This window comes from Macrosteles quadrilineatus, unplaced genomic scaffold, assembly GCF_028750875.1.
Source record: "Macrosteles quadrilineatus isolate MER2022 unplaced genomic scaffold, UCM_ALF_1.0 Scaffold_3__2_contigs__length_128488019, whole genome shotgun sequence".
NCBI lineage: Eukaryota > Metazoa > Arthropoda > Insecta > Hemiptera > Cicadellidae > Macrosteles > Macrosteles quadrilineatus.
In genome coordinates this window covers 3,831,594-3,903,682 of record NW_026542596.1, presented here as the reverse complement: position 1 = coordinate 3,903,682, position 72,089 = coordinate 3,831,594, and the positions used below count along the sequence as shown (strand labels likewise).

Sequence of the window (72,089 nt, the reverse complement as noted above, 5' to 3'; positions counted from 1 at the left end):
GGCTTCATAACGGAATTCACGGGAACCGTCAGCCGCGAACGCGCCCCCAGAGATGACCGACCCTTCGTCGACGTGGTCATCTCAGGTGATACGTTCAGCGCCCTCGTCGATACCGGCTCGTCGGTCAGTCTGATTGGAGATCGCGCCGTACGTCACCTTCGGACGTGCGGCATCGAACCCGACCAGGCTGACGTCAACTTACGCATGGCCAACGGAGCGAATTGCCGTGTCTCGGATCGGTACAGAGTGGACGGTGAAATCGTGGGCCAGGCGTACTCGTGGGATGCCCTGTATGTCCCGAACCTGAGTGTGGAGGTGGTACTCGGCATTCGGTGTATTACTGACCTCGCTCTTGTCAGTGTACACACCGCTGTACAGAACCTCCGCAACGACGACGTTCCCCCTTCCTGTCCGGTCAACGCTATCCAGACATTGACTTCCGACGAAGACACGCGACTCGCGGAATTCCTGGAACGCGAACTACCACTGTTTGACGACGTTTCGGGGAAAACGGCGTTGGCTGAGCACTCGATACGGCTCAAAGAAAACGCCGCCCCCGTCAAGCAGCGGTATTACCCCAGAAATCCCGCGATGCAAGCTGTCATCGACGAAGAGGTGGCGACGATGCTCCGCGATGGTGTTATCGAACCATCGGATAGCCCTTGGAGTTCGCCAGTCGTGCTGACGAGGAAGAGCAACGGAAAGTTTCGTTTTTGCATCGATATGCGCAAAGTTAACGAATGCTCTGTCCCCGACGCGTATCCGCTGCCCAGAATCAACGCAATTCTGGAGAAATTACGGCCGGCGAGATACATCAGTACACTGGACTTGAAGCAAGGCTATTGGCAGGTGCCGTTAGCGAAGGAAAGCCGACCGATCACCGCGTTCACCGTACCCGGGTTAGGCCTATTCCAGTTTACGGTAATGCCCTTCGGACTTCATTCCGCCGGAGCGACCTTTCAACGCCTCCTGGACAAGGTCATCGGTCCGGAGCTTGAGCCGAAGGTGTTCGCCTACCTCGACGACCTCGTTGTGGTGTCCGCCACGTTTACTGAGCACCTGCAGATCCTCCGGGTGGTCTTCGAACGCCTTAGAAAGGCTGGCCTACGTTTAAACCCAGAGAAGTGTAACTTCTGCAAAAAGGAGCTCAGATATCTCGGACACGTCGTCAACAACGAGGGGATATCGACCGACCCAGAGAAGGTCCGTGCTATCGCCGAGTTCCCACGACCTACGAACGGCAAAACCCTACGGAGCTTTCTCGGTCTCGCGTCCTGGTACCGTCGTTTCGTGGACAGGTTTGCCCAAGTAACCGCCCCGATGCGACAACTGTTGAAGAAGAACGCTCGGTGGCTGTGGGGCCCTGAACAGGAGGAATCGTTCGAGGAACTAAAACGACGCCTCACTTCCGCTCCTGTCCTAGCCTGTCCCGACTTCTCGGTCCCGTTTGTCCTCCAGACCGACGCGTCGACCATCGGTCTTGGAGCCGCTCTCACGCAGAACCAGGAATCCGGCGAAGTCGTAATCGCTTACGCTAGCCGACTGCTTACGGACCAAGAGAAGAATTATACAACGACGGAGTTAGAGTGTCTTGCTCTGGTTTGGGCGACCCGAAAATTCAAACCGTACCTCGAGGGTTACGAGTTCGTCGCCATAACCGACCACGTCGCGCTGAAATGGCTGATGAGACTACACGAGCCTAGCGGACGTCTGGCACGGTGGGTGATGGAACTTCAGCAGTACACCTTCGAGATCAAGTACCGGAAGGGCACCCTGAACCGCGTCGCCGACGCTTTGTCGAGGCAGCCCGTGACCAACGAGGGCCAATCGGGCCTGGTCGCGGTGAGTCATCTCACATCGGAGGTGACAGACGCGCCTCGCGAGCGACGCACGTCCAGACGCAGGGGATCGACGAGACCGGGAGACCAACGGAATGACACGACGCAATCCGACGCACGCCCCGACGAAGCCAACGACGTCCCTCCGACTGATTGGTACGACCGGTTGTACGCAGCTGTGACCGCAAACCCTCGACGCTATCCGCGATATCAAATCGTGGAGAACCGCCTTTACCGAACCTCCCAACGCCATGGGAGTGGTGGTAAGCTGTCCTGGAGAATGTGCGTTCCTCCTGGGCAAGTAGAGGCGGTACTACGACAGAACCACGATGACGCTACGGCAGGACACCTTGGTGTCAAGAAAACACTTTGCCGTGTAGGGCCCGAATATTTTTGGCCTGGATGGCGTCGGGAGACGAAAGCCTACGTAAGATCCTGTGATGCCTGCCAAAAGTACAAGGTGGCGCAGACGAAACCAGCAGGGAAGATGTACTTCCGGGCTCCAAAAGGTCCGTGGTACACGGTGTCCGCCGATCTAGTGGGTCCGCTACCCAGGTCGGGAAAGGGCCACCGCTTTCTGCTGGTGATCCAGGACACGTACAGCAAGTGGGTTGAGTTATGTCCTATCGGGTCAGCAACGGCCAAGAACGTTGTCAGCAAAACTAAGGAGATGCTCCTTCGATACGGAGCACCTGAGTCCATAATCACCGACAACGGGACTCAGTTCGTTTCGAACCTCTTTAGGGACCTGGCGACGGATTGGGACATAACTTTTACGAACACAGCTCCCTACAGTCCACAATCGAACCCGGTAGAACGAGTCAACCGTGTCGTGAAGACCATGATCTCTCAGTTCGTGAAGGAGAATCATAGGTCATGGGACGCCCATATCGCCGAGCTCCAGTTCGCCATGAACACCGCCGTCCACGATTCGACGGGTTACACGCCGGCGATGTTGACATTAGGCCGCGAACTCAGAGTTCCGAAAGCTGTCCGAGGGAAAACGTTGGAGGCGACGCCCGACGTTGACGGACAGCCAACGCTCGCCGAAGTCCACGATAGCCGCAGCAGAGAATTCGAACGCCTCTACGAAAAGGTCCACGCCAACCTCAAGACCGCCTACGAACAGCAGGCAAGGTACTACAACCTCCGCCGACGGGAGGTGAGGTACCGCAACGGCGATCGCGTGCTGCGGCGAATACACACGCTGTCTTCCGCGGCCGACGCCGTGGTTGGGAAGCTCGCGCCCAAGTTCGACGGGCCCTGCGAGGTGGAGGAGCGGCGTGGGGCCAACGTGTACGTGGTGAGAGATATGCGCACGGGGGCGTCACACGTAGTTCATGTGAAGGACCTGAAGCCATACTTCGGTCGGCGAGCGTAGGTGACGTAACCTATGGGTGAGAGGCCGGGCGACGTTGTGAAACACACGGGAGGTAGGCAGCGAGATGTCGGTCATGACGAGGTTCGGGGAACTGAGTGGCAGACGAGTGAGAGCTTACTAACACACTAACGGGGTGGGGTTAACCCAGTGCATGAAGTTGTCAACCTTGTAGCTTACCATCCTGGGTTTTGTTTCAGATACCTCTGCTAGACAACCTGGTAGCTTGCTTGCACGCACCTGCACCTGCTTTTTCCCGCACGCTCTTACCCTTCTGCCAACCCACCTTTCCTTTTTTTTTTCCTCCCACGAACTACCCTGCCTGCATGAGCCATGGCTTTCATTCGGCCCAAGATTCCCCTACTCCCCGAGGATTGGCGGGCTCTACACCACGGGGAAGCCCTCAATTCGAACATCGTGCCCGCTTTTTTCCGGACAGTCGAGCGTCGGAGCGCCTACCCTCGTCTCCCGTCGGTGTGGGTCGTCGGGCCCGACTTTTTCAAGGAGTGGAACGAAGAGCAAACGTCCGCCGCCTTGATGCACGTTCGCGGCGGAGAAGTGTTCCAAAAAGAGATGATCCTCTTCCCGATCCGAATTCAAGAGGAAGGGTCGGTGGAGCGCTGGTGCCTGGTGGTCGCCCGGCCCACAGAACGGACGATTCAGGCGTTCGACCCGCACCATCGCGCACGTGACGGGATCCTCAGTCAAGTACAGAACTTCCTGAAGACGGTCGCGGATAGAGAAAACCGGCCGTTCAACGAAACGGAGTGGCGAAGGACGGGCACGCCGGCCGGAATGCCGGTCGCGCCAAACGATCGATCGGCCGCACTACTCATGTGCGTGTGCGCAGATCGCCTGTCAAGACGCTCGGACGTCACCCGCCGGTTTGACCCGGTTACCGCAAGGAACGTGGTCGCGGGCGTACTGCGGCGGGGCCGTTTTGACAACGAAGATTTTTCCCTGCTTCAAGAAGACCCCGTGTCTCGTTTCGGTCGCCTCGGAGCGTCGCAAAGACCCGCCGGGACGGTGACGATGGACGTCTGCGGGCCCGACGGGGTGGAGACCGTCACAACACAGGACGACCCGCTGCTCCGCGAACTTGACCGCGCGATCGGGGACCTTCGGATCGGGCAGGATTTGTTCGCGCCGCCGTCGCGGAAGAGACCCCTTGGCGGACCGAGGGATGGCGGTGGCCCTGGGCCGAAGAGGACTTCCACAGTGGTGACGGTGGCCTCGGGCGTGGCTGCGAACGTTGGGCCGGCGGAGAAGAGCCCCGAAGTTCAGGAACCCATGGACGATGATGTCCTCGTCCTCGACGCCGGATCAGACCTCGAGGTGGATGGGGGTTCGACGCCAGCGGAAGAGCCTGCGGTGGCACCCGCCGCAGCCCCAGTCGTGGGACGTGCAGCGGAAGGCCAACCGACACGCGCGCACTCGCGGGAGAGACCGCGGCAAGATGACGAACGGCGAGATGCCCGGCCCGTTGACAGGAGGAACGCGAGGAGGCGTCGGCGTCGCCAACTCCGTCGCAGTACGCTGGACCCGTCAGACCTAGGCCGGCTTCCTTACGACCTCGTTCGGCGGTTGGCTGAGGCAGCGGCGCGCCTCACGCCCGCTGAACGGAGGGCACAACGTTGGCGTGTCGAGCTTCCGGGAGGGACGTACATGCGCGTGCGGCCGAATCAGGTCCGACGTTTTCTGGGGCTCTTATGATCTGTTCTAGAGTACAGTCCCATTCTTCGAATCAAGAGTTTCGTTTTCAAGAGAGATTTTGTTTTATAGAGTTTGTCGTCTAGCGGAATGTAGACGGACCGAGTTGTTTCGTTTCGTTTCCAAATAGGAGAATTTCTTGTTTGTTTTACCGTTCATCTTTTTTCCGATTTTACGAGAGGTGTTTTTATACCAGTTGGTTTTTATTTTCGTTTAAGAAGTTTTTTTTATTTTGTTATCGAGAAGATTTTATTGTTTCCGTTTCCTTTTCCCTCTCGTACACGACCTCTTCTTCACGTCGCCGTTTCTTCAGCTACCCCTTCTACGAGGCCTTTGGACCATCCCCCCTACGTTTGGAATCTTTTTTTTTCCTCTTTTCTTTTTTTGCTGAAGTTGGTAAGGGGTGTAAGGTGCCAAATTTTAAGGGGGGTAAAAACGTACTACGAATAAATGAACACCAGAACTTACCCGATTTTTAACCACAATAGCCTACTCCGAGGCCTATGTGTTGGCCATAGCTTGGGTTATGGACCAAAGAACGTAGGCCTATTTTTATTCACAGTGAAGTACACAAACACATCCACAACTACATATTTATTCATAATAGCACTTCGTTTCACATAATAAAGTTAAACCGACCGATTTTACATATATTTAACGCCGACGACGACATAACCCCAAACTGGTGTTTATTTGTTGACAGACGACAGACGAAACTAGACCAGCTCAACAAGTGAATTTGCGATCATCTGTTGTCTAGTAGTACTTGAGTTCGCCGCTTGAGCGCGTAAGCCTCGAGCGGGGAGGAACGAAGGATTTTACTCCAAGACAGGATTATTCGTTCGTACGCCGTCTTCGAAGTAACTTCGTCGTTACAAGACTACTTACGCATTCCCGCCGATCGCCGATATTACGAAGGTTAGCTATTCTAATAGTGAGACCATTTCTACGTTTAACGCACGCATTCTCGTTTTACGACTATTTTCGTTCCAAAATTCGATATTAAATAACTAAATTTTAATAACTTAGTTTCCGCTAACTCGAGTCTCGACCCGCCAGTTCCTGCTTGCCAGTGACTAGCGGTGATTATCCTTTGGTTTGATTTAAACCAATTAGTTTCAAAATTACGATTTCTACGAATGATTAACGTACATTTATTCTAATTAGTTTGCCGTTTTAATGCCCCGAGACTTGTCGTCTGCGTTCTAAACCCCGTCTTTGGCGGGCGAGAGAACCTAGTCTTGGGAGTAGGCTGATTTGAACAATCAAACAGTCACGAATATTAATATTAAATTTTTTTTAAATCATCCCACGATAAATTCTCCATTCGATTATATTAGTTAGGCTCCGACGACTCTGTAGGGATTGGGTTTTACATTATATTCGATTTTATTTTATTTACCTAGGCCTTTAGTTAATTATTTTAAAGTTCATTACGAGTAATTGAATCACATTGGCTTCAGATTGAATACTCGTCGGCCCTACAGAGTCATTCTAAAAGTTAGGCAAAATTTACCAAAACACGTTAACGAAGGCTGGGATGATATAGCTCCAACTGAGCGTCTGCAGGATTTCCTGAACGTTTCCTAAGCTCTGAGCCTTCGATTAAATTTAAATAAATTGATCAGTCAAAGCCGTGACACCTTCGTATCGACCCCTGGATTTTTCTCGGCTCCTTCTGAGCACTCCGGGGAAGAAATTTGAGTGTGGCCGGTTCTAGGGGTAGGCCTAGCCTGACTTGGTGAATACTAGTTTATTCCCCCCCTAGAATTTTGCGTCACAGCTTTTTTTATTAGTGGATATTGGTATTAGTAATAAATGTATTGTATTGTTTTTAGAAAATGTATTGGTTTTATAATAAAAAGGTCTATAGATAAAGATAATTTATCTATGTGTCCATGGTCAATGATTTATCAAACGTTTAAACGCAAGTACGGCCTCAAATTTCGAAAAAAAATACTGCCTTAAATCTAAAGAAGGAGTGTTTTAGTTAGAAGTTAAAGTTTAGGAGAATTTAGTTTTTTAGACGGCTGGTATTATGGGCATTACAAAAAAAGTACAATGGCAGAAAAATTGTGAACGTGTGAATAATTAGTACCTATGGACTTTTATAATACAGGGTGTCCCGGGACTCTCTACAAAAATTTTAGAGCATTGTTCCTGAGTTAGAAACGTATGTTAATACCATATTTAAATTGGCCGCAAGTGCTTATTTACTTACACAGCCGTCATTTTGTTTTTTTTTTTCACTTATGAATTTTTATCTAAAGAACGGTTTAACATACGAAATTAGATTTAGATTTTTAGATTTAGATTTGTTGTCATGAGAGCCGAAGCCCCCTGACTGCTTACCCGGTACCTATCCTTCAGGACATACCCGGGCCCCATGATGTAGGCCGAAGCTTACGCATCAACCTTTAGCACATCATGGGCGGATGACTTAAGGTCATCAGGCTCGCCGGCTGCCGAAGCAGACCCTTCGGAAAGAGGGTTGCCCCTCAATCCTAACCAGGGATTCCGGCTGCTTGTTTAAGCGTCACTCCACCTGGGTTCCACTAGGTCGGAACCTAGAGGTCCATAGTAGAGCGCCCCGACGCATTTAGTGCAAGCAACACTCGGGACCTATCTCATCCCTGACAGGCAGAACCCGCCATCAATAGCCAGGAGGAAGGGGACCATCAGCACGCTGACGGGGGGAACCCCAATCTCCCATTTACACCGCTGCCCGATCGAGGCCTGACCCATTGCTGGGAACCAGAGATATCCAGAGCGATAGATCCCCAGATACCCCTGGCGGGCTCGGACCCAGCACCCGATCTACTTCGTTTGCCCGTCAGACCCAACATCACTGCCAGGCCATCAGGGTTTCCCAAAAGGAGGCAGGTATAGAAGTGGGACCCACCCGGATGAACCTATCCACCAGAGGTGGCGACACCCTTGACTCAATTGAGGTTCCGGGAAGAACCCCCCACACTCAAGATAACCATACCGTCCGTGCTCAGAGACAGGGATAGGTTTGCATAAGTACCTACAAACCGTTGCCCTCACACTGCGGAAAGTTACGTTGCCCTTGAGTGTCCCCGTGAGCTGCGGGTACTTGCCCGTTTTCACCTCCAGGAAAGGTTACTTCCAAAGTCGAGGATTTGCCCACTGAATGCTGGTCGCACACCACAAGCAGGCCGAAGCCCAAAGTACCACAGACACAGGTAGGTTAGAGATTATGATGTACTTCCATCTCTCCTAGAGCTAAACACCCCTCCATCCTGGATAAAGGAATGTCACTGGGACCCGATGCCCAGTCGACCATGTCTGTGGCCAACTTGAAAATGCCGATACCAACACGGAGCATTTACCTCCCCTCTGGGGGCTAGGTATTTCACCTCCCAGGACGAGGCTACTTCCAAAGTCGAGGATATGCCTCACAAAAGCAAAGCTAGAAAAAAGTATGAACATTTTCCAAATTCATCAAACAAAATGGCGGCCATTTAAAATTTTGTTTCTTAATAACTCAAAAACCGTTGATTTTACAAAAATGATAAATGGCCGCCATTTTGTATGATGAATTTGGAAAATGTTCATAATTTTGTTCTAGCTTTTCTTAGTTGTCATAAATGTTTGTGCAAAGTTTCAATGTCGTATGTTTACCCGTTCTTTAGAAAAAAATTAATAAGTGGAAGAAACAAAATGGCGGCTGTGTAAGTAAATAAGGACTTCCGGACAATTTAAATATGGTATTTAAATATGTTGCTAACTTAGGAACAATGCTCTAAAATTTTGGTAGAGAGTTAGGGGACACCCTATAAAATAGTGATAATCATTGATTACATGTCTACACCCAATTCTGTCTTCCTAAGAATTATTAACGTCTTTTACAAATTCCTTTACAATATAGGCGTTGGGTAAAACAATTAATTGCATTGTAGTTACATGCAAAGCGAGTAACATTATTGACTAAGGATATTACAGTGATGAATATCTGGATGAACTAAATGTGGCGAGATGTTTAATAGGTAAGAATGGAAAATATATTTTACAATACAACACCCTCATGACAGTGGCTCGATACAACAAGCACCTAGGCAATAAAAACCAATAAAAACATATGTCGCAAAAGAATAAAAAAAACTAGTTATTTGTGTAACTGCAGCAAAGGTAGTTTGCACTCATGTTACACATTAATTGTTTTCTACAGTGACTATAAATCATATAAATAATTAGTCTTTCAAACACTGTACAATACGTTGTTGGGAAACGCTGTACCAGCTGATCGTACTCGTAGTAGCTTTAAGTGTTGCCAACCTATTTCCAAGAGTACACGGATTACGTGCATAATAAAACAAGCTAAAGCATGCTGTTATGTGTTGTTTGGTCGGAATGCTGGTTTGCGACAAAGTAACAAGTGTGAGGGAAAGTAAGTAAATGCAGCAATTACCAGCTTTCTGTACTATAATCAGTGCAAGGAAGCCCACTTTAGATGGGCATTTTTAATCTTAATGCCATCTCAATACTAACAAAAATCATCACCAGATAAACATAAACCATATGATTTCAACAAGACAATAAAATAAAGACTATTAGATATGTAACGGTCGTTTTCCTCTCGGAATACGTACTGTTACTTTGGGTGACGTAGCTCAGGAATGAAACTCAGCACTCGCTTACAAAACCTAACTTTATTAATTACTCAAAACAACACAAAGAACACAAAGCTAAACTAACAATCAAAAAGGTAAAGTAGACTGGAGCTGTATAAATTAGTTAGGTACTTAAACCCCAATTTGGAAAAGATTCTAAACCCCAATTTTGAAAACCCTAAACATTTTCTTACCTGGACCCAAGGCCAAGGGCCTTGGGCTCCAGCTCCCCCAGCAGGACCCTGTCCTCCGGTGCACCACACAAACCACTCCACACACAAACTGACCCCTTGATCAAGTGCACTGGCCTACTTAAAGCAACAGCCTTCAGTAGGTCAGCACAACAAGTTATTGTTTAACAACACTACCAGCCTACTCACACAACATTGCCAAACACTTCCTCTTTACAATATTTGACCCTCCTATTACAGATATATTATCCAATATCACAACAAATTTTACTCAAACTCAAAAGAAACAAATAGTTAAGTTATAGTAATAGGTGAAATAAACATCTGTGACAAGTTAATTAAAGCTAGCTTTCTTTGGTAGCACAAGTCAATGACATGTAATTACTGTGTTGTATCCCATCAAACACGCCCACACAAGGTTGTTGTTTTACAGTGTGGGACTCTTGCGTCACAGATACGCCACCCTTCTCAGAACTCAATGTTAATTCTCCTCTTGCAACCGTAATTTGGATGTTCATGTTGTGCTACATTCTAGTAGTGAACGTATTTTCCTTTTTACCTTAAGCAATTGTATGTCAATTTAAAAAACATATTTTTAATGGGGTTTATTTTGAGACGCTTTAGAGATATTTGCATTGCAATTCGAAACAAAGTAGCATTCTGTTTTCAAATATTTGTTTGAGAATACCCCTAGGCATTTTATAGAATACAGGGTGATTGGTACTCAGTGTGACAAAAATTGTTTGGTGTAAGTACAAAGTAAATGAAGCGTGATGATGCATATCAAATGTTCCAGGTCTTAAAATTAGCTTCCCAAAAAATTATTTTATGTTTTTCAAAAATAACCATGCTTTTAAACTTAATACAGCGATTTCTCAATTACCTGTTTATGGATTTGAGTAGATAATGTCATTTTCGTGTTCTACATTAAATTTTGAACAAGAATAATGGAAAATGACAGAGGATCAGTTGTAAAAACTCCTTTGAATAAAAATTTAAAAAACAATGGTCCATTGCATAACCTTCATGCGTACTGGGAATTCTAGGATTCTAATGTATAAACACTTAAAAAATTTGATTGTTATGCACGGGTTAAATAAGCTATAAATTATTCCTAGTTATTCCATCACGTATTTTCAGCCATTAGAATGTAAACTTAAACAAAATATATCAATCAAAACAACTATCTAAGGGCTTAGTGGCTAAAATGAAATCAAGTAAATCATAGCAGTTATTTAAAGAAAGTATTGAATTTATAACAACCCATTATTTTGTCAAGACTTTCAACCTCGGCAAAGCATGAATGATGCATGAACACTTTTGTGAAAGACTCACAAATGTGTATCATTACGTACGTTCAGCGAAGCTGGTGTTTTGCATGATTGTGCAAATAACGACACGGATTCCTCGTCCACCAGTTGTTACGAAACTTTCATTATTTTTAGTGCTTCGAGTTTTGTTTAAAGAAACGATTCTTTTTTTATCGCAATCAATATATATTCTTCATAAGTAGTTCTTGTATTAGGCCTCTAAGATGTTACGCGATGGTTGCCATTGGATTTCGTATTAAAATATATTTATTTTATACCATTGATATGCTAACAGTAAGTCCGTGCTCGTACTATGAACGGGGATAGTCTGGTCAGTTCAAACCTTATTTGATTCAGAACAACAATTTGTTTACGTATTGTATACTGTATTTTAATCTACATAACAAAACAGTCAAAACTATTCATAAAGGCCCAATTCCAAAACAGTTTCAAATCAGGATTTAATACTATATACACACTATTTAGTTTAAGGAACAAGTGGTATGTATGGAACCTCTCTATCGTGAAAATCCTCTGTCGACGAGTCATTAACTAATTTATTGTAATTAAAGGTGCGGGAGTTAAAAGCTTTTTGTTTAATCATAGATGTACATCGTTGTGGTGTAGATTTGTCTTCATCATAATTTATAACGATATCATTATTTTTTTTAACTCCATTAATAGTGAATGAGATGTATATAAAATAAAGTTTTAACATCGTTACTTTGTTGAATAAAAACGAACTGATGCACGAAATCGTATTAAATTTATTTATAAATCAGAATTGCAAAATAAATCCGATATAAATAGGTCTCCAAGCACAAACTCTGTACGATTCGGAAAGCTGAATCGTAATAAATTTGATTCAGACAACGGAATGATTATTTGGAACATTTTACTCACCTTAAGGGCACAGTCTTGACTGGTTTTAAGTATTATTATTACCAAGTAGCTTATTAATAAATTTTAATATTGTTATATTTATGAAATGGTCAAGTAAATGGTAAAATCATTAACTGCCAAGAGATATATGGTTATTTTTGTCGTTCAAAAACTTTGTGAGCAAAGCAATGATTTGCAATAATTACGTTTCCCCTGAATTTTCTTATCTAATGAATAAATGAAGTACTTTTATTATTTCTTGCGAGACACAAAATATATTCAAAATGTGTTATCAGAAGTTTTAAAAATTTTATGAAACCGATACCAAAAGTAAATTTCGTTAACCGTGCAGGCCTAAAGGTTTGAGAAGATAAATTGATGCTACATAAATAATGTAAAAAAACCTATGCATTTAGATGGCTACATATAAATATACTTTCAACAAATAATATCGGACATTTCTCAATCAACAATCTATAAATATTAAATTTCTACTGATAAAATTGAAATTGATTACCATTACACAATTTGAGTAGGCTACCATTGGCGAGCAAATATACCTAACTAAACTAAAAAAGAAATTCTTTAATGCATTACTTTAATAAGCGTGGAATAAGACACGGTCACTATACGGGGTTTTTCAACGCAGCCCAAATATATGAAACTATTGTGGAACACATTTTAATGACAAAAAAGCTTATATGTAGGTATGCATTTTTACTTTACTTCATTGCCGATTATATGATATGCATAACTGCACTGTTATCTATGAATTTTAGTGTTATTGGGAATTTATTTTAACTGAGACTTAAAATCGTCTTTTCACAAGCACAAATAGAGTACTGTACACTACAGGTTGTAGGTCTACTAAGTGAGCGATAAAAAAAATACATGTCAATAATAGTTGATTAATGAAGTGCACTGGAATCACACCAGGAAAATTAATTTCTAACCTTTACTAGCATAAAACCAATAGTTTACTTTTAACGTATAACTCTTCGATATTTGGGAATTACCGTGATGTATCTTATTAAAATAAATTTCCAACTACACTAAACCTCAAAGATAACTATGCATCAATGCAAATCAGCTGATCGGCAATAAAACAAAGACACAGGTATACCAACGTATAACTATGCATCAATGCAAATCAGCTGATCGGCAATAAAACAAAGACACAGGTATACCAACGTATAACTATGCATCAATGCAAATCAGCTGATCGGCAATAAAACAAAGACACAGGTTAAACCAACGTATAGGCTTGTTTTGTCGTTAAAATGTGTCTCACAATACGTTTAAGTTGGGTTGCATTAGATATATAACCCCCTTTATTATGATAATATTCTTTATGCTAGAGCTTATGATTCTCATTATGATTCTTATTCTCATAGTTTGCTGGGTGGACACTGCATTGAATGAGCCACCCACTTCAAGAGGTAATCTTCTTGCTTTCGTGAAAACAAGAAAGTTGTCCTTAAGGTCCTGTTTAAGTTTTTTTAAAGATAAAGGTTAATAATATTATTTATTCCAAAATAAAGGTTTTGTATAGAAAAAGAGCAAGTTAAATAGCCTACAGTATTTACTTTTTCAGGGGGTCTATATATATATATAAATAATTCAACTATAAATTAAATAAGGTCTTGATACAATAATTGTATTAATCAAAACCACATATAGTAGTTAATTCAATTAATAATTAATTAATTAATAGTAGTTAATAGTAGTTAACCACCAGTACATTAATTTTGCAACCATTATTGATTGTAACCAATTATTAAACCTAATATATCAATCTCTTCATGTATAAATTGATCACATTATACTATACTCCTTAATCTGATTTAAACATTTAAACCTGATTAAAAGTTTACAAAACACCACCACACAGAGTCATCCTACATTATAAATCCCCAGGGTGAAGAGTGGGAATGATCAGTTCATTAACAGTGGTTGGATATGAATGAGTGGGCAGGCGCGTGCGAGTGTGTGGGTGCGCGGGGGTAGTTTGTGGGGGTGGGGGCTTAGCCCAGTCCAGTAGACGCGAAGCAGAGTGCGCGCAAAGTACTTGTGCGTTTGTGTGTGTTACATAGGATATTTTACAAAAACTCAGCCCAATCTCTCATGTAAGTATGATTGACACCACTATTTAAAAGAAAAATATGTCTAAATATATGATGATAAATGGTAAAGCTTTGATTGAGAATGCATCAGAGAACGAGGAAAGACAAAAAGTCATTGTTTTTAAAGAAAGGACATAAAAGAGGAGTAGGAACGACCAGGAAATGACAAAAAATAAAAGTAGGAAATTTATTTTGCGTTTCAGCTAAATTTATCGCTAAGGAAGGGGTGATTACTTTGCTGCCGTTGTTCTAGATATATAAATACTCTAGCATAAAAAAATAAACACTATTACAAATAATAAATGAAGGTTAAGTGTATTTTGTAAAAAAATATAATCTGGTATTATATGATATATCTTTCTTAAACAAGGATGGGATTCTTCTTCTATTGTTGTTCAAATAGGGGAATGCTCTAGAACTAGAAAGAAACATTAATTTATGAGTATATACTTTATTACGAAGTCAAATATATTAAACTGTATACAACTTACTTATTTTAAAATTAGCTGTAATAACAAATATTGTAGTACTGTACTGTTTGTTATAAGCTTGGACTCAGGGCGGACACTATCTTTTGACAACCCTCAAGAAAGTTATGATCATTGTATTTTCACTGTGATCTCAATGTGAAAAAAAACTTATATGTTTGAAAATAACAACAGTTTTTATAGACAGTGAACCAAAAAGTCAAGTTAAAGTTCAATACTTATAACAACATTTTGTTATTTTAAATTGTGTCAAAAGATTATGCTTCTTACCTAGATCTACAGCTTTCTAGTAAGAACTGTATACATGAATATCAAATACAGTAAATACTATTGTGTTTTCTTGTTCAACTTAAACTAGATACAACTTTGTGGTTTTAATAACCAAACACAACTTAGTGATGATAAAAAATACTATTATTTCTTAGTAAGAGGTTTCAATTCTACTGTCTCATCTACTGCATTGATGAATATAACAAAATGATTTAACAAATTTATGCAGTAAAATATATGCTGCGAGTTAGCTTGATGAACAAACCAAATTTATCTAAGGATACAATATACAAACAATTACTTAGATACATTATTAGTAATTGTGAATACTATATAAAAGTATGTCCATGAGACGTGTTTAGCCTTTTTTCCGCATTCCGTTGAAACAATCGTACTATTGGCAACTGGCAAACAAGTGGTTGATTTAAGGTACCATTAAATTATAGTCGCTGATTTTTTACATGAGCTTAGAACTGAATATTATTTTGTTATAATTGTTAGCTTCCATATTTTTGTCTACGTAACAGTTTTTTGTAATCTGATGCATGGTACATTTTCAAATGAATTAAATACTGTTAATACCGTACGTGTACGGCAGTCTTCTCATTTTTATTATTAAACCCTTTTTAAATCAGTAGGTATAGTAATATAAATTAAATGAGTGGACCAAATAAATAGTTTATTCCATTTTGTTCCATGGTGCTCTTGTTTAATCATTATCTTGAAATAACATTATGGAATTTTTCCTGCACGCTTCTGAGATTTACATTTGTGAACTCTGAAATTAAAATTTTGACGTAATATATATACACTAATAAAAAAATGCATCCTGTTTGTACATAGAAAATACTGCTGGACATGAATGTACAGTATCCTTATATATACTGAAAGACGCTCGCAAATAAAGGCATTTTTATTTATTTATTTATTTATTTATATAATACGTGAAGGCGATTTCTACGAAACACTACCCCTCCGTTAATAATGGACGGATTTTTACAAACGATGTGTCAAAATGAAGTATTGTTTGTGTAGATACCCCCTTTCACCAATTCCTGTAATAAAAGTCTTTGGGCTTTGCTCCACAGGCCATAAAAATCCCAATATATTTCTTATGGATAAAAGATTTTGTTTTAAACGGACGGATAATTTGTATTAATTACAGTTCAATTCAATTCAATTCAATTATTTAAGATGGGGACGCCACTATGTGCGTATTTTAACCCAAATATGAGTGAAGGATGAGTGTAGGATGAGTGGCGCGATCTTGTAGTCTTGTTAGTGACTAAGGCCGACATGTTCCTTAGACACAGCTGTTAATTAATAGCCCATACAGCTAATGGCAACTAAGGGACCTACAGTTTATAGTGGAATCCGAACCACATTTTTCCTTGTAATTTACGAATTGGTCTAATTATTCAGGATAATACTGCGGATAGTTGTTCATATGATACACATAAGAGCGTTCGTTTTCAGTTTCGAAGACTCGTAACATTTCCAATTGACCATACAGAATTCTCTTACCTGTGACTACAAATCTAAGGCGTAAAACTGGGCTCTCATTGCTTTAGAACTAATCTGCTAAGAGCAATTTATTAACTGTAATGGCGAAATAAATAAACGTTTGTTGTAGACGGTTAACCTACTTAACAGTTAATTTATGATACAAAGCCAACTCTCCTACGACTTGGTATAAAGTATACCATTTAATTGATAACTGTTGATAAACATTGCATAATATTGTGTGAAAATGATATCACATAATATTAATAGACTCGACTAATTACTTAACATTGAATCTTAGCAGGAACTGTTAGTTTTGAGATTGATGAGAATTTCAATTTAAGGTACAGTTTTGTATGTAGATATTTATCATAAAAGCCTACCTTTTTAAGCAATTGTCAATTTTCCTCTCCTCCAGAGGGATGGCCCACAAGTAGTAATAAGAAAATCTTTAATCTAAGCATAGTTTAGATGCAAATCAAATAAAAGTATTTACTAGTAAAACACAAAGCCACAAATTTGAACTCAAACTGACAACCGAGTCAAAAATGGCAGCTGTTCAAAGATACATTGAATTATAAGCTACATTCTCTGGGATGAGCCCACTAGAAGTCATAAGAAAATCATAAATGTATGCATAGGTTGATATGCACATTAAATTAAAGGCCTTGTTTAGTAGAATAAAATGCAACAAATTTGAGTTGAAAAATAACAACTGACTGAGAAAAAAATGGCGGCCGTTTAAAGTATCAAAATGATATCTTTAACATCTGCCATTTTTGACTCGGTTGTCGGTTTGAGTTCAAATTTGCGGCATTGTGTTTTACTAGTAAAGATAAAAAAATGCATCCTGTTTGTACATAGAAAATACTGCAGGACATGAATGTACAGTATCCTTATATATAATACGTGAAGACCAAAGAAGACTAAAGACCTTTAGTTTGATTGCATATCAACCTATGCTTACATTTAAGACCTTATATTTATATTTCCAAAGCCAAATTTCAGAAAATGATTGACTCTCAAGTCCCAATCAAAATAATACTTAACATCATATTTGAAGAGCTTTTCAATCTATTTCCAGTGGTACTGTGATTGGAAAATTCGGTTAGAAATAAACAAATGATGGTAATGTTTACGATATTTCGAAGCCTTAAGACACCTGAAATGATATTGATGTTATAGTTCTAGATCGTTATAGTATTTAAACTAATTAGTGATTGTTTTTAAACACAAGTCATAATACTATTAGTATACTGCAGTTTCATAAAGATTATTTATTATTTTTAAATAACCTATTCAACTTAATACATAACCATGATATTGTAGCTCGTAAATGATACATGTAAAAATCTCAGTTCCATGAAATACTGTTAAACAAGTATCCAACCCAAACTATGTTTATATGTTTCCATATCTCATTAGGGGAGGAACATCGAAGTCAGTTATTACGGCCAGTTTTGTTTAATATGTAACACGATCAACTTGTTACCATGCTGTGTTGATCCCCAATATAAACACAAAACAAAACTAATTTGTCACTAACTGGTGTTGTGCGTGTTTAATATCTCTCTTTCTCTCCAACTCACCTCCCCTACCCCTTCTCTCTTCTCTCTACCACTCCCATTTCCATTGTGTTGCTATTATCGGAGTTATTTAATTAACAAAAATCTCCTTGTTACTTCAACTAACGCTCATTAAAATATTATAACTTGTTTCAGCTTCATGGAATAAAGTGTTTGAACTTTTGAACGTGTTTTTTTTTTTATGTTGACACTGTAAAATAATAATTGAATTATTAATATTTTAAAAATAATTTGCAAACTAAGCATTCAGGCTTTGTACATTCTTCAAGTACGGCCTTGGAGGCGGTTGGTATGTTGGTTAGAACCACAGACAAAATAAATAAATACATTGATATACTTGTCTGTGTCAGGACCTTGGGTAAAATCACAAATGGTCAAGCGATTATTCCCTGGCACTGTGATTCGGTGCCTTTATCCGTTGAACTTATGTCTAGAAAACAAAAATATGATAGATATTTATAGTGGTTTGAGATTTATGTTGATTAGATGATTGCTACACAACTTCCTCTCCTCGTCCTTCATATAAAGCTCTAAGATAATTCATTATACAGTACAACGTCAAAAAAATTGGACGTCAAAAATCCGCTCTTGTCCCTAACAGAAAATACAATTTTGTATCGTCTGTTGCAAAAAAGTCTGTCACGAATATTTTTTAAAGCTCAAATATGTAGTGTTTCATGTTTTACTGCACGTTGAGACTCTAATTTTTTGGCTATAAATTTAAAAAAATACAGCTACTTACTTAACTATCAAAAAGTGTTTACTGTATCCCTTTTAGTTCCTTGGCTATACCTATAGTTTAAAATATACCATTTCAACAGATAGCTTCTGGCCCTTTTTAAAGATTATTGAAATTATCAGTGAATTTCCCATTTTTGGAATAATGTGTTACCGTAGTTCATAGTAAGAATTCGACCCGGGACCGATTCACTTTTTAGTTTTGAGGTCCCCCATAGGCCAAAAACACCATCCATTCAAGTTTTATGACTAGGTTTTCACGTCGACAATCTTAGTTTTATTTGTTTTTCTTTCCAAAGGCATTTTTTTTGTTTTGAAAGGGAACGGGCCAAACCCTATAGACTTGTTAATCTAACAGTCGACCTTTTAGCGGATTTCCCTATGGGGAAGTAGCTATTACCGTAGGTGGCACGGTAAGACCTAGACCCGGGACCGATTTACTTTTTCATTTTGATGTCCCTAGAGGCCAAAAACACTATTCGTTCAAATTTTTATATATGTATATATATATATAGTTTTTATAGATTATGTCCGTGAACGCGATAACTTGAGTAATTTTTGTCCGATTTTGATGAAATTTGGTTTAAAGGTGTAAAGCGGGATAAACTTGAATGAGTTCGCGAACCAGTACGATCGGACCATGGGAACGGGGCTTTACGGGGGGTTTTATGGGGTAAAAATTGGTTTTACTCACTTTTGACCCTCATAACACAAAATTTCCCAATTTCTCTTTAGACCTTTTTAAGAGCTTAAAAAAACAAATAATTTAGTATATAAAAGTATTTTTTTCGATTATTAGTAACGGAGAAAATTAAAAAAAATTTAAATTTTAAATTCCCATGTTATTCTTATGGAGAATATTGTAAAATGTTGTAGTTTGCTTGTTTATGAATATATTTTGATCAAATTTGGCAAATTTATTTATTTTGTACTAAGCTATCAATATTTTACTCAAAAACACACTTTATTAGTTTCCTTGTAGCAGCAAACCTAGGTACTCGTTAAACCTAATGTTATTAAAATATATTTAACTGAAAATCAATTCAGACAAATGGAAATTCGCTTAGTCGGCAGGTTTGCTGTGGCGGGGGTATTTGTTAGATAGCATCATTATTTCCCAGCCCAATGACAAATAACATCTGGATTTAGAAAAACTGTCGCTTGGAATTGAACTAGTGACCTTCAGGTTTGAAGGGGAGCGCTATAACCACTCGGCTACCCAGACAATTAAGTCCGTAATTAAAGTTTTAAATATCAGTAAGACTTGTATACAGCTCATGTCCATTTAAAATTTATTTCATTAACTATCTAATGGTTAAGTTCTTAATTGTTGTACCTCATTGTACATGAGAAACATCATAATAAATATTTTACTGACATAATGTTTACGGCCCATTCAAACTATACGTGAAACTCAGGTAAATTTATCACATTATCTAAGTTTTATTACAAATTCTGACATTAAAGTTGGACTAAATAATCAGCCTGAAACATTGTTCGCGTTGATCTACAAAATTAGCCCAAACGCAGGACATCTGTCTTTGTAAGTGGAAGTTTGCGTGATGTCCAAACCGAAACAAACGCCTGTCATTATTACTGTGTATTACTACAATTTGCCATCGTTTGCAATAAGACAAAATTAAAAATATCACCTGACTCCTAAGCGGATTTAGTTTTCAAAAATCGGAAAAATATCTTCTAGCCCGAGACCAACTCTTTTTCGGTTTCTAGGTAGAGGTTCATGGAACGGTCGCTGATACGGGTCGACGGAATTTTATGCCTCTGGAATTGGTAAAAATCTGGTGGTAATATTCCGGGAGTAAAAATCTGAGCCATCCACTCATGAGGGGTTGGGGGGGGGGGGAATTCTGATATGGGTAAAATACATATTTTACATATTTTTACATACTTTTTGAACTCCAGGTAGAGAATGTGCTGGGCTCAGGACACCGATACACCACTAGACGGCAGCGAGCGCCGCGGATGTGGCCACGAATTTCGATACTTTCACAAATGCAAACATTGAGACAGATATTTAATCATTTATTATAATGATAATAGTGCACCTGTTGCTCGAATTCGAGCAATTGCAAAGTATTACGGGTGTTATTTCAAAACTAATAACAGTCATAATTTCCGATTATCGTACCTACTTAAAAGAATCAACCACGAATCCTAGAAAAATACCGGTATGGATCATAAACATTAACAAATGACGTTGTTGGCCCGAATCATATACCAATAGCATTAACATATGTTTTGGCAGTTCCATTATGCAATTTTAAATAATGTTTATTTTCGGGCCAAAAACGTTATTTGTTTATGTTTATGATGATCCATACCGGGTCTTTTCTAGTATTCGTGGAATCAACTCAAAGATAATGTAATCAGTCACTCCACTCCAGTTATCGAAACTGAAAACGAACGCTCTTGTGTGTATAATGTGTTTACTATGAACAGCTGTAATTAATACAAATTATTCGTCCGTTTAAGTAAACAAAATCTTTTATCCATAAGAAATACATTGGTATTTTGATGGCCTGTGGGGAAACCCCAAGGATTTTTATTACAGGAATTGGTGAAAGGGGGCATCTACACAAACAATACTTAATTTTGAAACATCGTTTATGAAAATCCGTCCATTATTAACGGAGGAGTAGTGTTTCGTAGAAATCGCCTTCACGTATTATATGTATATAAGGATGTGTTTGAAAAATATACGCTTGATCGGAGAAACCCTAATTTTGATTTTGTAATTGCATATGTCCGATCTTTGTAAGAACAAAATTCTATTTCCCCCAAAAGGTCTACTCCGAGAGCCTTCCTCCTCGGAGTGACCCTCCACGATCACTACACCCAGGACTACTAACATAGAGTTAGAATAGAAGAAATATGACAATCAAAACAATAGGACTGTACATTGAACGACAGTAAAAAGTAAATACTAAAAAGAAAGGCACATTAAAAGGGAATGCTCTTTCCATACATTGACTAACGAGCTCATTGTCAAGGTTTGTATTATTGTCCACAGAGACGTTATTTTTTGTAAAATACCTTAGGTTATATATTTAATCTTTTAACTGAAATGTTTCTTTCTATGCCATGAAAGAACATATACTTATATACTGGTATATTTTTCTTTGTGGTTTGAGTATTGAGGAAGGAACAAACAAAGGGGAAGGAGCAATATATGGGACCCCTATTTTGAAACCTACCATTATTTTTGATGTAACAGTAGCTCTCTCATCGAATCATAAATACAAACGTATGATTAAATCTAGTTTTTTTACAATGAAAATACTTATAAGTTGAATATTTTTGTCAAAACAAAAGGCAAGTTTTCACTCCAATATATTTCAACCAACTTTCACTGAAAGAAAGGAAACTTCAGCAAACTCGAAGTTTAGCCAACCGATCTCTGGCACCACAATGTTATCAGAGGTTTCCGGCAAACTTCGCACTTCTTCTTTATTATATATAAAATAATAACGACACAAACTGTAAGCTCAACGTACAACTAATACAGATGGTGTGTATTAAATTATGGAAGTGTTATCAAAACTGACAACCATGTCTATTTACTGCCTCGTTTGTAAATATACGAAACGATTTAATTATCTTATTGGCGATACAACATTTATCCCATTTACAACATGTGCAAGATATCACCATAATGCAAATAAACAATTGTACTCCTATTGAGAATAGTTTATGTCCTCAGAGCCACAGAAAACATACTACTATAGCCTACTATATAAGGTTATATTATTATGTTTTCTGTGTCAGAGCCTAATATTGCAATCAAGAATATTTTAGAGATTTTTTCAGAGATAATTTTCAACGGTATAAAGGGTATGGCCAACCAAAAATTCTCATAACACCCCAGTTAACTTTTTAACGCGTTGTAGTAGGAAAACCAAACTCGGCACATATTTACAACATAAGAAATTGCACTTTTTCATCAAAGTTAAAACTTTGCTCCAGCCCCTAATGAGGGGTCACATGATAAGTGTTTACATTTGAAAATTTGGGGCTGCCCCCAAATAATTTATTAATTTGAATTAAGCTATTTGTAGATCTTTAAATTCGTAAATTCAATTGACTTATATATACTAGTTTTATTATGTTAACTGATGTGAAACAAAAAAAACATACATTTGAAAAAAAACTGAGTATTTTTTAACATTTAAAAATACGATTGAAGCTATTTAACTATGATTTAATTTTTAAAGTATATCCAAATTAGAATCAAACAAGAGAGGAATATATTTGTTTCGGAACTTTAGGAGGAAGTAATACTTTAGGTAATATTTTGTGTAAAGAGGTTAAACTGTAACCTTCGACGTAAACGTAGATACAGAATAATTTAACACAGCAGGTCTCGTGTGTGGGAACAAAGTGTGATAGAAGAACAAAGAACATTTTCTAATTCTTCCTTTGCTATTGTTTAAATACAAAGCCTCTTTCAAAACGATAGGGTAATTAAACCCGCAACATTTACTAATTAGCTTAAATTGTCCTAGGAGTTAGCAAACTAAGTCTTGTAAAGCTATATTTCGTACTATAGTAGTGACTATAGGACAATCGTAGTTTTTGAAAACAAAACAATTTTACAGCAGTGTTTTTTTTTTTTTATTTTTTTTATTAGAAGGTTGAATTATTGTTTGATATTCGTTAAAGCGGAGAATGTTAATCAACCCAAAAAGACCAATAATTACTTTTTGATTTCTAGAGACATTTACCTGCAGCTCAAAGTAGGATTGGAAACCATGTTTTGTATCTTGTTTGGTTACAAATTCAACTGAAAGATCAGATCTTCAAATTTAAATACACATCCAAACCGTTATAAATAAAGTTGATCAGAATCTCAATGGGGTGTCACTTTTTTAGGTCCCATTCGTCACTCCACTAAATCATAAGCTTTACAATGACACCTTAATCGTAAAATGCAGTAATGTAAGATTGTTTAAACAATTAGACTTAATGAGGTAAAATACAAATAAATGTGCCAAACACCATGCACAGTAAAAGTATAAGCCGATTAGGGATATTTAACAAGACACGGTTGACTGGCCAGCCTGTTAACGTCAACATTATTTATGAACTGGCTAAAATCCAAACCGGCTGGTTTATTCAATATATTTTTAAGAGTTAATCTATTTATAAAAACTAAACTACGACCAGAAAAAAACTGAAAAGCTTAACAGTATTTCTTTTATCCACATACTTATCTACTACTCCGTACTTATCTACAATATTGCTTATCCGTGTTTGTGTTGCGCTTTTTTTATGTATGTATGCCATTCAATTTGTGTTATTTATGTTTAGTTTTGTGTATGTTTTATGTATATTTTCCTATTTTACTATAGTAAAGAGTCCAAGTAGACCTGATTAGACCAGCATAATTAGTCAAAATCGATCGTCCTTTTATTTTAGCGAATTTCCCTATAGGGAAGAAGCTATTACCGTAGGTGGCACGGTAAGACCTAGGCCCAGGGTTTTCTCATTTTTAACCCTTAAAATAGAAAATATCCCAATATTCTAGACCTTTTTAAAGATATTAAAAAAGCAAATGATTTATATCAAAGTGTTTTTGTACGGTCATTGTCAACGGAGAAAATTAAAAAAATTTGAATTTAAAATTTATGTGTTATTCTTACGGAGAATATTGTAAAATGTTGTAGTTTGCTTGTTTATATTTTGATTAAACTTGGTAAATGTATTTTTTTTTATACTAAGCTATTAATATTTTACTAAAAAAACACACTTCTTTTAGTTTCCCTGTAGCAGCAAACCTTCTTGTTAAGCCTAATGTTATTATGCCTGTTATTTTTACCTCCTTTTAAATGTTTGTAATATAGGTGATAATGTATCAAAATGTGCTAGAAGACTTGTTTATCATACCGTAAATCAATTTTCAACTATTGTAGTATGATAGGAGAAGGTCTGTGGTGAAAAAGAAACATATTCAGATAGCATTACAACAATTAAACACCAAAGGAACAAGAGAGGAGGTGCAAGACAAGCTTCCAAATGGAGATTTAAGGAGAACAATGAACTAATCCTTCCCCAACGTTTACTTTAACATTAACCTCTTTCTGACTATAGCTTAACCTTTTTAAATATTCAAGACATATGTAGATTAAAAGAACAACTTAAACGGTGTTCCTATTTTTTTACTGTAGAATATGGTAAATACATTTTATGTTCAATATGATGTAGATCACTGGAGTAAATTCAAGTAACTAGCATATAGTTATTTGTTGGAACAAAAACAAAAATGCTCCTAATTTTGTAATTAAAACTCAATTTTCACAAAGAAGGTGCTAAAAGAATAAGAATGAAATACCGAGAGATGTGTTTAGTTTGACGATTTAATTACCATAGATGTTACAGTAGTTGAGTCAAACGATTTATTTTGAGAATCCTGGTGTTGGATTTTTTAAGACAATCTCTAGTAGTTTTATCTAGTTGCTAAGTAAATAACGGGTTTACAGATTTAAACGACGACCTTTTCTTAGAAAACTATATCTTTCATTGCTTTCTCAAATGACTTTGAGAAAACTATTTAAATAGTTACCTGCACTTAAAACATCAACTTTTTTGAAAGGTTTCGATATGGAACATCCTTTTAAATTATTGTGAATAATGTAATAATTCAAATCAGGAGTAATATTTTAGCTAAAATACCGCTTCCAATCATAATAAATCACAGGTAATTAGATGTTCAAGGCATTTTTATCAACTTGTTTAAACGATGTCTTTAAACATATATACTTCTCAATATACTTCTAATAAGAAAGCTACTGTACAAACTATATACATACATCTAAAAAAGCCATGTAACGAAGTCTTTGTGTTGGTAACAATAGTGCCTTTGTGGCAACAAATGACTTTATTGTGTACGTTACCTTGGGTCGCTAGAATATTAAATTGTAGGTCGAACTGCAATTTACACTCAAACAACAATTAAAATCACCTTGTGGCTATTTATCATAGAATGCCTCCACAGAGAGATATTTTTACCTACGACCGTTTTTTAAAGTAGCCATTTCAGTTCAGTTCTTAGAATTCAAAAGTTTCACTTAACAGCTGTTTACTTTCATAACAGCATAGTTTCATTTCATAACAGCATAGTTTTTCTCATAACAACACGGGTAACGGACCAATGAGATTCAAGGATTGAGAGAAAAGAAGTACAATTGTAATACTTCGAACGTCAACTAATCAGCTGATCAGCTGATCAGTTGACAATTTTAATTGTTGATCCGGCTTGTTCCTGTTGATACTCGCGTATTCTTAACCTAAGTTGGTGGAAGGTAAATGAAGGTTGATTTTAAAATATCAGTTAGTGAAAGTGATGTTGACGAGATAGAAATGAGAGCACAAACTGTTTGTGCTAATCTTTTGCCACCAAAATCAAAACAAAGGTACCATATGCAATTACATACCAGCAATTCATTAAATGGACGAAACAAAATAAGGTTAAATTGATAAATGTAAATGTTCTTCTGGTTTATTTTGTAAACCTCTTAACCACTTTTTCACCCAACTCGTTGTGGACCACATATTCGATGCTGAGATCTAACTGTAAATTAACTGTTTCACCATATTATTCAGTTGTAAAAATATATGCAATATATACCTAATTGTACCTGATACAGTATTTATGGTAAGAATGCTGCTGGCAGAACCTATTGCCTGAAAAAGTAACGTATTATTTAACAAAGTTTTACAAACACGTAATTACAGGAAATCAGCTGATTATACAACAAGTCGTTGCATCACTTTCAGTGGCAATGACAATACACGAAAACATAACCTCTCTAAAAAGTTATCAGTAGTGATTGTTAGTAATTAAATCCAGATTTATAGTAATTAAAAAACGGTCGTAGGTAAAGTAGGGTACGCAACTCACGTTAATAGTCTTTACGACACTCGTAGAAGTTTTTAAGGCACTCTCCAAGGCTCGTGCCTAAAATTTTCTACTCGTGTCGTAAAGACTCAACGCAATCGATACGTAAACTACTATTACTTCATACCTTATGCTACATTGACACCTGATTGATGTAATTTATCGCATACATCATTGATTTAGGTGGAATTGTCAGAATTAGAACCCGCGGATGCAGGCTGGAAGATATAGCCATAATTTTTAGCCAACCAATGCAAGTTTACTCATTAGGAATCTTGGCAAATTGTACAAAAAATTAACTTCCAATGGTACAAAGCTTAAAACTATTAAGCAGGTGGTTTTAATATTTTGCTCTACATTGATGCGACGATTTACTTCACGGAAAAGCGTAGAAAATTCTTTATGTTTAAATAGATTAGTGGTCGCCTTTGGTTCGAATACTTGACCAAAATATGTATTGTGCAAACTACTCTATTTTCACCCCACGCTGTAAACAAAACATGTGATTGGAATTTCTTCCAATTTTTTTTTAATTTTCTGTTTATATTTATTTGTTATTTCGTCACCAGCATGGCAACCCGTAAGGCCCATATAATCTTTTTATTTTAAATTAATCTTTTATGCTAATTTTTTTGTCTATTTTAATTTTATAAATGGATTCTGAACATCTACCGGCAAATATTTTCATTTAGTATGCGTAGATTTTCCCCGCAATGCACACGAGCTGAGAAAAAGTTTTAAAGAAACACTTTTGCCTATTAATATATAGATACCACCAGAGAAAATGGTAGTATAGTTGATAAATATTTCTACTCGGATTTGAGTAAACTAACGTTTATATTGGTTGACATTTAGCAACATGATTTGCTTCATTAAATTACATTATCTTAATAAAATAGTTTTAAAAGAAAACGTGAATAATGAATAATGAATAATGAATAATGAAGTTTATTTCCCACAAAAAACCACAATATAACAATACATGAGATGTAGAGAAATAGAACTGGCTACTTGATCCAGTAGTGTAACCAGTTTGCTTAAACTAACTTATCGGCTAACATGACGTTGTAATTTATGGTCTAGCATCTGTTATAAAACATTGAATTCCGCCTGAACTGTGCATCTGATGGACAAAACAAGAACTGTTTTAATAAAGAATGAAAGTTATTACAACAGGATATTATTGATATAATTTATGTCCTGCTGAGAAGAAAGCCAAATTATCGTTGCTTTGCTAAAATGCTTTAAATTTAAACTATTCTTTATTTGAAGTGGTAGATAATTATAGTATTTTGGACCTAGATATTGAAAAGAGTGACGAAAAATAGCTTTATTTACTTTGGGTAGTTTCAGAGTATTATTGGTAATGCTTCTTGTTATGTATGTGTGTGTAATATTTGGTATGACGTTAACTCTGTTTCCACTTCGAACAAAAAACAGTCTAAGAACTTTGAAAACAAAAAGGTGCTGTATGGGCAAAATTTTTAACTGTTGGTAGAGTGGAAATGAACTTGTTCTTTTAGGTTGTTTCAAAATTATCCGCATAAAAAAGTTTTGTGTTGTTCTTAATCTATTTATCAAGGTTTTATAAGTTCCTCCCCAGCATGGCAAGGCATATTGCAATCTTGAGTTGATTAGTGCAAAGTATAATGTTCTCAAAAGTGATTCGTTACAAAAATTTCTTAAAAAATAAAATTTTCTTATTTGTGTTCGTATCTTAGCATGTAGATTTAATATATGAGGTTCGAAGGTGACTTTTTCATCGAGTAGAACTCCTAAATATTTTATAGATTTTACTTTTTCTAACGGCTGGCAATTACATAGTTGTGGACTGCAATTTGAGGAGTGAAAAATTAAAGGAGATGGCAATTCAAAACCGGTTGAGTGGAAATTAACAAATTTGGTTTTGTTTACATTTACCTGCATTCTATTGATCAAACACCAATTTCTTAAAAGTAAAAGATCATCGTTTATTAAATTTTCCATCAACATCAAATCGTTTTGTGTGTAAAAAAGAGCAATGTCATCAGCAAAAGCAAAGATATTTCCGTTAAAAGGTAGATTTAATAAATCGTTGATGAACACTAAAAATAAAATACCTGAGGTCGTTGACCCTTGGGGCACACCCGTTTGTACAATGAGAGGATTACTGTAGTCATTGTTTATTTTTACTTGTTGCCTCCTATTTGTGATGAAACTCTTAAACCACTCAAAAGCTGTACCTCTTATTCCTACGTTTTGCAATTTATTTAAAAGAATGTTGTGATTTACCATGTCAAAAGCTTTTTTAAAATCAATAAATAGACCTGTTGTTTTCAGTTTTGAGTTTAATCCTTGGAAGATGTGATCGGTTACTGCCAATAAAGCACTTTCTGTTGACCTGCCTTAAAACCAAACTGCTTATTACTGAAAAAATGTGTTTTATTTAAAAAAATTTCAATTCTAATCATCATGAGCTTCTCGAGTATTTTAGAAAAAACTGAAAGTAAGCTAATGGGTCTGAGATTTTCTAAATTAAAAGAATTATTTTTTTTCAAAATGGGTACAACTAAACTTAATTTGAGTGTCTCTGGAAAAATACCTTTGTTGAAACTCATATTAAATATGTATTCTAAAACAAGAGATATTTCGTCAATTATATGTTTAAGTAAACTAACACTGATGCCATCAAAGCCAGTAGATTTTTTGTTCTTTAAATTACTAACAACTGACTTTATTTCATGCACTGTAGTTGGTGCTATAAAAAACGTTTGTGGACAGATGTACATAGGAGGTAGAATTGCTGCAGGGAAAGTGATTGGTTGTCCAGCCTGTATTGAGACAAGGTGGTTGTTTATTTCCTGGGCGATAAGGCCAGGCTCTGTTATCAGTGTCCCATCGTTTAGCTCAATCCTATCAATGTTCTTATCTTTTACATTTCCAGTCAAGTTATTAATGATTTTCCATTGTTGGGCAATATTACCATTACATTCTTGAAGTTTATTTGAATAATATAAGTTTTTTGCTGTGTCAATGTCAACTTTTAAATTGTCTGTAAATCTTTTGAAATAGGTGTTGAAAGCAGTGTCATATGGTCTTTTTTTGGAAAGTATATAAAGCTTTCTTCTCCTTTTTATTCGATTAAAAATGTTTTTTGTAATCCAAGGACTCGATAACTTTGCTTTCCTCAGTTTAGAGTCAACATGAACAGTTTTTTTACTAGTATTAACAACGTTCATTAATTTTTCATAAAAAATACTAAAACAATTGTTTACATCTAATTCAGAATAAATATCTTCCCAGTTAGTATTCTTAAGCTTAGTTTTTACAAGATCAAAATCAAGTATTTGTTTCTTAAGGTTTATGTTATCATCACATGTGTTAACAGTTTTTGTATTGGACAAATATCTAAATTTAAGACCTAGAACACAATGGTCAGTGATACCTAAATCGAATACTCCACTGGAAAACTGTTGCATATATCTATTTCTTACAAACATGTGGTCTATTAATGTTTTTGTAAAGTGAGTAATTCTAGTAGGAGAGTTAACTATGGATATAAACCCATTATTGTTTAGGACACTATTGTAGCTTTCAGATATAGCACTTTCCTCCAAAAGATTAATATTTATGTCACCAATATATATTGCATTATTTTTTATTTCTAACATCAGCTGAGATAAATCTATTAAAAATGAGTTTTCTGGAATTTTTTGTAATCTGTACAGGCATACTAGCTTAAAATACACTTGGTTCATTTTTATATCCAGCAATAAGATATCAGCTGATCTTGGGTTAAAAGACAACTTTACATCCTTACTTTCTATTGATTTGTCAACAAAACACAAAACACCTCCAGCTCTGTATTCATCGTTGCATGAGGTAAAAAGGTTATATCCTGGTATGCTATATAAATTACGCTTGCTATATAAACGTACAGTACTATCTGATAGATCTTTTAAGTAAGTTGGATGGTTTTAAATATATCCGCACTTTCATCGAGATCAATATCGTTGCACTCCAAAAAGCCTTGTACATAGTTGCTACTGTATACACTATTAGTAATGATTTTACACATATTATGTATGCCATAAATTGTACATGTGATGGTTACTTGCAGTAATTTAATTGTTTTGGTGTTATGAGTAAATGTACCTATACTACGCTGGTTAAACCATTTACACATTTAGCATTACATGTTAAAGCTCATAAACAGCAACACGCGGCATGCAACATCGTTTATCACATGTTAAGAAAGAAACAATTACAAGTGTTGTCGAATATGCGATTAGATTATTCATGCAATTGCAAGATTGAAAATTCCTTTTAGAAAATTACCTGTAAACTCTGACCTGTAAAATAACTGATTTAGAAAGAACAATAGTTTTATAGTCTGTTATATAGAATACTATAGTATAAGTACCTCTTAAGATTAGTCATCCGGTTACTCATCCTAAAATTGACAAAAATTTGATAACTATCTTCTATTGTGCATTACCATTGTTTAAACGCATTCCTTCATAGATTTATCATCATTACGTATCAGTGGTAATAGTTTTTATTAAACTGTCAGGTCCACTAATGATTGGGTATGTGGATGAGTTATATATATAGTAACTAGGATTGCTTTCATAGCAATGAAAGCCAGTTTAGCGGAGCTATCATGTTTCATGGTGTTTAATAAAGCAATGAATGAATAAATATATTATAGATATACCTAATACGAAATACAAATGTTCCCACACTATGCACCGTTAGCCTTTACTACCTCCTTCACCACTTCCTACGTGTTGGACCTGTTTCCTCCCCTTCCCATAACATTTAGTATTGCACATTTAGACATGAAATAAGTGAACACAGTACTCGACAGGACAGCCTGTTGCACTTGCCAAAGACAAAACTGGAAACGGGGAAGAAGTTTCTTTGGCCCAAAAAAGTACAATGCTTTGCCACCCACTTTAAAAGAGTACAGTTGTAATAGGTTTAAGAAATGTGTAAAGGAAATGTTTTGAACCGTATAGATAATTTTATTTTTTATTTATGAATAGACTATTGTATTGTTTTATTTAATTGGACCAAAGTTGTCATGAAAAACAGAGTTTGTACTTTGATGAACGCTTGGAAATAAAGACCTTATTTATTTATTTAAATGCTTCTTGCATTGCCCTTTTTAAAAACGTGACTGATCTACATTTGTATATTGCATATATTTAGATTTTTTATAGGATTATGAGGTGTTTAATATTTTATTGTGTTTGGTAGGTTCACCCGCCATGGTACAACCAGCCCTCGGAGCCGCCAGCCTGTGCCTACTGATCTTCCTACTTACTGGTGAGTAACGTGGACCTATCCATGTCATATTCACATACATTTTAGGGTTTTGTACGAATTCTTCGTTAACGTAATTCGTAATTTTTCTATTCAAAATGCAACTGGTGTGGAATAACTTGTTACCTTTTTGGTCTTCACTACGGGAGAGACGAGTTCAACCTTTCGAACATTCAAAACACATTATAATGGTTTGGACAGATTTCCCTTAAGACGATTGTATTTCCTTTATGTAATACATCTCATGGTATCCCTAGAATTAATTTCACCGCCACATGTATCTTACTTCAAGAAAACATAATTTAATCAAACAATTTGATTTTCAATTTAATATTGACACACATGTACTGTATATACATGATCAACGTTTTATAGTCGGCACGTTATTAAATGTTACTTCTATTAAATTACAAATTAATAAAACCACTAGCGCAATTCATTTATCCTTTCAGGATGACAGTAGGGTTCAGTGCTTTAAGGGTCATGATATAAGAGAGAAATATATAAATACGATGAAGGCCTACACTTATTGTACATTAAAACATGCAACTTCATTTACTAAATAACCATAAAAGTAAAACATAATTTGACATTCGTAAGACAGTCATACACAGTTTGAAAGTGTTATTTCTAATTTTACCGTGAATACTAAAATACTGTTTTAGTTAATGGAAGCACTAGGTAAAATCTTTCCATATATACGTGTTCATATAAACTATATAAAACCACATGAACTCCTAATCGTAGAAATTATTACCAGGCTTATACTACATTATAGTACTACCATTCTGCTCTTAAGTTAGGTTTATTATTAGTCCTATTAAATTGTGTAACCGACTGTGGAAAAAGCTGATAACTCGGTTGTTTGTGAGCCGATTAACAAACAAGGCCTAATTTGATTTGTATTTAAATTCACTACATATTTTTTCACCATAAAACAGTTTTCTTAATATTTAAGGTTTTCATGAAAATTTGCATTAAATATTTTAAATGGCCGCCATATTAAAACGGCTTTAAATATTGGAATGGCAATTTTTAAGCTCTTCTGACCTTCTAAACTTCACATTTATACCGATTTTGAAATCTCTATTATATTGAAAAATGCCCAAGATATAAAATAGTTTTTACGAATCACAAACTGACCGACAGACAGAAATCTGGGCATTTTAGACCCATACTTATTCGGCATTTTGTGTTTGTCTTAGCCCAAAGAACATGTCCACAAACAAATGCAGGAATTTTAAATGTTAATTGCTTAGGTACTATTCAAGGTAACTTAACGTTTTATACGTCAAATAGAAGCTAAATAACTTTCCGCTAAAATTGTGTTTCCCGTGTAGCAAGGGAGGAAACTTTGAACTCTAGGCCGTCATTGCGACTCGCACGCCTGACGCCGGAAGCCAGTACGACGTTTACGCGTTTAGAATAGAAGCCACAGTGTTTAATCTTTGGTTCGCAGAGTTTAAATTGATTGGTAAATTGAACACAATTTAAATCTATTTGATAATAAAGAAATGTTGCGTTGGTTTAATGAGTTTCGGGGCACCGTATTGTTTTGAAAGGACATTCACTTGGCCGGCTAAAAACAAGTAATGACATTTTAATCAGAAGCCCGGAAAAAAACCATCTTCAGTTTAACATACCTAAATCTTCACTTCATGATGTTATCCGTATAAGATTAAGTCAATTGTGCCTACAAAATTCAGTTAAGACATCAGATAAACCCGCCAATCCCCCTAAGCGTAGAGACTTTGCCAGTTTTACACTCATATGAGATTGATAAAAGTCTTAATCTAATTAAATGAATCCTTATTTTATCATAATATGAGAACAATTTTGTTCTTTTCCCTTTAATTTGACGTTTAAATAGTTTAATTATATTTTAATAGTCCCCGAGCAACGGCCGTTTAAAATCCCTGCATTCTTTTATAAACTCCCAGTATATATATACCAATACAAGAAAATATTCACATTCAACTTCCCTGCTCTTGTTAGCCATTTTGTAAATTCGAAACAACTTACTTTACGGGGCAGTTAAATCATTCACACTTTAAGCATGCCATGTTTAACCTCATAAACCTAGCGACACGCAATGTCGTTTATCACTTGTTAAGAAAGAAACAATTACAAGTGTTGGCGGATATCCGATTATGGGGTTTTATGGTTTTTTATTGGTTTATGGGTTTGCTAAGATTAAAACCATCTTCTAATAGGGAAAATTACATCTTTGATATTGTGTTACGGGGGTTCCAAATTGAACAGATTCCTTTTATACTAAATTATTTTATTGCACAATATAATTCGAATTTGCCAAAATATCGAAAAATAATGTAAATAACGATATCAGTTTTGAAATTCAGATTACAGTTATTACGAACTATTTTCTTTTATACGCATAAATTAATCTTAGACCCTCAAATACTTGAAACAACATGAATGAAATAAAATCGGTCGATTCTTGAATTGTTTGGAATAGCAGAATGTATTACATTGACAATAGATTTACTACTTTGAAGTAATCATAATATTCTTTATGAAAAGCTTTAGCTACGTGTAACATTAAGTTTTATGAGTAACACAAACAGTGTGATTAAAATACAGTTTTATTAATACCTTAACCACTTGTAAATCATACATTCAAAGAACATTAAAAATACTGCACCCTATAGCATATTTATGTCTCCTATGAACTCTATAGTAAATAACAGTATATATTCAATGGTGGTTATACCATTAAACATGATGACAAAATTATTCAATAATTTATCTGAGTAAAAACATGACTTGGATACTGCTAGTAGAAGGGAATTAAATAATTTTTCTTTAGTGTAATAAGTTGCTCGATTTGATATTTTCAAATCCATAGGAAAATTGCTTAAGTAAAAAAAACCTTGATTTCCTAAAAAAGGAGCAAGGAAACCTTTAACTATGTAAACATAATTCATATTATCTTTACTCATGCCACAGTAGAAGTTAAACTCCAAAATTTTTGCGGACTACAAGCAAGTGTAAATGTTTAGGCTATAAACACTTAATATTTTGTAATACAATGAGAAGTTTACTTGTATTGTTCAATGTAAGTAGATTACACACTTGTGTAAAAAAACTTAACAAAAAATGCATCTGATAAAATATCAAATTCTAAAAAAAGGTTCTTAAGGGAACTATCATGCTTAAGCCTGAGTAAAAAATGAATTTGTTAGCTAACTGATAAATGGGAGTTTTTTTGTTATAATTTGTATTCATTGTCCATAGAAAAAAACGTTTAATTAGAAAGAGAAAGCACAGGAGCCAGTATAAAACATCCTTTCTACAGAGTTTGTGGAAGTGTCTTTTACTGTTGATTGTTTCTCACATTCAGTCCACGCGCTACGACCTTCTCTAACACTTTTATATCCCTCTTGAAATGTCTAACCAGGGCAATGTTACATTCCTTTCTCCCGTAATAGTCTGATATACAAATAGTTAATAGTAAAAACTTATTAAATTGGTGTAAATACATACTTCGTAGCCGTTACGAATAAAACTGATAAATATGATGAGTATTCAGTGAAAGTGAATATCAATATTTTATTTGAACCATTTAACATCTATATATATACAGTGTGACAAAAAAGTCTGGAAACGGTTTAATATCTTTTTAACTAAATCCGTTAGAAAATTCAACCCTTTCACATCAACTTACATGTATAAAAACTACTTTTTCCAAGAATTGTCATTTTTTTACCTGTACCAGGGGACGACCCATGAGGAGTAGGTACATAATCTTTAATGTAAGCATAGGTTGATATGCACATCATTTTAAAGGTCTGGTTAAGTGGAGTTCATTGCCGGAAACCGCGTCAAAAAAGGTTCATCTGTTACAAAATGGTGGCTGTCCAAAGTTCTTGTTGAATATACCTGCACAGGCCTTACTATTGGTAAATACTCGTATTAAACATTAGCTTGAGAGCTTAAACTGTATTTTAAAGTCAACTAGCTCGTAGACTAATAGTATTCAATCTTCAAAACAAATTTAAACGAATTTAAGATTTCCCGGCTAATGTTGATATGAGTAATTTACCAATTCTAAGGCCTCTGCAGGTATTCCGCAAGAACTTTGGACTGCCGCCATTTTGTAACGGATCAACCTTTTTTGACGCGGTTTCCGGCAATGAACTCCACTTGACCAGACCTTTAAAATGATGTGCATATCAACCTATGCTTACATTAAAGATTATGTACCTACTCCTCATGGGCCGTCCCCTGGTGAAGGTCAAAAAATGGTAATGCTTGCAAAAAGTAGTTTTCTTACATATAAGTTGCTATGAAAAGTTTGAATTTTCTAACGAATTTAGTTTAAAAGATATCAAGCCGTTTCCAGACTTTTTTGTCACCCTGTATAATACGCTAAGCCAATTTTTGTGGACAGAACTCCTCTCTCATTTTTGGAACGATTTTGATGATTAAAGTGTTTAAAAAATTGCCCTGATCTGTAGTTTTGCAAAGTGTTTTTCATTTTTTGAAATCTTTATTGGTTTGGGCAGGATCTTCCCAATTCTTCAAAGTTGGATTTTCTCCCATAAGATTAACATGGAGAATCTAAATATTTAATTGGAAACTTTGTCTTCACTAATTTGTGAGAACGGCTGGGCGTAGAAGCTTGGTAGAGGTGTCAAAAGAAAGGTCTCGGTCTGTAGATGAGCCATCAAAAGAAAAACGAAGTAAATTCCCTTATGGCTCTGCCCCAGAAACCTTTTAAGTTCCCTTTCCAGATTTGTTTATATTATCGTCATATGGATAATCTATCTATATATTATTAGGCAAGCATGTTTCTTTAAAACCTTTTTTCTCAGCTCGTGTGCATCGTAGGGAAAATCTACGCATACCGTTGGAAAGCTATTTTCCTGTAGGTGTGCAGAATCCCTTTATAAATTTAAATAGGCTCAAAGATAAGCACAAAAAATGAGATTGAAAATTTGAAAAAATTAACATGGATCTTATGCGTTGCTATGCTGGTTACGAAATAACAACGAAATATAAACAGAAAATCAAAACAAATGGAAGAAACTCCAATCACATGTTTTATTTACAGTGTGGGGTGAAAATAGAGAAGTGAGTACATTACATATTTTTGGTCGAGTTTCGACCACTGGACGACCTCTCGTTTTCATTACTTTTTAATGAAACAGCTGTTAATATTTAAATTGTATTTTAGACAACACATAGTATAGGGAGACTGAGTTTGTCAAAAAGAAGTATTTGCAATGTAATTTTCTGATTTTAAAATTTATTTTGTTTTGCATCATCTCATGTTTTGCAATATTACGTTCCATTACGAAATTATTGGAAAAATCTTAATATTACAATAACTCTTAAAAGGATTTCTTATTGAATTATCTTATACAGTTTGGTGTCTACGTTTTTCACCACTTTTGCCAATATTTTTTCATAACAAGACAGATCATCATAGGTTCATGAGATTATTTTCATACATGTTTTCAATTATTGGAAAAGATTTCGATTGTGTAATACAATACAAAATAATACAAGTGCAGAAGGGCACGTTGCCCATATGAGTTGTAGTCAAAATCAATACCTAAGGTACATAATAGTATATTTTTTTCTTGGATTAATTTGATTTGAAAACTAAGAATCAGATAGAAATAAATTGCTTTCGTAATAAATGAGGTAATGCATCTATTATATCACCCCATGAGATGAATTACTGATAGTTCCTACACGAACATCACAGGGGTCACATCCACTTAATTAACAAACAAGCTGTACTGATTGTAACGTCATTACAAACAACGCTCCACAGTTGATGAGTAGTCAACTGTAATGCATATTATCTCATACTGCAAGTAATATTACTGTCATTAGTGTTACCATGACGACATTCACCCAACCACTAAAGTGAGTGGAGGTGAATTTTGCATAGGTAATTTACCATATAAAATATTTCTAGTTTGAAATGGTGTTTTATGAAAAATGCGGCTATAACCTTTTTTTTATGGAATTTCTTACCTATATTATTACTGATTATTTCAAAACGGAGCTAAACAATGATTTTGTCAATGTTGTAGTAGGGTTGTCTTCTTTAGGATGACATTACTATGTTGAAATCTAAACTCAGTTTCTTTGACGTATAAAAAAACAGTTATTTTCATGAGGTTGTAGGTGGTTCCCACTTTAACTAAATTTATAAGTGGAACTGACTTATGTTCTTGGAGTGAAAGCTTTTAAACCCCTATTTAAAAATATGGAGTGAGAAAGGCTGATGTATAGACACACAAAATTTTCCAGAGTGAATTTAAGTAGATACACGTACTTTTTTGTGACCAAGATTAAGGATGTAATATCAATCATCTAGAAAATTTTTGTGTTTTACTTATAAAATGATTCTAACGACTTTTGAACGTAGAAATAGCTTAGACACTATACGTAATTAAAATACCCCCGCCGCAGCAAACCTGCCGTCTAAGCGAATTTCCATTTGGCCGAATTGATTTTCAATTGATCTATTTAAATAACATAGATTAGGTTTAACGAGTACCTAGGTTTGCTGCTACAAGGAAACTAATAAAGTAGTGTGTTTTTAGTAAAATATTGATAGCTTACTATGAAATAAATAAATTTGCCAAATTTGATCAAAATATATCCATAAACAAGCAAACTACAACATTTTACAATATTCTCCATAAGAATAACATGGGAATTTTAAATTTACCATTTTTTAAGTTTTCTCCGTAACCAATAACCGTACAAAAACACTTTGATATACTGAATTGTTTGTTTTTTTAAGCTCTTTAAGAAGGTTTAGAGAAAAATTGGGAAATTTTGTGTTTTGAGGGTAAGAAGTGAGAAAAACCAATTTTTACCCCATAAAACCCCCCATAAAACCCTGTTCCCATGGTCCGATCATGCTGGATCGCGAACTCATTCAAGTTTATCCCGCCATACACCTTCAAACCAAATTTCATCAAAATCGGATAAAAATTACTCAAGTTATCGTGTTCACGGACACATATATATATATATAAATCTATATATATATATATATACCTATATATATATATACATATATAAAAATTTGAACGAATGGTGTTTTTGGCCTCTGGGGACAGTAAAATGAAAAAGTAAATCGGTCCCGGGCCTAAGTCTTACCATGAGACCTACGGTAATAGCTACTTCCCTATAGGGAAATTCGCTAAAACCTGTAAAAAATAAGTGAAAACTAAAAATTTATTAACTAAATCCAGATGCATATATACCAGTAAATATTTGTGATAGTATAAAACGTACCATAGCACTCAATGTAATATCATAAATCATAATCGTGTAAAATCAGAGTAATGGTTTTTCATAACATCATAAGTGCTTTGCCATGGCTGACAAGTAAAACGGTTAAAAAAATTTCAAACCAAGCATTGCTTGGTGTTGAATAAGTTGAAAAATATAAATAATAGTATTATTAGACAAAGATAATTTGTGAGAGTTCTGTGTCGGTAGTCTGGTCTATGGAAACGCATCATAAAAGTAAGAGGTGCTATTCACAGGCAACAAACTTTGTGCTGAGTTCATATCCACGTTGTCTAATATTGGTACTCACATGGAATTAGTTAACTCACGAATTAAAGCAAAGGTATGGAAATGTAAACTGAACGTGTAGATCTACATGCTTCCTCAACGTATATCACTTCTGTTGCATGGTGTGGTGTACAGGGTTCTATATAGAGTTGAGGGCTCCAAGGTATATAAATATAAACTGAACGTATATATTCACGTGCTTCCTCAACGTATATCACTTCTGTTGCAGGGTGTGGGTGTTAAGGGTTCTACATAGAGTTGAGGGCTCCAAGGTATATAAATATAAACTGAATGTATATATCTACGTGCTTCCTCAACGTATATTATCCTGTTGCAGGGTGTGGGTGTTAAGGGTTCTACATAGAGTTGAGGGCTCCAAGATATGGTACTGGTCAAAAAAAGAACCAGCTTATCTGATGGAAAGGCTGGTCTCCCGCGATGGGTTCCACGTAGAGTTGAGGGCTCCAAGGTACGAAAATGTAAACTGAACGTATAGATCAATATGCTTCCTCAACGTATATCACTTCTGTTGCAGGGTGTGGTGTACAGGTTCCTACGTAGAGTTGAGGGCTCCAAGGTATATAAATATAAACTGAACGTATATATCTACGTGCTTCCTCAACGCATATTATCCTGTTGCAGGGTGTGGGTGTTAAGGGTTCTACATAGAGTTGAGGGCTCCAAGGTACGAAAATGTAAACTGAACGTATAGATCAATATGCTTCCTCAACGTATATCACTTCTGTTGCAGGGTGTGGTGTACAGAGTCCTACGTAGAGTTGAGGGCTCCAAGGTATATAAATATAAACTGAACGTATATATCTACGTGCTTCCTCAACGCATATTATCCTGTTGCAGGGTGTGGGTGTTTTGGGTTCTACATAGAGTTGAGGGCTCCAAGGTACGAAAATGTAAACTGAACGTATAGATCAATATGCTTCCTCAACGTATATCACTCCTGTTGCAGAGTGTGGGTGTAGAGGGTTCTACATAGAGTTGAGGGCTTCAAGATATGGTACTGGTCAAAAAAAGAACCAGCTTATCTGATGGAAAGACTGGTCTCCCGCGATGGGTTCCACGTAGAGTTGAGGGCTCCAAGGTATGGTTGCAGGGTTTGGGTGTAGATGGGTCCACGTGGATTTGGGGGCTCCAAGGTACGAAAATGTATAAAATTAATCTATAAATCTACATGCTTCCTCAACGTATATCCCCCCTGTTGCAGGGTGTCGGTGTAGAGGGTTCCATAGACTCCTCATCCCATTGTAAATTTGTAAGCTTGTTTTTTTGTGTCTAGTTCAAGTACGTCCACACTGATCGCTGCGGTAAACGAAATTTTGTTTATATTATTTTAGGGTTATTTTCATGATTTGTGCTTTACTATTTGGTAATATAACTAGGAGACCAGTTATTGTTGATGATTATATCGTTTTATTTGGTTAAATGAGGTTTTAAATAACTGAAATAACAAGAAACAAATTGTAAACTAACCACAACCTCTACAGTTGGACGTACAGAACTAACAGTAAAATTGGCTTCAGCTGTTCCATAAGGATGACAAATCTATGAGGGCTCCAAGGTACGAAATTGTAAACTGAATCTATAGATCTACTCAACGTATATCACCCCTGTTGCAGGGTGTCGGTGTAGAGGGTTCCACGTAGAGTTGAGGGCTCCAAGGTACGAACATGTAAACTGAATCTATAGATCTACTCAACGTATATCACCCCTGTTGCAGGGTGTCGGTGTAGAGGGTTCCACGTAGAGTTGAGGGCTCCAAGGTACGAAAATGTAAACTGAATCTATAGATCTACTCAACGTATATCACCCTTGTTGCAGGGTGTCAGTGTAGAGGGTTCCACGTAGAGTTGAGGGCTCCAAGGTACGAACATGTAAACTGAATCTATAGATCTACTCAACGTATATCACCCCTGTTGCAGGGTGTCGGTGTAGAGGGTTCCACGTAGAGTTGAGGGCTCCAAGGTACGAAAATGTAAACTGAATCTATAGATCTACTCAACGTATATCACCCTTGTTGCAGGGTGTCAGTGTAGAGGGTTCCACGTAGAGTTGAGGGCTCCAAGGTACGAACATGTAAACTGAATCTATAGATCTACTCAACGTATATCACCCCTGTTGCAGGGTGTCGGTGTAGAGGGTTCCACGTAGAGTTGAGGGCTCCAAGGTACGTGTCCTTCGGCAACTCTGCGCTCCTCAAGTGTGACTACAGCGTCTCAGAGGACGAGCTTCACAAGGTTGAGTGGCTCCATCAGGGTCGCAAAATCTGGCAGTACGTCAAGGGTCGCAGCCCTCCCTATAGGAACTACACCACATTGGGCTCCATCATTGATGTGAGTATTACATCAACACCATAGAGTATTTAGTATAATAGGACTCATATACCCGTAACCTTCTAGATTTTAAGTATATGGCCACCTATATAACAATTATCATAATTAGGTTTAAACAAACTTGCAAAATTTAATGTCATATTATTCTTTGTTCTACAGCAGACTACAATGTGTAGCAAGATTTCAGTTTTTAAAATAAATTTGAATTTATATAAGCCAGAGCTTGTTAGTCAAAATTGAGCCCTCGTCACATTTTTGTCACGTTATATTTATACCGTAACTTGAGTAAGTGTTAAAATTAATTCCAAAGGGTTATGTACATTTACATATACATACATACCAGCATAGCCTATATGTAAGTAAATGTAAAGAAACAACTAAGGTATATGTTAGTTGGCATTCACCTCGGTAAGTAAATAAGGAAACCTTAAGTCTTTAATTTTGGTTGATGTAAAAGAAATTGGAACCCAATCACTTTTCATTTCAGCCAAGCTTTGCCTACCTTAAAGTCTTCAATTGCGATTTATGTGAAAGAAATAAGAGTACAATAGGTTTAAATTTTACAAGCTCTGCCACCTAAAGTCTTTTGTTTTGGTTGATGTACCGTAGGTGGCACGGTAAGACCTAGCTCGACCCGGGACCAATATGATTTTTCATTTGAATGTCCCCAGAGGCCAAAAACACAATTTGTTCAAATTTGTATATCTGTATTTATATATAAATATGTGTGTGTCCGTGAAAGCGATATGTTGACTAATTTTGGTCCGATTTTGATTAAATTTGGCTTGAAGGTGTAGGGGTGATGTACTTGAATGAGTTCGCGAACCAGCATGATTGGACCATGGGATAGAAATAAGGTTTTCTCATTTTCGACCCTGTAAACTAAGCTGTAAGCTATATTTAACCAAAACTTGTTTAACCTAATGTTATTAAAGTGGATCTAAGTGGAAATCCAATCAGGCAAATTGAAATTTTCTTAGTCTGCAGGTTTGCTGCGGTGGGGGTATCAGTCAAAGGCATAACCGTAGTTGGTTCTACTATGGACCCGCTCATGATTGTGTCTATGTTGGTTACAGTTATCACTGAGTGACCGACATCAGGTGCTGTTGACGAACCTCAACTTCGACGCCAGCGGCATCTACACGTGCGAGGTATCTACAGAGACGCCCATCATCTACACCAAGCCTTCCGAGGAGCTGGAGATTACTGTCATCAGTGAGAGCTCAAGATACATTTATTGCACATTTGTTACTTTTAGGGATCAGTTGAAGACGATTTCAGAATTAGTTCCGTCCGTTTAATGTAGGGTCTTGTTAAGGTCGATTCACACACATCAGTTACGGAACGTCACAGACCAGTCACTTCAGGCATGTCACAGTTAACAAAAATATTCTTTAATGGATTTTCTATTGCGCTATCTACACTTATCAGTTGCAGTCCCGTCAGTCGCTCTACCGGCATCCGTCAGTTAATTTCAGATTTCTTTCCACCGATACTTTTGGATTGTTCGGACGCCTGACGGAACTGTTTGAGGTTAGAAAATAGTGTTATTGTAATTTAAATGGTTGTGTTTATATTTTGAGTACTGTTTGTAACAATCAACAAGATAGACAATGATAATTTGACAGAATATAGGTTTATAATTTAACATTTTTGACTGTAAATTACTGTAAATATTAGAGACGGAAGACTGACTGAAACCAACTGACGGACAATTGACTGGGAAAATGCGGATGCAACTGAGACTGAACTGTAACTGGACTGTATCGGAACTGTGACTGAACTGATATGTGTGAATCGACCTTTATGCTTAAATTTTGATTCTTGTTATTTCAGTTAAAACTTAGTTTATCGAAATAAATCGATCCAACTATATAGTAACTAAACTAAATAATAGCTTGTCCTCTGGCACACACAGTAAAGCAAAACCCTTACAATGAGCTCTAAAATGCGCGATTCGAATAAACTAAAGAACTGATGTAGGTATCACATGAGAACGATTGGTAGAAACCGCCAACATAGAAACTTTTACCGTGCACTGTAATAGTTGGCTATTTTATTGTACAATGGCAATGCTATGTGCTACCATAGTCTAAGCTGATGGTCGTGAATTTACATGGTTAACAAAGCCTGAGCTATAGCCAAGTCACTAATTACGCAAATCGCTCTAATTATTCCTTGATTTCACGGGCTTTTTACACGGTTGAGCTAAGCTGTTACTGCAGTTATATACAGTATGTTATTTTATTCAAAAATTATCTATTTTATGCAGTTTCCTAACCAAAGTTTATACATACTTCTATCAATTTGAATTACGCAATGACTCACGCTCGATCCTTCTCACATCTCACAGTAAAAAGCGTTGTATGAGTTTACAAAGAACACTCCTATAGAGTCACGTCCCCGTGTAGTCTCTTGGCATTCTTTTTAATTAAACATGTGGTTAACACGTCAACCAAGCTGCTGTATTTCTTTTATCTTAATGTTTTTTGAGGTTAAAAGGTAGGTTTTTTACTATTTAAGGGCCAAGAAAGTAGAGGTTGGTCGACCAACATAATGCTTAGAAAGACGGACAGGTTGATCAAAAGATTTAGAAAAGTTCACATAAAATCTTCAAACACGAAGAGAATCTTCCGGTTTCTTTACCGATTCAAACGTCTAGACTAATATTGATATTTATGGTAATAAACTATTTATGGTTTTACTTTTTTACTACCATAAATTATTAAAATAAGAAACAAGTAAAAAAAAATACCGGTGTATTAACAAAATGCTCGTCAAAGCGTTTTTTACACGTATTGATAAAAATATAAAGCAATAAATGTAACTGGAACAATAGTTTTAAGTAAGGAATTGCTCCCCACGGAATAGCGATAAATTTAGGTTTATCGTGAAATATTTTACGATCACGGTAGGACTATCTTTCTCTTGGGCCTTGTCAGTGTAGTCTCTTATGATTAGTAGCATTACGAATGTAAAAACATTCAACTGTATTGTATTTTAAAATTTATTTCGTCTTTACTTAAAAAAATAGAGCGAATGACAGAAGTATACATTAATCGCATGCAAATTTTAACACATAATAATAATTCTTTGGGAAAAACATGAATTAAGGGACAATTTTAGATCACGTAGGCTTTTCTTTGTTTGACACCTTTTACCAGCTGTCCTAGATCATTGTGCTTTATTCCGGACAAAGAAACATCAGAGTAACAAAGCTACACATTGTATCTCAGTTTGGTTTCCATTAATATTTGGGATACAATACGCCTTAACCAAGCTTATCTCCTAATAGTGAAACGGTACAAATGTCATCGTTCCTGTATAATGCGCATCCATGCAGTACTACAATAGAATCAACTAACGTTCATGTGACCACATTGTTGTAGAATCGACTAACCATAAAGGTGATAGATTTAATAGCCTTGACTAACAAAATACAAAAAATGATCCTATTTTCTCCTCTTTTGGTTTCATTCCAACCACACTCAATTTATTCATCAGAAGTTTTTCATAAGCGAGTTTAAGCTGGTGAATAAATTAGTTTTTCAAAGCTCCAGCTTATCCCTAGATTAAAACCCACTTTACTGGTAAATTGGTTAAATGCAAATGTTTGCAGTAAAATGCTTTTAATGTAAAAGCACCTGGCTGCGTTTGCTTAAGCGCCACACGCGCTTTTTGCTTGTTACAGTATCTCTCACGAGCCACCTTAATTAACTTGTACATTATCGTCCTATATATCTAAAAATTGATTTAGATTATAGTTAAAATCTTTATAAATAAATGTTTCAACATTCACCTCTGTTAAAAGTGTTTGTTGTTATGTTATGAGTTTTTTCGGAAACATTTTATAAATCGAATTAATGTGATCATTTTAGTACATTTTCCTATACAGTATAGGGAAGAAGTAATTACCGTAGGCGGCACGCAAAGACCCGGTACGGATTTACTTTTTCATTTTGATGTCCCCTGAGGCCAAATAACGATTCGTTCAAATTGTATGTATGTGTTCAGTAATAATTATTATAATCAGCCATTACTTTTCTTTTAAACACTCTTTGATTTCAATTAGTTCATATACATTTGTAACCAGCTGATGTTTAATTATTAACAATGTCCATTTCTCAGTTTAAATGTTGCTTTCATAAAATACCGTTTAAAAATTTTTTCAATCTGTTATTTCTTTTATCCTTACCTAAAATACAGTCCACTTATTAACTATCACAAGGTATGCTAACACTCTTTTTAAATAGTTTTCCCGATTTTTTTACTTAAGGGTAATTTTTATTAAAGCCATCGTGTAGAACTGAAACACTATCTATGTTGCTTTGGAACCATTGTTTGTATTATTATACAAATAATTATAATTAATTATAACTAACAACAGTTACTTAACTGTTACTGAAAAAAAACTGCGCATTTAAAATTCTTACGCTATTCTTATTGAGAAAAACTGTTGTAGTTTGCTCGGTTTTGGATGCATTTTGATATAATTTGGCGAATTTATCTATTTCATGCAATACTATTCCCTTGTTTATAGAAATATCTTAGAAAAAATTCTTTAATCAAATTCATTTCTATCATTGACTCGAATCCACGTGGTCTAAACTATTTTGGTGAAGAAAAATTCACTCAGTAACAGATCAAAGACACCTTTTAGAAATCGTGAATTCATAATAAAATGGTTTATTATTTAAAGACTCTGAACTTATTTACCGTAGGTATTTACCGTAGGTTTCTAAAAAATTGTAGGATGTAGGCCTACATAGATCATATATCAAAATATGCATTAGACTATTTAAAATTAACCTTAAATTAAATTAGAACTTTTCATATGTTGTGCTAGTAATTTTTCAAGATATTAAAGTAAAAGACATGTTTAAAATATATTTATTACACGTGACACCATTGCTTGTTAAGAGTTTCCTTTAATATAAAAATCCATACATGTCATATTCATTTATTGTCTTTAACGGAATTGAACGGTGCATCGCAATATTTATACTATTACTTATAAAAATGGAACACAAATACAATAAAATCTTATGTGGAGATTTTTTTAGAAAACCAAATGGAGGAGCCACGGATAACGTTTCGCAAGCCCGAGTACAGCGTAGGTGACTGGCTACAGGTCAACTGTACTTCCGCCTCTGCTAGACCCACCCCTGACGTCACGTGGCTGATAAATGGGAAAAAGGTGACAACTTACGCTAATTTGGAGTAAAATATAGGATAAAAGGGAGAAAGGCGACGATTCACCCTACTTTGGGGTAAAGTATGGGATAAAAAGGAGAAAGGTGACGATTCACATTACTTTGGGATAGAATATAGGATAAAAGGGAAAATTTTGTGAACTCACCCTACTTGGGAGTGGAAAATGGGGAAATGGTAAGTAACAACTCACCCTACATTTAAGTAGAACATAGGATAAATAGGGAAATGGCGGCAACTCATTCTACATTGGGGGAGAATATGGAAGAAATGGGGAAATGGTGGCAAATAACCCTAAATTGGGGGAGAAATGACAGCAACTCACCCTACATTGGGATAGAATATGGGAGAAATGGGGAAATGGCGGCAAATAACCCTACATTGGGGGAGAATATGGGAGAAATGGCAGCAACTCACCCTACATTGGGGGAGAATATGGGAGAAATGGCGGCAACTAACCCTACATTGGGGGAGAAATTGCAGCAACTCACCCTACATTGGGGGAGAATATGGGAGAAATGGCAGCAACTCACCCTACATTGGGAGAGAATATGGGAGAAATGGGGAAATGGCGGCAACTAACCCTACATTGGGGGAGAATATGGGAGAAATGGCAGAAACTCACCCTACATTGGGGGAGAATATGGGAGAAATGGCAGCAACTCACCCTACATTGGGGGAGAATATGGGAGAAATGGGGAAATGGTGACAACTCATCTTACTTTGGGGTAAGTTATGGGATAAACGAAAACAATGACAACCTACTCTGCTTTGGGGTGGATTTTGGAATGAACGAGAAATAAGTGACAAATCACCCTACTTTGAGGTATATTTTGGTAAAAAAATAGGGCTCTTACTGGCTACTTACTTGTAGGCAATTGTTGTTGGGTTACATCTAAACCCACAATTCGACTAATTCATTTAACCTAATAAGAGTAGTTCAACACACCTTTCTTCATGATGAAAACTTATGCCTGGTTTTATTTTGGGAACTATTTAGTGACACAAAAATTGAATTTGGTGTTTGTATGAACGGATTCTTACATTAAATTTACTGGTTTATATTTAAATTAAGAAAATGTATAACGATTTTCCATATCTAATTCTCATATAACCTTTTACCTAAAAACTATTTCTATAATTCAGGACGTCTCTATAAAGTATATGAGACCCAATTTTTGAGGCGATTAAATATTATTTGAGTTTATCTTTTAAACTGAGCAATTTGTTCCGATTTATAATCATAGATCTAGATTAAATAATATACACTTGAATTAATACTAAACAAAAAATAAATTTATAGTAGTTATTGGACATTTAATTAACAATGCATATACAATATTTTACAATCCTCTTTTGGATCACATACATAGTCAAAAATTTGAAAACCTTGCGCTGCGATAAAACAGTATTACCTTATGCACTAGTACTCAGAACTTGAGTAAATTTTGTCAATTTAAAGTTCTTAAACAAATAAAAAGTACTTAAAAGTTACTTTAACAAAAAATCCCTCATCTATGAACAACCCAACGGATATTATCCATTTATTAATGTATCTAAGTTTTTTCAAAGCGCTAATGTTGAGTAAATATAAAACATTTATTACCAAATGAATAAAAGTACATTATAATTAATTAGTACTATGTATAAACAATGAAAGAGTCGTGGGATATTTTCAATTCTCTAGGTACGATTTCCCTAACAAATTAAACGATTTTTGAATTATCTTTTGCTTATAAAGGTTGACGAAGGATTAATAAGATCGTTCACGGACCAAGTACCATCCACGGTGACAGCCCAGCTGACTCTACAGCTGACAGAGGAACATGTGGACGGCATTGAGCTGACCTGCCTGGCGACCATACCCAAGTATCTGGGCAACGAGGTCCATCAGAGCGAGTACGCCGACCACAAGGCGCAGTCAGTCAAAGGTAAGTGGATATAACACAGTAGAGGTAATTCATCAACTATATTCATACCCTAGTATCTGGGCAACGAGGTCCATCAGAGCGAGTACGCCGACCACAAGGCGCAGTCAGTCAAAGGTAAGTGAATATAACACAGTAGAGGTAATTCATCAACTATATTCATACCCAAGTATCTGGGCAACGAGGTCCATCAGAGTGAGTACGCCGACCACAAGGCGCAGTCAGTCAAAGGTAAGTGAATATAACACAGTAGAGGTAATTCATCAACTATATTCATACCCAAGTATCTGGGCAACGAGGTCCATCAGAGTGAGTACGCCGACCACAAGGCGCAGTCAGTCAAAGGTAAGTGAATATAACACAGTAGAGGTAATTCATCAACTATATTCATACCCAAGTATCTGGGCAACGAGGTCCATCAGAGTGAGTACGCCGACCACAAGGCGCAGTCAGTCAAAGGTAAGTGAATATAACACAGTAGAGGTAATTCATCAACTATATTCATACCCAAGTATCTGGGCAACGAGGTCCATCAGAGTGAGTACGCCGACCACAAGGCGCAGTCAGTCAAAGGTAAGTGAATATAACACAGTAGAGGTAATTCATCAACTATATTCATACCCAAGTATCTGGGCAACGAGGTCCATCAGAGCGAGTACGCCGACCACAAGGCGCAGTCAGTCAAGGGTAAGTGGATATAACACAGTAGAGGTAATTCATCAACTATATTTATACCCAAGTATCTGGGCAACGAGGTCCATCAGAGCGAGTACGCCGACCACAAGGCGCAGTCAGTCAAAGGTAAGTGAATATAACACAGTAGAGGTAATTAATCAACTATATTCATACCCAAGTATCTGGGCAACGAGGTCCATCAGAGCGAGTACGCCGACCACAAGGCACAGTCAGTCAAAGGTAAGTGAATATAACACACAGAGGTAATTCATCAACTATATTCATATCCAAGTATCTGGGCAACGAGGTCCATCGGAGTGAGTACGCCGACCACAAGGCACAGTCAGTCAAAGGTAAGTGAATATAACACAGTAGAGGTAATTCATCAACTATATTCATACCCAAGTATCTGGGCAACGAGGTCCATCGGAGTGAGTACGCCGACCACAAGGCACAGTCAGTCAAAGGTAAGTGAATATAACACAGTAGAGGTAATTAATCAACTATATTCATACCCAAGTATCTGGGCAACGAGGTCCATCAGATTGAATACGCCGACCACAAGGCGCAGTCAGTCAAAGGTAAGTGAATATAACACAGTAGAGGTAATTAATCAACGATATTCATACCCAAGTATCTGGGCAACGAGGTCCATCAGAGCGAGCACGCCGACCACAAGGCGCAGTCAGTCAAAGGTAAGTGAATATAACACAGTAGAGGTAATTAATCAACTATATTCATATCCAAGTATCTGGGCAACGAGGTCCATCGGAGTGAGTACGCCGACCACAAGGCGCAGCCAGTCAAAGGTAAGTGAATATAACACAGTAGAGGTAATTCATCAACTATATTCATATCCAAGTATCTGGGCAACGAGGTCCATCGGAGTGAGTACGCCGACCACAAGGCGCAGTCAGTCAAAGGTAAGTGAATATAACACAGTAGAGGTAATTCATCAACTATATTCATATCCAAGTATCTGGGCAACGAGGTCCATCGGAGTGAGTACGCCGACCACAAGGCGCAGTCAGTCAAAGGTAAGTGAATATAACACAGTAGAGGTAATTAATCAACTATATTCATACCCAAGTATCTGGGCAACGAGGTCCATCAGATTGAATACGCCGACCACAAGGCGCAGTCAGTCAAAGGTAAGTGAATATAACACAGTAGAGGTAATTAATCAACGATATTCATACCCAAGTATCTGGGCAACGAGGTCCATCAGAGCGAGCACGCCGACCACAAGGCGCAGTCAGTCAAAGGTAAGTGAATATAACACACAGAGGTAATTAATCAACTATATTCATACCCAAGTATCTGGGCAACGAGGTCCATCAGAGCGAGCACGCCGACCACAAGGCGCAGTCAGTCAAAGGTAAGTGAATATAACACAGTAGAGGTAATTAATCAACGATATTCATACCCAAGTATCTGGGCAACGAGGTCCATCAGAGCGAGCACGCCGACCACAAGGCGCAGTCAGTCAAAGGTAAGTGAATATAACACAGTAGAGGTAATTAATCAACGATATTCATACCCAAGTATCTGGGCAACGAGGTCCATCAGAGCGAGCACGCCGACCACAAGGCGCAGTCAGTCAAAGGTAAGTGAATATAACACAGTAGAGGTAATTAATCAACGATATTCATACCCAAGTATCTGGGCAACGAGGTCCATCAGAGCGAGCACGCCGACCACAAGGCGCAGTCAGTCAAAGGTAAGTGAATATAACACAGTAGAGGTAATTAATCAACGATATTCATACCCAAGTATCTGGGCAACGAGGTCCATCAGAGCGAGCACGCCGACCACAAGGCGCAGTCAGTCAAAGGTAAGTGAATATAACACAGTAGAGGTAATTAATCAACGATATTCATACCCAAGTATCTGGGCAACGAGGTCCATCAGAGCGAGCACGCCGACCACAAGGCGCAGTCAGTCAAAGGTAAGTGAATATAACACAGTAGAGGTAATTAATCAACTATATTCATACCCAAGTATCTGGGCAACGAGGTCCATCAGAGCGAGTACGCCGACCACAAGGCGCAGTCAGTCAAAGGTAAGTGGATGTCAAAGTTCATAAACTACATTAATTCCTATGTATCTAGACATTGAAGCAAATCAGAACGTAATATAGTTTATAAATAGTAATCTAATTCAATATTAGGGTTAGGAGATATACTCAAACAAGTACCTCGAAGTCAAGTATAGATGAAGGTATCGACCTCACTCACTTATATAGTCAATGCTCATATGTATTAATTTTTAATAACAGGAAAATCAATTAATTGCCAGGAAAACATTAGTTAATACATCATTTATGGCGTTTTTACTGCTTAAATAATCCCTGTGGTCTGGTAGATCTCATGTTCGGTTTCAGAGGTTGAAGTTAATCACTGATGTTTGGGACACAATCAGATTGAACGCTGATTGGAGTTTCGCCAAACCACATAACACAACTCGGGCACGACTTTAACTCAAACTCACGTCCATGTTCAATGAAAATTCAATGATACCTAAACTCTGCTCCGGGCATTTTAACGAACATACTTTAATTTTTGGCACGTATTTAATTTACACATGCTTTTTGTACCACAATTGGTATATGTACAGCTGATGTGAGCAGTATTGTCTCAAAGCTGCCTGTTTTGTAAAAATGTATACATAACTTATTTTTGGAATCAAGTAGGCCTAAGCTATTAGTTTAGTATATCTTGATCAATGTTAATAGAAATTGAAATAGTTTATAGAAGTTCACATAATTAATTCAATGGGTAGGTAAAAGAGAAAATTGCATCCACAGAGAATTATAATACAGGATATAAGAGCTCATACTAATAGATAATCCATATGCGTTTGAGATGTAAGTACCAAAATTCCAGGTTGGTTCAAAGAAACTTGTCTTTTGAATCCTTAATTTATTATACTGTTTCAAGTCATTGTGCAGCTCTATAGCAGTTTACGCAACGATCGTGTAAAGATAGTTCTAACGAATAAATGAATAAATGAATTTATTTCCATTGAGAACAAACTTATTACATACATTTACAATAATTGGAAATTGACTGGCCGCTTTTCAAGTAGTGCGGTCAGTAATCGAGTATAAATTTAAGGTACGAGCCTTGGAGAGTGTTATGTAATAGAGGTTATGTTTTCCGATTTCGTTTATGACCTCTTGTATCATTGACAATGATACAACTACTCTTTGTACCCACCACTAATTGCACCACTCATCCACAGTTAAATTGGTCTTAACAACTGATTAGTTAAAGTTGGAAGCGTTACAATTTTACTTTTTTTCTCCCAACCGTTGAATCTCGTTGGTCTGTTCCTCTTGTTGTTACGTAAAACTATGCTGTTAAGAGGATCTTTTCAATTCTAAGAACATATCTGAAACGGCTAGTAAAAAAACAGACGTAGGTAAAATCTTAAGAATTTTAGGGCTGTCAAATAAAAAAAACTGATAAATTTGTTGACAGTTGACGTTGTGCTGATACAGCAGAAAGCATCAACAATGGAGCAGAAGATCAGCAGTACTAAAGACCTGAGAAGCAGCGTCAGTAACATACTTCTTCTGCTCATAGCAGCAGCCTGGTTAGCTCATTGAAGCTATCAGAACCTGCGTACATACATGTACATACCATTTATGGTGCTTTCAGGGTTTGACTTATCTTTACTGATCGTTTGATTGGTTTGTGTGTTACTGTTTAATCTTATGAATGTTTTACTTCTTAAATGGGCTTTAACGAGAAGTTGTGTTCAAATTGATGTGTGCAATGTGCATAAACAAAACAGTTTATTTATTTCACTCGTGGTCAATACTATATTATTCCATATATATCCTGTAAAAAATATCAAGATGTTATTTATTAAAATGTTTAAGAAATGTAATTGAAACAACGATTTCAATTCATTCAATACATACAGTTCACCAATCATTATTAATTCATGTTACTATATGTCTGGATAAACTGTGTACAGCTTACACAGTCACTGGTTTATTTTATAATAAAATCTTAAATTTTTATCTGTATAGCATGTTGTTGTTATTTGAGAGTTTTCTTCGTTGTATTATAAGTGTTAAAATCATTAATAATTACGTGTTAAGGTTTTTTGGTGGAATTCACAAATGTTTTGTAAAAACGGTTACATTTTTACGTTAGGAAACAGTATCGAAGTCTGAAAGCTCCGTATCTATGCATATCATTTAGTGTTTAAGGGCAAATCTTTCCTCTCTGTCAATTGAAAAATGTAAATCCACAAAAATGTTTTATAATGATGTATATATTTTTCGAAATAGGCCTAACTAACGCCTATAGTATATGTAAAAACAGTGCTAATATTTTATGTTCTGTACTTACTAAAGGGCAATAATTTTCCAAATGTTTTTCCGTAACATTAACTTTCGGTTAATACCATATCACTTGCATCTTAAATAAACAGATAACTAATTAATTATTATATTTAACATTATATTATTTTGTAATATATATGTGTATTTTAAAATTAGTTTTCTTGTTAGTCTCAAAAAATAATTATTATGATAAGTTCGATCTTGAGGGTATACATGTTTTCATTCAATTAAGTTTTATCATAAACATAATTAATGATACTTCCTTTTGGATTTGTCATCCTAGTGGATCATCTAAAGAAAATGAAGGTGTGATTCTGCCTGTTACATTTGGAGTTCGATTAGATGCTTTACATTTTGTTTCTCATACTTCCAGAACCTTTATAAATAGTTTAACTATTGTATGTGTATTTTAACCATATTTTTATAAGATTATGCTTGTATTTACGAATAGCATCAAAAGAGCAAAGCGAATAATGTAAATGTTACTCCTAAAAATACGAAAATGATTATCTTGTCATGAGCGCACTGGATTGTAACTGGACATGAAATATATATTAACCAAGCTCCACAACGGGATGAGAAGTCTAGTTAAAGCATCCTAAGTCAACGGTTTTTAGTTACTATATTATTTTTGAGGAATCTAGTCTAAGCTTTGAACTATGTATCACGAACATATCATCACAAACTGTTGCTCAATGTGAGAATTACATATCAACAATCATAAAATATTATATAGTTTTTTACCCCAAACTTTACAACTTTTAGGTAGGCAATATTATGAAGTTGGTGCACAACTTTTCTATACTCTAACTCTAAACGGTTTGGTTTGTTTTAGTCCATACTCTTACAATATAGGTTATTGTAAACCTATATTTTAGGTTTGGCGTTTTTGGTAAATAACAAATGGATGAATTTAAGTGGCGATTGATTACAATAGTGTTGGGGTGTAGTAAGATTTTATTTAGTTTACAGAGGTTAAAAATATACCTGTTGTATAATACATTATCTATAGATAATGTGTCAAACCATGTACATACAATGATGGATTAATTAATACCCTCTGCAATTTGTATAAGTGTTCTCTTAACAGTTTTCATTTAAATGAATGTGCAACAACATTTTTTGGTGTTTACAGTTAATTTTTACTATACATTTTTTATGTTAAGTATATTTTGCAATCACAAAACACAGTTTTTAACTCAACATATCTTAATAAATGTGATAATATTTTAAGTATATTGATAATGTACAGTTAAATTGAGCTTACAATGTAGTGTTAAATATTTTTTATGTGTATTAAATTGAATGTATTTAAGAAATAAAGTATTATTGAAAGATGTACATACAATTCTTTAACGAAATTCCTAGTATATATTACGTTTCAGTAGTTTTGAAGTTAAATTACACTTTGGTAACATTAATTAACACAAAAGTTAAAGGCTAAGTATATATTTCTGAATCCATGTATACTTTATAAACAAAGCCGTCAAATCTCTAAAAGGGTTGTCTATGATTTAGATATTAATCCATACTATGTGTGCAATGCAGTTGTCTGCTTGCAATGTTGAGCGGAGCTAGCATATTACTTCAATACTTTTCTAAAGTCAAAGCTACACCTGTTTCTCGTAAATATGAGATATATCCTTGCAGTAGCCAATGTCAATAATATATAACGGTTCACATAAATAGAATGCCTATTTGCAGTATCCAAAGTCAATTATAAATCTGGTTCTCATAAATTAAATGTCTACTTACAGTATCCAATGTCAATGGTATATTTAGTTCACATAAATGGAATGCATATTTGCAGTATCCAAAGTCAATGGTACGCCAGGTTCACTTTAAAGAATTGTCTACTTGCAGTACCAAACTCAATGGCACAATTGGTTTACGTAAATGAACTTTTTTACTTGCAGTATCCAAATTCAATGGTTCATTTGATTCACACATGCCTATTTGCAGTATCCAAAGTCAATGGTTCATTTGATTTACTCATGCATATTTGCAGTATCCAAAGTCAATGGTACGTCTGCTTTATGTCAATGGAATGTCTACTTGCCTTATTTAAACTCTATGGTTTATCTTTGGTTCACATTGATGGAGTTCCTACGAGTATTCGCAGTAGGCCTGCATATTCAAGTCTGCATTAATAGTACGTGAAGTTCAAATAAATGGAAAGTCTACTTCCAGTATCAAACTCATGGCCTATATTTGGTTCACATAAATATAATGGTTATTTGGAGTATTTAAAGTCAATGGTGCATCAGCCTAATTCCGGTGACCCTAGGTTATTCATTTTGTAGTAAATTATGCTCAATTATATTAATCCGATTGTTATTTCCTTTTTCTCTGAACGGTATCTGTAATGTGCTATTTAGATGATTCGTTGACTAACATACGTTTGACTCTTGTTTACCTTTTCATTGTTATCTCGCAAATAATGTCATGGCAACTAATTAACCCATAAGGCCCATGTTAAATTTCTAAAAGTTTAAATTAATTAGGAAAAGCCCTGTGGTCTGATTTGTACCATTTCAGATTTATACCTTCCCATGGTTGATTACTATGATTGTGCTAAATTTCGTGCAGATCGCTTCAGCCATTCAGGAGGAGTATTTGTAAAACAAAAGCAGGAATGTAGTATAAGAGCTTCGCTTCTCTCCGCACAATTATAAGTAAACCATATCAGTCAATAAATAATCATATGGGCATCTATTAACTATAGCACGTAAAATAGTATATTTTGAAAATGAACCTATTAGACCGCATATATAAAAACAGCGTTTGGTTTTGTTACAAGGCTATTTTCATATACTCCACCAACAACAATGAACGCCGTGGCAACTAATTAATATAGCATTTTATAAAGAAAAAATAACAAATTCAAGATATGACAACCATCTAACAGTTGGCTATTGTGTTCATGTCAATATCCTTATCACTTTATGTTCCCAGATAACTATCGTGTAAGAAATAAATAATGAAGCCTGGATGGTAATTGTTTTCAGAGTAAAAGCCGGTTTTACAATTAAACTTTGTTACTACAGGCATATGAACAAACTTTGTCACGTTATGTCAAAAGAAACGATAAATGTACAATAACATGTGTCCTATCACATTCCGTCTTTGGTCTATCTGTATGTATGTGATTTTTACAAAAACATTCATAGCTCCTTAACTGTTTGAGCTACAGCGTTGAAATTCTGTAAACATGTGAATCTTATTGGCTTCTATGCTTGTGAAAAATATGATTAAAAAATCTAGAACCATTTAAATATGGTGGTGTTTTAAAATATTTGATGCCAAATTCATGAAAACCGTCAATTTTACAAAATATTTACAAGAAATTAACAATCTTGTAAATTTCATGCAGATTACAACGATATCTCATGAGCTTAGTTTTGACAAAGAATAACTGAGAAAATATTTTTTGTCTTGCCATACCTTCAGTTTTCTCCCTCTAAACAATGTTGTAAATTCGTTTTTATTAATTTAACACTGTTTAAATTAAGAAAAACAACAGTAGATAAAGCGAGGAAAATATTAATTTCCCAGTTATTCTTTGCCCAAACTAAGCTTAGCCTATACTATAAGATATCGTTGTAATCTGCATAAAATTTACTAAAATCTACATACCTTGCAAATATTTTGTAATATTTGCGGTTTTCGTGGAATTCGGCATAAAATATTTTTAAAAGCCGGTTCAAGAGTTTTAATTCATATTTTGCACAAGCATAGCGGTCGATAAGGTAAACATTTTAACAGTTACAGAATTTCTACGCTGTAGCTCAAGAAGTTAAGAGGTTTTTGTAAAAATCACATTCAGACTGATAGACCGATAACGGAATAAGATAAGACATTTGTTATAAAAAATTACATTTTTTTTTTCTTTTGACATGCTGAATAACGAAACAAAGTTTGTTCATATGGTTGCAAGACACCATGTATAATTTATTCCTTCCTATGGATTTATCCTAAATACAAACGGTATCAGCATTCTTACACATACTTTTTCCCATAAGCTTGTCAACAATTTTATCATGGGTAAGCGATGAGAGTAAATATGACATTTTATAGTTAAAAATCACAAAAGTTGCAATAACTTTTGATCCAGAATTGTTACAATGGGGTGTTGCACTATTTTTTATAATTATAAGGACTATAACATATTAATTTAGATCAAAACCAGCTTTTCTCCAAATATCAGATTTTTTTGTTATTTTATGTTTTTTTATGGGAAAATAACATAAAATACAATAACTTTTGAATCGTAATTTTCACGTAATTGTTCAGAATTTGAAGGACTATAACATACTAAATTTTTATCAAAATCGTTCGGGCCGTTTTCGAGATAATCCGATTTTCCGTTATTTTATGGGGTTTTATGGGAAAATCCCCATTAAAAATAAAAATTTCAAAAAAATGAAAAAAGTTCAAAATGTTAAGGACCATAAAATACTATGTTAAATCAAAACTGTTTTTTTATAAAATCCAATTTTTTGTTATTTATGGGTTTTTATGGGAAAATAACATAATTTACAATAACTTTTGAACCGTAATTTTACAGAAATGGGATTTGTACCATTTTGTTCAGGATTGAAAGGGCTACAACAAACTAAATTGTTATCAAAATCATTCGGGCAATTTTTGAGAATATAAGATTTTTCCGTTATTTTGGATAGCACTCGGAAAACTAACCTTTCAATTGACATCCATAAACACAACGAAATGTGGTGATTATTATATTTTCAATGTTAATTGTTACTTTGATAACCACTATTGTCCATGTGGGATGGACCAGTAAAAAAAAAAAAAAAAAAAATAGAGTCCCACTTTTTTAACACTCCATAAAAATAATAAAATATTAAAATAAAATAATAAAAATAATTTCATTAAAATTATGTTAGGGCAGTTATGGAGTTATGGTTATTAAATGGAGTAGTTTATGGCAATATAAACTAAACATTTTTGTGTATACATTAGATGGACACAATTTCTAAAATAACATGAAATTTGATTTGAGACCTTTGATTTGAAAATTATGGTAATTTAGCTATTAAATTATGTAAATTAAGTTTTTGTACAAAAAGAATTTAAATTAGTTTTCATTATTTTTCCACTAGTCATGATACTTTATTGATGTTTTAACTTTGGAAAAATATCGTTTTGCTTATTGAATTCACTTCTCGTTATATTAGATGTATTTTTAAATTTATTTCACGATTGGTTATCGTATCAATCGTGCATGGTAACACATCAACTTTGGTAACTGAATTGCTTCCCTACCCAATCTGACGACGAACACTATATCGTCTCAAATCATGTAAATTAACCTTGCAACCTGTCAGTAGGAGTTATCATGTTTATATCAAGGTTTTCTCAATACCCGTACAACAGGGGTTCACATGGTTTATAAACTAAACTATTCGGTAACACACTAATTACCGGTTAAAAATTGTCATAGATGAATATAAGTATGCTGTTTGATAAAAGAGGGTTAAACAGTTGGATTTGTAATGTTGATAACATTAAAAATCTTACAATATCCATACGGTATTATAAAACAGCTATGACACTTGGGAGATCGCAAAAGAAAAAGCCAGGAAAGATAATATTTTGGAATAAAAAATTTCGAAAATAGTACAATATTTGGTAACGCACATTTTCTTTGACTACCGTACTCAATAGTAATTTTATGACGTTAAATATTTTGAGGTTAAGTTAAGTATATGAGTTTTAAACTACTAAAAATCGACAAAGTGAGCCTATAATTTTATTTTCAACTTAATATAAGGCTTGATGTACTAGTCAGTTGAAAGGCTTGGAGGAGTACATCAAATCTCAAATAATATTCAAATTACAGTAAAAATAAAAGTAGTAGTTAAAATTATGTAAAGGTAATTTCGAAATTGTGAAGGAGAGCATACGTTATAGTGCTGAAATCGGGCTAATTATTTGCTCAGAGTAGAGTAACTTACAAACTCTTACGCTTAAGAGCAACTGGAACGATGGTTACAACCTGCAAAAGTGATGTTATCAAAGAGCTCACCACAAGGTAAATAGAAGCTTTCAGATCAAACGGATATTGAGAAAGGTGTTTCGACTGTCAAACTGCTTTTTTGTTTCCTTGTCCGTTAAAGATACTCACTTTTGTAACTGAGTTTATAAGAAAGTGTTTGGTAAATACTATGTTAAACCTCAATGCTTATTTTTGGTAAAAAAAAAAAAACTAAAAGAATTCGTTTTTGAATGCTCCTAAAATTATGCACGAGACATGTGGAGACAGTTTATACAGTAAATAAGTGAAAGTGAGCTACCAGAAAAAGGAGTAAAACGATCAGTACACACTACTCATCAGATGTTTATTTGACTTAAAATGAGAATATCTTCAGTAATGAATAATGGTTGTTCTTACAGCAGATTTAAAACACCGCAACATTCTGTACTGCATTCACACACTGCTACGAAGTAATGTAAATCAACTAGTTTAACCTAACAATTCTATATAATAATTGATCTATAAGGATTTCCTTATACTTTTAAAGATATCACAGTATGCTAGGACACATATACATATATATATGTGACATATACAGGGTGATTAGATGTTGTAGCATATGGTTGGAAAGCTTATAAAATGGTGCAGTTTTTAACATATTCGGCCACCTTCTTGTTTACAGGGTGTAGAAAAATTCAATAGACCAATTTTTTTTTTAATTTTGATCAAATACCTTAATTTATATCTTTGAATCTATTTGCAATGAAGTTTTTACTACTGATACTCTGTCATTTACTATTTTTGCTATTAAAAATTTAATGTAGAACACGAAAATGACATTATCTACCCAAATCCATTTACAGGTAATTGAGAAATTGCTGTATTAAATTTAAAAACAGTTATTTTTTAAGAACATAAAATAGTTCTTTGGGAAGCTAATTTTTAGACTTGGAACCTCTTATATGTATCATCAGACTTCATTTACTTTGTACTTTCACAAAAAAGTTTAGTCACACTGAGTATTAATCACCCTGTATATATTTTAACTTGTAATAAAGCTCAATAGACCGGGCATTGTTAGAACCACCAGAATACGTTAACTATGTATAGATTTCCATAACGTATGAATACAGATTGGTAGGTCCAATCGTGTTGCATATAGATTGCAGCTTGCAACGCCATTGTTGAATGACTCTGTTGCGACTGATGCACTTAAGTAACAATCAGTTGCCAATCTGTACACAATACTTATATAACAGAGTGAGAACTAGTATCTTTTCATAGTTTTTCAGAAATACACAGTATATTGATAGCGTTTTCTTATCGAATACTAATTGAACCTGATGCGCTGATTGCATAATACTGACAATTTTATTGCACAGTCCAGACATAGAGTAAATACTGATGGAACGATACCCTATAAATAAATAACATGTCTGGGGAAATATTAGTTCAGGATATAGAAAATTTTCCTCAATTAACATAATATCTAAAAAAAAATGAACTTTGACCGAAATACGCCATCAATGCTTAGCACGAACCAGCATAAAGTATGTTTATTAAGCGTAATAAGCATGTGTTATTACTAAAAAATAAAACATTGAAAGGAATAATGTAGTTTGATTGTAATGATGTAATTTATGCGCCGTTTTCTAGTAAGAATAATGTAAATTAAAAAGGTAATAATTTACAAATCTAAAACACAGTATTTGTTTAAGAAATACGTTAGTTGCACCGGTGACACATTGAACGCGACGTTGTGGTATACAGGAATGCAGTCAAGAGAAATTGACGTAATATCCAATTGGTCACGTCACCAATATTTTAAGATTATTTTAAGATCATTATAGTATTAATGAATACTTTTTCACTTATTTTATTTGTACCTGTTCATAAATTGTCTGTATTCCTCATCATATCTTTCCCGTGGTTCTTCTGGTGGAAAGTGTTTGGTTATCTCTGAAGAATTTTTATTAAACCATTAGGTAGAAGGTTTCAAGTTATCTCTAACTATTTTCATTAGATAACCAAGAATGTTATACATAATTTTGAGCAATTTCAAACACACGCTATGCCAAACACACACAGCACAACAAGCTAGCCAGTTTTCTGTATACATTTAGATTGTGCGACAATGAAAATACCCCCGCCGCAGCAAACCTGCAGACTAAGCTAATTTAAACTTGTCTGATTACATTTTGACTAAAATATTTCCAAGACATATTTACTCCCAATTTAAATAACATTAGATTTAACGAGTGCTTAGGTTTGCTGCTACGGGGAAGGTAAAAAGTTTTTTTGACCACTCGTCAATAGTATAGGATGAAATAAACCAATTTGCAATATTTTATATATAAGTATAATTTTGTACATTTAATTATATATGTAATTTATTCTACAAGTGTTTAAGGTTATTGTATTAAACACGTTAAAAATGTTATAAAGAAAATTGCAGCTATATTATAAGTAATATTATTTATCCATGTTAGACCCAGAAAAAAATAATCCATGTGTTTGATAAAATTATCCCTGAAGTTCACGGGTTGTGGGTGTTTAAATTGAATCAACGGTATATGCTAATTAATTAGCATGAAATGCCTTGATTTACCAAACAAACATCGACAGGTGCATTTCAGTTCGATGGTTTAAAGTGTGTTCATTATTTCATCAGTTAAATCCAGGATAAATAAAGCGAGAAATATTTTCATTAACCAACAACAGCTTTACGTGTTTAAAACGTATGCATTAAAATGGTTCATGTATTGCACTAGTTACTATGACAAATGTAAAACTTACTTGGGTTACTTACTTAGGCTCTTTTATGTTTCGGAGTCAGAAAATTGTATTATTATGAATTAGAAACCTGTTGTATATATATATTTTAAATGTATAACTCAACTGTATGTTTATGCTATGGATTAGATTCAAAGGACCATCAGATTCCACGTTTTCCTACCTTAACTGCATTCATTTTAAATGTATGATCTAAAAAACCAGTTCAAGTTCAAAGTCAAGTTTTTTCTTGACTGTTTGAAGAAAAAAAAACTGACAAAAAAGTATAGTAGGTAGTATTTTTGTAAGAAATTAAAAAGACACTTGGTGAATTACTTTTGGCCTAATAAAAAAAAATATTATTCAACTGATTGTAGGCAAGTAACAGTAATAATATTCGTCTCAAAATAAAATAGATAGACATCAACATTAAGTTAACTACCTTTCGTTTAGTAGCTATCAAAAAATAGTAAGATTAGTAGGTAGTGTAATTTAAACTCGTAAACCAAATCAATTTTTTGAAAATTTCGAGCTAATTTCCTTGTAATGGCGTTTCATTGGCCGGCAATCAGAGTCCACAATCCGTTCTATCCATTTTAAGTCCATGCTTTTTGAGTCCTCCCGATTACATATTTTTAGTTAAATTAATTATGACTAGTATTTTTTTGGAATCACAATGATCGTTGTATGTAACATGTTTACACTATTATTCGCACACATGCGATTACACAGGACCTGGTGCGACCCTACTATTGTTGAACAATAGATATCACCTGATGTTTGGTTGGAAGCGTTGAAAATCACGAACTGCGGATTAGTGTTTTTCTTTGATCTTTACTATGAAAGGGCTGACCAAGAACACACGCTTTAACTTTAAATCCTTGCCTTGCTTAGGAAGTATCCATAACTTAACATCTTTGATCTCTAATGGTGGATATAATGTCTTTTATCTATAAATAAAACCCTAATGTGAATTGTTATTTTCATCTTAAACGTTTCACAACTTTATCTTTTATTGATACATTGCTCAAGTATTACTGAAAAAATATAAAATGGTAGAGGTATAGTAATATGTTATTTCATCTAGAATTTTTACTGCTTAAAGGTATACCAATGGGTTTCCAAGATAATAAAAAGGTCGTTATATATTAACAAGGCAAATCCATATTATTGATGTTTCAAAGTTAAATCTCCAACGTATAGTACGTTACAAGACTTAAAATATGTACAGAGCTTTACGTGGGAGAGGATCACGTAAAATGCTTTTGGATCCAAAATATGCCCTGAATTTTGTATCAGAATTTAACTCAACTTTTTAAATCGTATAAAATGCCTGCGGAAATAGTACACCTTATTTTACTCTTTGGTATGTTTAAATTAAATAAGGGCCAATGTCAAAAAGGGTAAACCCCATGTCGGCTGAAAGCACGATTATCTCATAATCTTACATTGAGTTTAAACTAATAATTCAATTCAAGTTTAGAACTCAATAATAACAAGATATTTCATCGTCAAAAGGAGTCTTAATTAGGTAATTAATACATTGAATTTAAAGTTGTATTTCAACTGCATTTAAAAAGTGGCTGTATTTGTATGATCATTATAAAACCTAATTTTTTCGTAACATGCAAACTCATATAAATATATTAGTAGCCTACATATACTGACATATACCCTTCTTATATTGAGGGCTGTAATAAAACACCACCACACATCTAGCTTTCCTTTCAAATAAAGTTTTCCATATGCAATGAATCACATTCACATGATCAACAAGACTGTGGATTTATCTTTTCAATTGGTCTGGTAGTAGTAAGTCTGTGTAGAGATATTTGTGTACCTAAACAGCATTCTTTTAAAATGGAAACTAGCATTTAACATCATTTACGTTACACGCTGAAATGTAAGTTGCTGTAATTTTTATTTTAAAAGTTTTAATCTTAGACTAACTGTAAACTGGCATAAAACCAATTTTCGTTATTTCATGTTATGTATAGCTATAATTCACATGAAATAGTAGTTTACGCAACGATTGCGTTAACACTATTTCCGCGAATTGCGTACACTACTTTACCTTCGAAAGTGTTTTATTTACTAAAAAGCACTACTCATTGCTTCTAAAAGATGTTACGTTTTCGTTTATATTTTAGTAGTGATTTTAAGTAATTAAACCTGTCACAGGTAAAACAGTGTACGGAACTCGCGTAAATATTGTTACAGCACTCGTAGAAGTGTTTAAAGCACTCGACAAGGATCGTACCTTAAATTTTCTACTCATGACTTTATTTTCTATCAACACTATATTTACGCAATCGTTGCGAAAACTACTATTACCTACGACTGTTTAATAATGTAGCCGTCATGAATTGATAGAGAAGAAGTATAATTGTAATGCTTCTGATTTGAACTTCAGCTAATCTGTTTACTAATTTAATTGTCAACGATTGCCATGAGTACTACGGTAATTAGCTTATTTCATATATGGGAAATTTACTATGAATCAAAGATATTCCAAAAATGGCGTAGCTATCGTTTCCTGTAGTTCGCTCTATCTACATGCAAATGCAAACCGTACCGTATCGTAAGTTAAACCAGGCTATTCATTTACCTTTCGTTCCACGTTGTATTTGAGAGCAGAACGTTTTAAACGATCATCTAGTGCCACTTAAACATTTTTTTTATTTAATCTCTTTCTTATATATATTTTTGCAACAGTAGTGTCGATTAAAAATACATTGTGTTATGGCTGAATGGTTGTGGTGTTCTATAACTTCTTTAGATCCGTAAGATATTGCTTGTCCTGTGGAATAGCTAAAGAGTATAAAACTATAAAAACAAAATAAATTTAATTAAGGTTTGAGTGAGAAACATTACAAAGTATTAAAAATTCTGTTTACGTCTATGTAGGTAATCCGATTACAAGTAAATATTAAGACTTGGCCAACAATACTGACTCTACACAAATATAAACGTCAGATAATCATATTTTGGTGTCTATTATTAGTAAAATACCTATTGTATTTAATATTTAAAACCCCTTACATGCACAACCTAGGTTACACTAAGCCTGTTGGAGAAACTCTTATTTGTTGGAACCACCTATTTAAAATCAGCTTCTGTAACAGGACAAAAACACCATTTGCATAATCCTGGATGCCAGAGTCCCGGATTTGTATGCCGAGGTGAACCCTTTCTTTAAGGTCTGCATAAATACAATAACTGATAGTTTTATAAATTGTGTTTGAAAGATTTAGTTTATACATACTTTTATTTCATTACATGTGTGTTAAAACTTCAAAGATTTTCCATATTTTATATAATTAAATAGCAGATTTCCCCTCTATACGCTGCAAAGATAATAACTTTGAGTGCGTTTCGATAAATATATTAATAACCATACATAATAACAAGAATACTATAACGTGTACTGATTCAATCGCTAAAAAACCAATAATAATTACGGTTCCTTTTGATTAGCCTACACTTAAACTATAAATCATTTATAACAATACACCGGGGCCAGCTGGTCACGCTAACCAGTATTGCCAACAGATACAATGGATTAGATTAAATATTCATCATTGCTGCCAACAGTTGCCCGGCAATCCTTTGTCCTGCAAAAATACCAAACTACGTTCATTTTATAATTATTAACATGCAAACAAACCTATGGATGGAGTAAACAGTATGTTTGTAACATGTTTGTAGTTAATGCAATAAATATCAAACATAAAATAAAATAACGCTATGACAGTAATGAAAGTAGTCGATTGCCAAGCTCTAATTTAGGGCCAGGGAAAATTGGATCAGCTGATTTTCCCTGGCTCTAGATTAGTTCTCCATTTACTCACTACGAGCTCTGTTTTCACCATCTTGATAAAAACAGATACGATAAAGAGGAACGTAGTTGTGCTGCTGAGTCAAGACTCAACAACTAAACTTTTACAGGGCAGTTCAAGATTTCTATTTGTAAACTATCTGGTATGGTATGGTACACATTTACTGAAAAACCGGAGACAAAAAGTGTAACAAGAACAAGATATAATAATGTTAACTAAGTAATAAGTTGAATATATTTTGTATAAATACTAGCAGAACAATAACAATATACTATAACGCTCAAATAAGTTCTTAATTATCATTTTTTTATTGTAAAACCAGTCATATCTTTTAAGCAGAAACTGCCAACCTCCTTAATCAAAGGTTGTAATAACATTGTATGATGACATTATCCTTAAAATAATGATTTTAATCAGTTTCGGTTCCTGGCACAACCACGTGCGTGATTCCACCTGAACAGCTTATCTTTTAACTAGGTTTACTGCCATGTGGTAAAATACTTGCAATGGAAAACATAAATAGAAACCGAGCTAACATTCTTGAGAAACACTCATACGCCGTGTGTTCATTTTGTTTTTATGGACCTATTTAAATGATAGGTTCATAAATAAACTAAAAAATTTTATAGACTAGAGGGTTGCTACCACAGAAAAACGTATATGAGGCCATTCTTTGCTTAATTTAACCTTAAACCCGGTTTTGGGCTTAATCATAGGCATATTAAAATATTAAAAAAAAATATGAATTTTTAAAATTGATTTATAGTTGGTATAAGTAGTTTATAGAGGAAATTACCAGCGATAATTAAATTACTGGTACACAATACAGGTGGTAAACCAAGTAAGTAAGTAAGTAGCTGGTAAACGTAAACACAGCTAAACAGAGCTAAAAGACTGATTGATTACAACAAGAAATCAGAAAATCATGGCCAATGAGAACTCAATAAATCATAAAATAATAGTGGAGAGGAATCTGCACATCTGTGGGGACAGGGCAAGGCACATTTTTTAGTTCATTCTGCCTGTAACCTGAGGCTGGGGAACATCGCATAGTGCTTTTAGAGGCAAAGACTATTTTTTTAGTTTGTTAAATGTAGAATTATTTTTCATGTTGACTATATTTCGATAAATGTTTCTAGTATTTCCTACATGATAAAGGTTTTAATATTGTGTAATTTATAGTATAAACTACAAATACATACTGTAATAAGTTATACATTTTAAATTTGTATGTATATGTTATTGGCAAAATAGTTTTCCGTTGAAATAAAAAAAAAAGTTACAATAGTTATTCTTTTTAGTTACAATTGAAATAGCCCAAAAGCCCATGACTGCCAGACCTTCGTCATTTTATAAAAGCTGAAATTTTCTCAGCAAATACCCCCAGTTCAGTTAAGAATGATCGGCGACTATGAAATTTGGATCTCGGTTATTTTGGCAACAAAAAGGTGACAAAGGTCTGCATTTACAAATAATCTTCGCAATAGTATAAAGCTTGGTTCTTTCATATTTTCTTCAGAAGAATGTTAGAAATCATTTCCTCCATTGCCAGACACTTTGTGTGGTTTTAACTCTCTGCCATACACCCTTAAAAGTTAGGTATGACGAAGATTAATTTTCGTCATTTTATAAAAGCTGAAATTGATATATGTTACTTGGGGAGCTATCAAAAGACGTTTTCTCAAAAGCCAGACACTTTCGTTGGTTACTTCATCTAGCCAGACCGTTACCTGCAAACAGTGAATTCAGTTCCAGTTTGGAACAGGTTTTTGTGCCAAATGTAAATGGTGCAGTTCGTTAGTTTGTTTAGTAGCAGACCTAAGATTTAATTAAACGTATATTTTTGTTCTAAAACTGTTTATTCAATATACTTAATACTTTTACTTGAAATGGCGACCATAGGAAGGTAGGTATTTTAAGAAAAAATATGAATAGAGATGAGTGTAGGAAGAGTAGTGCAATTTTGTAGTCTTGTTATTGACTAAGGCCGACAATGTTCTGACTAGTTATTGACTAAGGCCGACAATGTTCTGACTAGTTATTGACTAAGGCCGACAATGTTCTGACTAGTTATTGACTAAGGCCGACAATGTTCTGACTAGTTATTGACTAAGGCCGACAATGTTCTGACTAGTTATTGATTAAGACCGACAATGTCTGACTAGTTATTGACTAAGGCCGACAATGTCTGACTAGTTATTGACTAAGGCCGACAATGTTCTAACTAGTTATTGACTAAGGCCGACAATGTTCTGACTAGTTATTGACTAAGGCCGACAATGTTCTAACTAGTTATTGACTAAGGCCGACAATTAAGGCCGACAATGTTCTGACTAGTTATTGACTAAGGCCGACAATGTCTGACTAGTTATTGACTAAGGCCGACAATGTCTGACTAGTTATTGACTAAGGCCGACAATGTTCTGACTAGTTATTGACTAAGGCCGACAATGTTCTAACTAGTTATTTCCATCATTAATGGTTTGAAAAAATCACAAAATAAGTCCTCCTTAAAGCTGAGGTAAGGTAGGACTACAATCTGCTAGTCTTGAATTATGTATTACTTGGAAGTTGATAGCACCGCTCGGAGCCTGCATAGATATGCATGCTATATTGTCACTATCTATCTGCAAACTATCCTGGCTATATTCAAAGATACATTTAAACATTACACTTTTTATAGTTTTATTCTAAATCTATGACGCAAAAATAGTGTATCATAAAAATTGCGTCAACCATTAATTACACGTTTTCATTTGTATTAAATCATTTGCACTCTGAAAGAATATTTTAACATAGCTTATAAGGAAAAGATTTTAAAAGTATTAAAGGAAATTTGAATTTAAAAGGAATCCTCATTTGGCGCAGATTTTCAACTATCTTTAATCATTACCTTATCACCTGAGAAAATTACATACTTTAATTGTATTTTGTTAATTCATAGTATTTTGGCAACAGTAGTGTTTACAAAAGTAGTATATTCTGTTTGGTCTAACCGAAACCAACTTCAGATGCGGTGCTTTAAACTGCCAAACTTGTTGATTAATTTCAAGTGTAAAGAACAATAAATAATTAATTATGCGATCATTTGTTTAATACCATTAAACTCCCATGCATTCTTCGCTAGTAGGCATTTGGTAAAAACGTCTGGAGAAATGCTAAAATACCAGGTGAGGAGGAAACATCGCCATAGGCGGACCGAGAGGTAATAGAGTAATGTGATTTATAGTAGTATTTCGTAGTTGATAGTGATTGTACAAAGATCACAAGAGTTTTTGCTTGGTCTAGTTATGTTAAAGTTTTTACCCTAATATGCAAGCAAGAACAAGATCAACAACAGAAAATTATCATAAAAAATAACACATAAAGAAACTTAGTTAATTAAAATTTTAAATTGTATAAATATATCTTGCTAGGTAGCCTGCAATTTTATTAGTCTGTTTCCTGTTACACAAAAAAAGTCAAAAGAATACTGCAATATGCTAAATATTTTTAAGAAATATTCAAGCTAAAGTATTGGAGAATCGTGTATTTAAAGTTTCTAGCATATAGACGCAGCGAGAACTTATACACTTGTTATTAAAGCCTCGTTCACACGGGGCGAGTTTACACGCTATGTAACACACCGGTAAGAAGCCGGCGAGTTGGCGAGTGCGCTTGTATTCGTTCACACGGAGCTTGTCCACTTGCCAACTCGTCGACGTGTAGAAAGACGGCGAGTGCGCTTGTAGTCGTTCACACGATGCTTTTTCCACTCGCTCAGTAGCTGGCTTGAACCAAATCCTCCAACATCTTTGAGTAACAAGCGCACAAGCACAAGCAACTGTGTTCACACTGGGCTACTTTACACGCCTACTCGCTCAAAAGCTGGCGAGTTGGCGTGTAAAGTAGCGGCAGCGTCAACTTTTTCCAGAGCTTTTTTACAAGCAGCTTTTGAGCGAGTACGTCGTTTACACTGAGCTATTTTACTAGCTGCGTGTAAAAAAGCCGGCGTGTAGCTTGTAAACTCGCCCCTCTTTAGGTAGAAATAAAAAAATACATTTTGCAGCGAATAAAAGGAAAACTTATGTTATTTTTCAATCGAATCTTGTACTGGTGTGATCATTTTAGCGAATTTCCCATATAGGGAATAAGCTACCGTAGGTCTCATGGCCCATTTACTTTTTTATTTTGAGGTCTCCAGAGTCCAAAAACACACTCCGTTCAAATTCATATATTTATAGATATCAATATATATATATATGTGTGTGTGAGTGAGCGCAAAACAAAATTAGTACTGTATATTGAAGCATTGTTGAAGGCGATGCTCCTGTTAAATGTTTAAGCAGCCAGATAGTGAACTAGAGACGAAACAGTTTACCCCTGGAACCGGAGTCCCGCGCTCCAACCACTAGACCAACTCGCTCCCCACTCTTTACTGTGTATATGTAAAATCAACATTTTAAATTTAATGTAAGTTAGCAGTTTTATTCACCTATTGACTGTGTTAAATAAAAGATAATCTTTCATTGGTAAAATGGTATTGCATTGGATTCGTTTAGCCTCAGAACAAAATGTTTAACCCAATTAAAATACGCAATCTGCGCACAGGTCTCCTTGTAAAATATATTGTATGGTTTAAAATTTCATATAATACGCAAAAAAGATCTAGAGTAGCTATAGATGAAAGCTAATAGCAATGTAAGGTGGAAAAGGTTAAAATTGTCGATTGATACAGTGCAATGGTCCCTTGAGTGTCGTTAAGGAGAGTTTAAGAGGTTTGTGGTTTGATCTTGAGGTAAATTTATGTACTTTCTAACTCATGTGTAAAACTTGATAGTTTATATTGCACACAATATAAACCTTCCCCTGCACTGAAAAATGTAATAACATTGGGAGATTTTTATTTACTTATGTTTGTAAATTAGTTTGATTTTTTCAAACTTTACGTTTCTTAATATCATACAACACACTGTAAGCCTGAAATGGAAAGAATTGATAAAGATAATTTGAATGTAGAATAATATGCTTCTTAAGATATTATAAATTATGTACCTGGGGAGCGAGCCATGGCTCGGTATAGTATATTTCCATTGTACCCCTATATCGTGTAATCTTCAGTGTAGTCTTTGCTCAATAGCAACAATTGATGTTTTCCCCTTTGTATTGTATTTTGTAATTTGCTTTATACTATGGATGGCTTATTATAAACACAAGTTACAAGATTTTGTTCAACCAACATTGTTACTCGGTAACTCATAAGTCCAGAGACTTTTGACTTTCAATTACATTTTTTACGTAGTTAGATTTTTGTTGGTATTTTCAACTGCATTAAACACGTTTTTAGGCCAGGGATAAATTATTTACAACATTTGAAGGAAAGCAGTTTTCGAGATCTTTGTGCAAGCAGGCAACCAAGTATACAAGCATACGTACAAGCAAACCTTGCTCATATAAAAGTATAGAATAAAAACCAAACCGAAGTTTGGTTTAGTAAATTGAAGATCACTAAGAAAAAAATATAGCTAAAAACATAC

General features: G+C 35.3%; 1 protein-coding gene across 1 annotated transcript; it reads left to right on the top strand.

The window, feature by feature from the left end:
- The first annotated feature begins 13,991 nt into the window (after positions 1-13,991).
- Positions 13,992-51,563, top strand: LOC128988464 (uncharacterized). The gene is made up of 17 exons (XM_054409769.1): positions 13,992-14,069; positions 31,808-31,876; positions 41,585-41,793; positions 42,870-43,008; positions 46,857-46,990; positions 48,746-48,935; positions 48,989-49,049; positions 49,217-49,277; positions 49,445-49,505; positions 49,673-49,733; positions 49,869-49,960; positions 50,242-50,302; positions 50,470-50,530; positions 50,698-50,758; positions 50,925-50,985; positions 51,153-51,213; positions 51,495-51,563. Exons 2-17 carry the CDS (start codon positions 31,819-31,821, stop codon positions 51,561-51,563), a joined length of 1,440 nt encoding a protein of 479 aa, XP_054265744.1. The 5' UTR covers positions 13,992-14,069; positions 31,808-31,818.
- The last annotated feature ends 20,526 nt before the right edge of the window (positions 51,564-72,089 follow it).

Bases quoted from the DNA above. Each gene is read 5' to 3' on its own strand.
- LOC128988464 (XM_054409769.1), top strand. From the start codon at position 31,819: ATGGTACAACCAGCCCTCGGAGCCGCCAGCCTGTGCCTACTGATCTTC. The intron at 41,794-42,869 runs GTGAGTATTACA...TGTTGGTTACAG, and splicing joins CATTGGGCTCCATCATTGAT to TTATCACTGAGTGACCGACA. The intron at 50,303-50,469 runs GTAAGTGAATAT...TTCATATCCAAG, and splicing joins CAAGGCGCAGTCAGTCAAAG to TATCTGGGCAACGAGGTCCA.